At 39.4% G+C, this 72089-nt stretch overlaps 1 long non-coding RNA gene across 2 annotated transcripts; it reads right to left on the reverse strand.

Moving 5' to 3' along the window:
• Positions 1 to 17002: 17002 nt before the first annotated feature.
• On the reverse strand, positions 17003 to 45316 carry LOC121636507. 2 transcript variants are annotated; one of them, XR_006009735.1, is made up of 5 exons: positions 45226 to 45316; positions 40755 to 40796; positions 37218 to 37306; positions 28626 to 28752; positions 17003 to 17245 (listed from the first exon to the last, which is right to left on the reverse strand). It is a non-coding gene; the product is annotated as an uncharacterized LOC121636507 (long non-coding RNA). The 2 variants fall into 2 exon arrangements; XR_006009734.1 differs by lacking the exon at positions 40755 to 40796.
• Positions 45317 to 72089: the final 26773 nt, after the last annotated feature.

Consider the following 72089-nt stretch of genomic DNA (forward strand, 5'->3'; position numbering starts at 1 on the left):
TTGCTGTACTAACTCAGGCGTCTGATGACTGGTGGACTAAAGTCTGCTCCCTTTATTTGTTTCATTGGAAGTGAATGGAGACCTATGTTTGCAGGTGGACCAGAGTCCATTTTTTTGATCTGCATCACACTTACTTTGCTCATCCACACCTCCCCAAACTTATTGGATTTTCTGAGCAAACAAAGACACTTCCACACGCTAGCGTTTCATGCTGAGGTTACCGGTCAGATTTCAGATGGATCAGGTGCTGCACTTGCACATTTTTTAATTCTGCCTTTTGTGTTCCTTAACAATGTTTTTTCAATTAACAGTTAAAGAATAGATTTTTTTTACATTTGTACATTTTCCATGTTCACATAGCGATGCATCTAAAACAATTACTTTTCTCCACCCCTACTGTGCACAGTCTTTGAAACCTCCATTCTCTCTGTTGTCTTGGCTAAAAACAGCCTGTAAAACTGGTTTAGATGTGATTGTAAAACTGTCAATCAGAGTGATTTCTCCTCATCTGATGTAGTTTTTTCCACACTATGACATCTCAAAGTGATATTTATCCACTTACTGCCTTCACTCATCCTTCAGCTGAAAAACCTTTTGTGTCTGAATGTGTTTCATCAGCACCGTGCATGAGCATTAACCGCCATACGAGGTGATCGGAAGTGGATTCCCTGCAGGCCTCTGCCATTTACTGTATATCCTCCACTTTTCTTCGCTTCCTCTTCTTGGTTAAAGTCACAAGAACACTGAAGAATTTAGGAGTTTTATTGTTTTTTGTTATTGTTGTTTTCTTAAATGACTGTAAAAAATAATTTCAGCTGTTCTGGTTTCATCCATCTTCTCCTGATTCCTGTCTCCTGGGTAAAATTTTAATCCTCATAAAACACAAATGGACTTTCTGTTCTCTTCATGAATCACAAAGGCGTTTTTCTCATCTTGTCCTCTAATTCACCTGTTTGCTACACACTGAAACCTGTTGGCACTCGGATGTTTTTCCAGCAGCGTGAATCTGTGACTCAGTGTTCCACGTTAAATATTTTTCCAGAAGTGACAAGAGCTTAGTTAAAAATGTTCAATAATTTTTCATTTAAACTTGGCAAAGAACAGGATCAGCTCAAGAACAGGAGCACATCAGGTTAACTTTTTGTTAAAACTTCAAAAACAGCATTGGTAGTGCTGCTTTGACAGGAAGTTCAAAAAGTAATAGCAGAGCCAGGAAGCTACAGAACAACTGACACGAATTCTGAGACCGACAGCAAACAGAGACGAGGATCTGTACGCAACAGATGAGCAGGGAGCCGATGGCAAGCAGATACCAGGGATAGTGAGTGATCAACAGAGGCCATGAAAGCTCAAGATAAACAAATTTACCTGAAAACGTCAGAATCGAAATACAATGATTTACTAATTAAGGTTCAAGTCGTTTCCTGCAGCTCAGCCTTAATTAATGCGAACTGATTGAAGACAGAGGTGAAAACTGCTGAAAAAATGGACCACATAAAAGAAATAAGAATGTGTTTATCTCGAAATTATTACAACTGTAAGAATGGTGATGTACAGTAACAGATGTCTTCAAAACATAAAATTAAATGGTAAATGGTCTGTATTTATATAGCGCTTTACTGTACCTGGAATGATACCCATACATCACATTCACACATTCACACACTGATGGTGGACGCTGCCATGCAAGGCGCTCAACCACAACCCAATAGGAGCAATTAGGGGTTTGGTGTCTTGCTCAGGGACACCTCGACATGAGATGGCAGGCCGAGGATCGAACGGTAAACCCTCAGGCTACAAGATGACCACTCTACCCACTGAGCCATGCCGCTCAATTACAAAAATCATAAAGATATTCCTGTAATTACAGGGCAAAAAATAACAAGAAACAAATATAAATATTCTCAATGCCAATCAAATTGTTTATATTATAAATAAATATTTATCATAAGTGCAAAAACAAAACATGTCCCCAACAAGGTCATTAATGAATCTACGCCCTCAGGTCTCCATAGTATATGGATCGTATAGTATATGTAGTTGCTGGTTTCAAAAACAGCCAAATATCTTTGAAACTGCTGACATGAAAGTTATTGGAACCTTCAGGAAAACAGTGTGGAAAGAAGTTGAAAGAAATTAGTTATGTTAACATTTGATTGTTGGAAATTTCTTGTTTATGCTGCTGTGATGATCATTTAGACTTTTGCGCTCTGACTTCTAATAAACCCATAATGTATGTTTTATTTGTCAGCTTGCTCAGTGTGCTTTTATTTTCCTTTAATTCAGTTCCTTCTGCATATACAGATGTTTGTTTGAGTTGTTTTTCAGGAAAACTGCTTGTGCATCATGTACAGACTTCACTTTGTTTAGACAGAAATATCAGTTAGAATTGTGACTCATCCATAAACAGAAAATTTGTTTGTTTGCCTCATCGCCCAACCAAGCTAAGGTGTAGAAAAACAGAAGCAAACACAGACCAAGCACACACTTCTGTTGCCATTCATAAACACAGATTTAGTCAGCAGTCTCCTGAAATCCAGTCAGTTAGTTTATGACAGCCTGCTGCTCGGTGTCGGAGCAGAGCATCGTCACTCCTGCTGGTGCATCATCAGTATGAAACTGCTGTGTTGTCATGCCTCTCCAGCGACCTTTAAAACATGCCTGATTAACCGAGCCTGGGGATAGCAGAGAGAAGAGCACGTTCCAAGGTCTCAAAATACCAATTTGTTTTCAGCAGTGGAGGGCGAGAGGTGATTTCACAGTTTGATATATCTTCAGTTATGAAGCTGCAGACACACCAACAGAGAGGTTCAGATGTGTCACACAGTTCTTCTGCTTTGTATTTTTTCTTCTAAGACCCATTTAACCCAGGGGTCTTTGTGTACATGTGAACACTGTAAAAACATGTCAGATGCATGCATACCCTCATAGCTGTTTGAACAGGAATTACGCAGTGAAGGACAGACTTACTTAAGACTTAAGAGCTTTAATCAAACACACAGAGACTGAAAGCCAGCAGCTCCAACAGATAACACTTCCAACGGTTTCTCTGACCTGTTGGGAGGAAACTCAACTGAAACTGTTTTCAACATGTTTTCACTAGAGCAGTGTTTTGGTAAAGAAAACAGTTGAGCAATGATCTCGTCCGGATAAATCTTAGGGCCCAAAGAAAAGATTGTCTCAAATTTTCTTTGATTCAATCCTCCATCCTGAGCTGCACAATGAGACAGCAGAGAAGAAAAACTCCCTTAAAAGGGAAGGAAAAACCTCCATCAGAACCAGCTGGAGGGAAAACCTCTATCAGAACCAGAAGCTGGAGGTAAAACATCAACTGTCTAAAATCTTATAGTTTTCAGGATTTGTATAGATAAGTTACGAGTAGTAATATGTACAACTTAAATGAATGTAACATGTTATTTCACAGTTAATATATTTTATTTCTAAACACATTTCTAATATATATATTAGTGCTAGGCAACGCTTAAAATTTTTATTCGTGATTAATCACTAGACTTGTTGCGATTAATTGCATTGTTAGGCTCAAAATGTCTCTTTCCTTTACAGTAAAAGAAGACCTACGCCTATATAAACAAAATGCAGTAAATCTTGGTTTACAAAAACTACATTTTTTTTTATTAATTTACATAATTACACAAATATCTACATCCTTTAAAAGAAAATCTGTCTATTCTTTTTTTCCATAAAGGTTTTATGTTTTTCTTTATTTTAAAACCTAAAAATAGAAATTAAAATGTGGTTTTTCAAAAATAACAAATATCCTATGGTGGCTTTTTATTTAAAAATATATATTAAGTTGCCTTTTTGTAAAGTCTCGTAACATTTGCAGCTCTAAAGGAGTTTTATTTAGCTGGCTGAGGGAAAATGGCTCTTTGGATTGGAAAGGCTGCAGACCCCTGCACTAAACACATAAACAGGTTTCTCTTTGCTGCAGTTTTCTCTTTAAGTAGCAACAGTTAAAATATTTCTTCATATATATTTATAAAATCAAATGCTTATGACAAAGAATGATGAAATGTTCAGGATTTACTAACTAAAAGGTAAAAAGTCAGCAGGATGGTTTAAAGCTGTGAAGCTGCTTCCTTCTAAACACAGAAGGAACAATAAGTGATGAATATCAGCATCAGGTGAACAGTTGAATCTAAAAGTTGCAGGATGGTAGATCTCGAGGGCCGGACTTGGGCACCTCTGGCCTAGACTCACATAAGCACTAAAGATATTTATTTACTTCATAGGGTTTAAAAAAGAGCAACTGCTCATCTCAGGTCAGAAAACTGTATAACTTCACATCTTCTTTTCTGGACTTAACACATGAACACTTCTGTCCTACTTTCTGAGTAAATTTATTTATTTTTATTTAACCTTTATTTAACCAGGTAAAAAAATGTTTGAGAACTAGTTCTCATTTACAAACATGACCTGGCCAAGAGGCCCCAGCAGGAATAAATAACGTACATACATATAAACAGACAACTGTGCATACACAGGACCACAATACAACAATACAATACAAATAAAAAAAAACGCAGAGTGAGTACAAATATATAAAAATGAAAGGGGGAAAGGGAGTAGAACACAGTGTATAAGACGGATTTATGTGAGAGAAAAAGTAGTGGGTAAATGTTTGTATATAAGGGCGAGTCAGCATCGTCAGCAGGAACAAGTATCTACAATAATCTGTTGAAGTCTCTGTCTAAACAGAGAAACAGATATCAGAGCTGGAAGTTTGAGAGTGTTCTGCAGTGTATTCCAGTCATATGCAGCGGCAAAGTGGAAGGCGTTACGGCCAAAAACAGTGGCGGTTTTGGGAATGATGAGCTTAATAAATTCGGTTGACCTGGTGTGATAAGTGCTGCGAGCGAGGTGGAGAAGAGATGAGAGATAGAAAGGTGTCTTGTGTAAGATTGACTTGTAAATAAAAAGAAACCAATGATGGAGTCGCCGAGTGTGAAGGGAGGGCCAGCCCACCAATTTATAGAGATCACAGTGGTGGGTGTGGAAAGGGGCGTTTGTGGCAAAGCGTATGGCTGAGTGGTAGAGAGTGTCTAGTTTTTTAAGGGCTGAGCTTGGTGCCATTTTATAAATGATGTCGCCATAGTCAAAAATTGGGAGTAAAGTCAGTTTGACTAAAGTGCATTTGGTTGCGTAAGTGAAAGAGGCTTTATTACGGAAAAGAAACGCTAGTCTGGCTTTTATTTTGGCTTGGAGATTATTTATGTGGGTGACGAATGACAGAGATGAATCCAGCCAGATGCCCAGGTACTTATAGGAGTTGACATAATCCAAAGCCGTGCCGTCTAGGCAGGTGAGTATTGGTAGGGTGTCAGCGCCAGTTTTCCGACTAAAAAGGATGCACTTTGTTTTACTGGAGTTGAGGCGAAGGTGAAGGTTGTGGAAGGACTGCTCTACTGAAGTGAGGCTGAGTTGATGAACAGCTGCAGCAGCTTGTGGGGAGGGGCCGACTGAATACAGAATGGTGTCATCGGCGTACAGGTGGATCCGAGAGCTGCCAGCAGCTTTATCTATGTCATTGATGTAAATGGAGAAAAGGGTGGGGCCCAAAATAGACCCTTGAGGCACACCTTTGGAAATAGTGAGTGGTTCTGACATGATATTTTCTGCTTTCACTAACTGGGCACGGTCAGAAAGGAAGCTGGAGAACCAGTCACAGCAGGAGATGGACAGACCAATACTGGAGAGCCTTTGTAGAAGGATCTTATGGTCAACTGAATCAAATGCCTTGGCAAGGTCAATAAAGGTGGCTAAGCAGACCTGCTTGGAGTCTAGTGCTGTGATGACATCATCCAGGACCTTCGCGGTGGCTGTTATACATCCATGGCCAGGCCGAAAGCCAGACTGCAGGTCAGATAGAATGTGGTTTGAGTCAAGGAAGCAGTTTAGTTGTTTGAGCACTAGCTTCTCCAAGACCTTGGCTAAACACGGAAGTATGGAGATGGGTCGGTAGCAGTTTGGATCCGTGCCGCAGCCACCTTTGAAGAGTGGAGAAACCATGGCTGATTTCCAGTCGGAGGGGAGGATGGAGTACTGTAAGGACCTATTAAACAGACTTGAGACAGGTGCTGCAATAATGTGAGCAGCTGCTTTCAGGAACATGGGATGAAGACCATCAAGGCCAGCAGATTTGTTTGGATCCAGCTTAGTGAGCTCATCCTGCACTTCTAAGATGGAGAAAGGTGAGAAGGAAAAAGGTGTGTTGTTCAATGGAGAAGGCTGAGAATCTAATGAGGCTGAGTCGACCTCACTTGCTGAAGCCAAATCTGGACCTGCGACAGGGGAAACTTGGGTCGCATTGACGAAGTGATGGTTGAGAAGTGAGGCCATGCGAGCCTTATCAGTAATAACAATGTCATTGAATATCATAGAGATTGGTAGCTGAGGGGAGGCAAGCTTATTCTCCATGATCTTGACGGTTTTCCAGAACTTCCTCGCATCAGAGCCACAGGTGGAAAATTTCTCCTTAAAATGGGAGATTTTAGCGTTCCTGATGGCCTGTGTTGTTTTGTTCCTGAGTTGCCGAAAGGCAAGCCAGTCCGCTGGGGATTGTGTGGAGCGGGCTTTCCGCCAAAGGGTGTTCTTATGATGGATAAGTTCAGCCAGATCATGGGAAAACCAGGGGCTATAACGATTCTTGATTCTGCATTTTCTCAAAGGAGCATGTTTATTGACAATTAGACTGAATGTATTTTTGAAAAAACACCATGCCTCATCCAGGGAGGGAGCAGAGCCAACTCTATCCCAGGTCACCGCCTCAACATCCTGAAGAAAGGCTTGCATGTTAAGATTCTTGAGAGAGCGCTTGGTTACAATGACTGGGGGTCTTTTGACTGAACAGCCAATGCGTACACAGGCAATAGCACAGTGATCGCTTATTTGGCTGAAAACACCAGACTGATAGTTAGATGGGGTGTTGGTGAGAATGAGGTCAATCAGCGTGGAAGATGAGGGAGATTTTAGATTTGGTCTGGTGGGCTCAGATATTAATTGAGTAAGATTTAGAGCATCAAATTGCTGCAAAACTGTGTCAGGAGGGTTAACCATATCCCAGTTTAGATCACCCAAAAGAACAAACTCAGAGGTTGTGAATGGTACAAGGAGCTGACTAATGGCTGAGAGTGCAGAAGCTGGTGCAGAAGGTGCTCTGTAGCAGACAGCAACAGTGAGAACAAAACTGGCTGAAAGTCTAAGCTTTAATATCAGCAACTCAAACTGTTTGGGGACAGACTTAGATAGAACAGAAGCACATTGCAAATGATCTTTAACATACATGGCTACACCACCGCCCCTAGTGGCTCTGTCTTTACGAAATACATTATAACCTGGTATAAATATGTCCTGATCAGTGACACTTTTTTTTAACCAGGACTCGGAAACAGCTAAAACATCAGGATTAGCAGTATGTAACAGTGTTTTTAAAAGATCAAAATGCTTTGGATTTAGCAGGCTGCAGATATTTACATGTAAAAACCCCAGGGATTTGCGGTTACAGAAGTCTCTGAATAACAGTTGTGAAGTAGCAGTAGGATTATCTATACCAGGACCAGGATTTGGGTGAACATTCCCAGAGATAAAAAGCATGAGAATAATTAACAAGCGCCAGATGGCAGCACCGAGGGAAAGTCGTTGTTTAACCTTTACTGAAGGCATAACCGCGAACAGAGAGTTAGAGTCAGAGAGCTGCTGCAGCAACATGGATGAAAAGGTCGGAATAAGATAAAATACCTGAGTGGTAGGAAGTCCGAGAGATATCGTAGTCCAGAAGGATGAGACATCTGTAGGCTGTAGGGTAAAGTCCATTGTACTCCCATAGCGCAGCACTATAGCAGGTCCAGGTGGGGGCTTGCAGGCAGGTCTGACAGCCTCTGGCTGTGTGTGCAGGACAAATCCGAGTAGCATAGTCCAGAAGGACAATGTAGTTAGTACGGAGAAACGCATGTTACAACGAGTAAAAGCACACAGACTCGAGACAGAACGTGCGCAACCAGGAAACTCCGGCGCCGCGGCCAGTCCGAGCTGTGGAGGTCTTTAAGCCGCTGATTGTGTTTGTAAACACACAGCGACGCGACCAGATCCACAGAGATCCACAGAGGAAAAAAAAATAGTCCCACTGGATGGTCAGCCAGCGACTAACCATAAAAGCCACCAAAATGTCAAACAGTAATCCAATTGGCCAGATGGACGCAGCCAGCGCCGCAAAACCTCGTCCGCCGAAGCCAGTAGGAAGCGCAGCACGGCCCGCCGCACAACAAGCCGGACCGCAAACCACGATGCTAACCACAGAAGCAGCCAGTCACCGGGCTCGGAAAAGCCGTGCTTTACAGGTAGCCAAGGGATCCAACGCTGAACCAGCCACGACAAGCCGTGAGACTACAACGTCGCCGGGAGCAGCGGTTGCGCCGTTAGCCGAGTCAGCTAGCTGAGGATTAACCCAGGTACAGCAACACCTGAGCGGCAAGCCTTGCAGACAAAAGACCAGATCAACCCTCGGGGATACGATCAGGTAACTTCCAGAAAAGTGTTGCCATTCAAGACTGCAATTAAAAGTGCTTACAAAGCTTAAGAATATCAATATAGACAGACTCAGACACGGACAGATAGATGAGACATCCTGCCGGCAGCCATCTTGGTCTTTGGTCATATAAGAAAACAACTTTAAGGAGAGAAGAAATCTAAAAGTAGCTCCTCTCTGACGGTCCTGCAGACTATCGCTCATTCAGTCCTGCTTTCATTTGTTGGAAGTAATCACACTGTCTGACAGTGATAAACTGATGATTAAAAATGCACCATGTAGCACATTGAGATTAATTTCATATCAACCATGAGCGTGAATATTTCAGGATGTTTGTAGGGGGTCACAGGGAAGCCGTCAGCAGTGAGACGCTCAACTCTGTTTATTGCTTATCTTCTGTTGCTACTGCTGGAGCATCCCTCAGAGGATGAATCCCAGAGAGCCGGTGATGTTTGATAACTCAGACTTTTCCAAGGTCAGTTACACGAGGTTGACATCTTTGCAGAGAATATCAGCTACAGGATTGCAGAGTTGTTTTTAACTACTAGATTATAAATTCATGAAGCCCTTTATCCTTTCACTTTTTAAAAAGTCTGCATTTTAATGAGTCCAATGACCTGCTGTGAAATTCTGGAGCTCCTTAGCTGAGCTTGTGCTTGTTTGCAAACAAATCATGTGCAGTTAAGTGAAACAGTGAGTGATTAACTTTGCCAAACATCATGTTATTGTGCATCTCAGCAGCACTGTGCAGACGGACAGCATCACAAACACACCTGGGATCTGTTCTACTAACTCTGAGTCTAGTCAGAAACTCTGGGTTAACTCACTCTGATGAGTTTTGGTTTAGAACAGCTGCTGTGAGTTGGTTTAATCAACTCTGTTTTTAACCAGGGTTAGGATTCACAAACAATAGATGGAAGTGTCATGGAAAAAAGTGCTGCCTGAGTCAATGTGGAAGTTGGAATCACTGGTCCACTGACTGGATATTTAACTTTATTAAAACTAGAACATGTTAGTTAAAATATATTTAGAAAGAAGAATACTATCCAACAATACACTTTACCTATGTATAAGGATCATTGATATGATAATTGATATGATAACTGACTCCACTTAGAGCCTACACTAAAGGTGTGCCACAGGGGTCAATCTTGGGACTGTTGCTCTTCAGTTTGTACATCAATGATCTACCACCCATCTGTGATGGCATGGAGGTCTTGATGTACATTGATGACATTGTCATCTTTGCTCATGTAACAGACACAAATGTAGTTGGAGCTAAATTATCTGTAGTGATGGAGAAGGCAACAGAGTGGCTTAAGGCAGAGTTATGCTCGTGCGGCATTTACGTAACTGCCGTAGGCTCGGCGTAGCTCTGCACAGGCTATTCCCGCATCTCTGCCAAACCTGACGTGGACCCTAGATACCTGGGTGTCATCTTGCACCCCACACTTAATTTGAAATAAAAACATGGAAAAGTTTGCCAAGTGTTAGAATTCAGTATTGCTAACTTCCACCACATCAGAAACTCACTATCAGCTGAAGCTGCAAAATCCCACTTGTGTATTACTAGTGTATTTTGTTTTTGGTCTCAGGCCAAGTTGACAACTTTAAACCCTTTTCAGGTCACCTCACATTCAGGGTTTAATTTTTCTAAATAAGAAGTGGTACAGCAGTACCATCATTGTCACCTAAGTGAGAAATATTATATATAAGGCAGAATTAATAACTAAGTGGTATCACCATGAACCCTTGCTAGTTTATTACTCACATTAAGACTATAATTTTTTGTAGTGCAAGTTTTATTATGTGAATGCTTTTAATAACAGCTTTTTCTAGATAAATATCATGTTTAAACCTGCAAATTTGGTATGTTCAAAATATCTCAAATTTTTTATATATTTCTTGGAAAAAAGAATAGAACACAGTCGAAGTTCATTTAGGATGTTGTTTAAATATTAGAGTCTAAAGTTTTTACAGAAGGAATTTTGGAAATCTCAATGAAACACTTCATGATTAAGAAAATACTTTCAATAAAAAAAAACTGCAATGTCTTTTGGATTAAATTCTCTACAAATCAGGTTGGGAATGAGATGTCAAAAAACCCTTCTGTAAAATATAAAAATCCGATTAAAATACAGACAGGAGCATAAGTGCCTGTAAGTGCTGCTGAAGTGCACCATAAAAAAAAAGAAAGTTAGCAGAGCTCAAAATTTCAAGTGAACAAATTTCAGGAAAATTTTAAGTTAAGCACTTAAAATGTTAAGTTTTGCTTTTAAGTTTGCCCAACTCTCAATTGCAAGTTTTTCTAACTCAGTTATAAGTTGTAAAGACTTCAAATTTCAAGCTGTAACACTTTGAATCCTGATTTTTTTCTACCTCAACTGTAAGTTGCAGTACCTTAAAATTTCTCATTGAACTAGCTTCAAAATATAACCCATCTGTAATTGATAAAATATTAATATTTGAAATTGTAACCACTCTAAATCCACATTACTGGTAACTCAACTATAAGTTGTATTAATTTAGAAAAAAACTAACAATATGGACCATTCCAGAATTGGTGGACAGTTTACATAATCTGTGCACAATACACTAATACATGCACTGCTTGTGTAAATTACACTTGTCTTGAGAAAAATTATAACAATAGTTGTGGGAAAATCTGTTCCAAATGATTGAAACTACCATATAGATCTCAAGCACCCCCTAAAATGGCATTTTCCACTTGTCCTGTCTTCTAAATGACAAACGTGCAAATATAACCACTGGAAAAAGTTTTTAATGCACTTCTCTTTTGGATGATCTTGTCTAAGTGATTCTCTTTTATTATGGAAACAGTTGAATTTAATATTCAGCATATCTTAAATAATAGTAACAATGTGCTGAAGTTGTGTCCCACAACTCTGTTACCAAAACCTATTTAGCATGACAGAGGAAGAAGAAAAACAGTGAGTCACGTGACACAGAAGAAACGACTCATCAAGATTTATGCTAACAGCATGGGCAGACCAAGGGTAAGGTTTCTCTTCAATTTTTTCATATTTTCCCAATCATTGCAGCCTTGAAGAGTGTGTCTTTCTAACCAATGCAACCCTGTTACTCACACTGTAAAATTAACACAAACTGATTTAGTCTTTTTCTTTATTATTTAATATACAGTATATCACAGAAGTGAGTACACCCCTCACATTTTTGCAAATATTTCATTATATCTTTTCATGGGACAACACTATAGAAATTAAGTGTTGATATACAGGACACCAAACTATGAAAACTAAACTTTGATATTCTGTATGTCAAAGTTTCATTACTATAGTGTTGTCCCATGAAAACATATGATGGAATATTAGCAAAAATGTCAAGGGTGTACTCACTCAGGTGACATACTCTGACTCTGTGTTCAGTGTTAACAGCAACATTATATTTCACAGCTATCATATTTTCCTGAATAAAAGCTAACATAAGCATTGATTTTAAGTCTTGTTACTTGCAACCCTGTTACTTTAATTACAGTAACAGGGTTGCATCTAATTAAGTTAAATCAGAAAGATCAATCCATTATCTAAAGTAAGATTAATGGTGTGTATAATTTAGCATAATATGCTTGTTGCTCCTCTGTACTGAAATCTTGAAGAAGGGATATATATATATATATATATACATATATATATATATATATATAACAGGGTTGCACTAAGCATGACGCACACCACATAAAATATCTCTTAAAAAGTATATTTTTGATGCTTAAGCGGGGCATTTTTCAAATGTTTCAGTGTCCAAATTATCCTCCAATTCTGGAATAACTCATATATCATCTTTTAATCTAGAGTGCTGTCATGTAGTGCTAGTGCAGTGCATATAATTTTTTATTTTTTATTTTTTTTTAGTAATTTTATTTAAATACAAGATCACAATTTCATCACATAATATCAACTTGGGCATAAGTGCATGATTTCATCACACAATTTCATTGTGTAAGAGCATTTATTTCCCATTTGATAGAGGTCTCATTGACATTAATATCTACATAATAATAACTTTGTTCATACACAATATTAACAAAAAAAGAAGTCTTTAAAAGTGATAATTCAACTCTAGCTAAATCCGTGAAGGCCAGCGACATCCAGAGAAACATAAAAAACTTCAAATGCAGCATCTACATTCAAAAATATGTTTGATAAAGTTATGTTACATGACTTTCAACAACAAGTACATTGGTACTTGGATAAAATATTAATGATGGTCATTAAACTACCCTAACATGGAATATAAAACTTAAGAGCAGAAAAAAAATAAACACAATCACATGACTAGTAAAAGCCTAATAAATGCTCCAAGTTTGAGACAATGGCTCGATAAGATGTCATTTGTTAAAACACAATGAAGTGCAGTTACTGGACCCTGAGATGGGTAACAGGCTGTGAAGGCCAGGGCCAGAATAGCCAGCTGAACAACATCAACCAATTAATTAGGTGTCAGACATTTAGAGAGCTGAACTTACTGAATGTATCTTTTAAGCTTTACATTACAGTTTTTCTCTATTGCCAAAACACAAAACCCAGTACTCTAAACCAAATGACCAGTTGCCTAAACACATTTAGTAAAACTCCCCCCCTTTTGCCACAACCACAAACACAATTCACCTGTAGACACTGTTCACAAAACCCATCCCCTTTTTCTCAAAACTCAAAACAAAATTTGCCGTGCTAAAACACATTTTGCATATAACTCTGCTCCAATATGCATTGTGAAGCTCATGTGATGCAAAATGCTACCCACAATCAGCAAAACTTGAACACAATGAACATACCTGGTGTCAATCAGTAAACACAACGACTCATAATTGAAAACACCTATTGCAAATGATGTGACCACACCTATATAAGTCAGTGCAGTTTGCTGAAAGTTCAAAAACAAAAATGGATGATGAAGACAGAAGAAGAGGAGTTTGTGTCAGAGGAGGGAGAGGAGTTCGTGTCAGAGGAGGCAGAGGAGTTCGTGTCAGAGGAGGCAGAGGAGCGGGCCGAGGAGGGAGAGGAGCAGGTCAAGGAGGGAGAGGAGCAGGTCAAGGAGGGAGAGGAGCGGGCCGAGGAGTGGGCCAAAGAGGGCGAGAAGCAGTCCAAAGAGGAGCAGGCCAAGGAGCGAGAGGAGAAGGAGGGCAAGCAAGACAACGCATTTTCATTACAGATGAAATGAGAGCAACAGTCATTGTCCACGGCATGACAATGACCGAAGCGGGACAACGAGTCCAACCAAAACATCACTCTCTGCGCTGCCATGAGTTCTAGAGGGCTTCTCCACCGGCATGCTGAACTTGGTGCCTACAACACTGAGCGTCTCCTCACCTTCCTAGGAGAGCTCAGAGATGTTTTGCATGACAATGACCACCTGAATGCTCGGCCAGCAGATCACCACGACCAGCAGATTCCTGGACCGGCTGATCTTCCCATATACGTCATCCTCTGGGACAATGTTAGCTCCCATCGCAGCATCCAGGTCAGAGAGTGGTTTAACATCAATCAGCAATTCATTAATGTGTGTCTGCCACCCTACTCTCCGTTCCTAAACCCAATAGAGGAGTTCTTCTCAGCATGGCGGTGGAAGGTCTATGACCGCCAACCTTACACTAGAGAGAACCTTCTCAGGGCTATGGACCTGGCCTGTGATGATGTGGCTGTGGAGGCGTTCCAAGGCTGGGTGCGGCATGCCAGGGCATTCTTCCCACGTTGTTTGGCTATGGACAATATTGCCTGTGACGTTGATGAGGTCCTGTGGCCCGACCCAGCCCGACGACGTGATGCCTCTCCATGATTTCGGTGTCAACATACAACATACTGTGTCAATTTTCAACGTACTGTAATAAAAGAAATCGCACCCTGAACATTGTGTTCTCAATTGTTACTGTACAGTATCTATTGTGTGTAATGGATCCTCCATGGAGTTTAGTACTCATTTTTGCATTGAGTTGTGATATTACTGCATTTTCTGCATTATGTAACTATTCCCATGAAATGCACAAATCTATAGAAAATGCCCAAAACATATTTGAGAATAAATAAGGGTTGCTCAAATGCATCCTGGCAGTTGTGAAACTGTAAAAAGAACAGTCTCACACTGTGAAAATTGTGCTTTCAATTTTTTTGGTAATGTGGTTAATGATGCTCAGTAGTGTTTACATTTTTGCAGGCCTTGAGTGGTATTTTGGTGTCAGAGTTTGCTTTTGAGCATATGAGCAACTGTTTTGGTGTGATGGGTTTGCTTTTGAGCATATGAGCAACTGTTTTGGTGTGATGGGTTGGTTTTGAGCATATGAGCAACTGTTTTGGTGTGATGGGTTGGTTTTGAAAAGAAACTGTGAGGTTTAGTGTACGTAGCTTTAGAAAAGTGTTTTGTGTTTAGAGTTTTGTGAAAAGTGAGGGCAGTATCGTGAAATGTGTTTAAGCAATAGAGAAAAACTGTAAAGTACTGGAATACAAATAACAACTTTTCTTCTTCATCAAAGTGTTTTCAATGTAAAAAGGAAGAAAAACTCAGAATTTAGTAAAGCTTGAAATTAAGAAAGAACGAAAGAGGCCTAAAAAAGGGAAAATCAGCTCAAGGTAGATCAAAAACACAATGAGTACTTTACTGATTGCACTGAAAAAGTCTGTTTTTGAAGGATTTCACACTTGCAGATCTCTTCCCAGTTCTATAAAAATCTTATAAACTGTTTCAAATGTGTACCTCAGATATTTTGGCTAAAGAAACTTTACAGGATACATCAGCCCAGGGAGATAGGAAAAATGATGACTTCTTCCACAACAGTAAAATTCCTGATATTGCACCAGGTGAAGTACTGTCATCCTCCAACGCAGTGAGGAGACCCACGGTTAGATCTTTGTTCTGCTTCTCTTGATCAGTACCTTTGTAAAGTCAAAGAGAAAAAGAGTTTAATAACTGAAATATAAATCAGACTAAAATATTGATTTAAAAAATCCAGGAATTCACAGTTAAATTTTAATCTGAGATTTAGTCCTTAAACAAAGTAATAAAGGCCACCCCATCTTCTTTTACTGAAGGTTTCATGATGTTTTCCAGCAAAAAAAAAAAAAAAAAAAAAAAAATCAATATAGTAGCCATCAATATAAACACTGCAGTCAGAAAAATGAGACCCAGTTGCATTAATGATCTTAGTAAGAGCTGCTTATTATAAAATTCCTATATAGGAAACATCATCTAAAAGAATTTACTTAAAAATAAATAAATTAATAAAACAAATAAACCAGTTTGAAATGTTCAGATTAATGCTATATCTTTCTTCCTCATTAAATCAATTATGATCTAAATAATTAGATAATTAAAATTACATTTCACCTCTTCATCCAGTCTGTTGAGAGGTTGATCCATCCCATCCGAAAAATATGTCCTCATTGCCTGATCGAATCTACGGAGCCTGGATGTGTGCTCATTAAAGCCTGCGTTGAAGTTGTCCATCAGATGCTTGTTGGTGATTTAATGGAACTTTGCCCTGGCCTGTTAGTAGGGCTGGATGATATGGCCTAAAAATAAAATCTCAGATTTTTTCAAACCAAAATCAGTTTCCGATTTTAATAGATTTTTTTTCCCTTTTCTTTCCTAAAAACACAGTAAACTTATTAAAAAACAATATTAAACTTAAATCTTTGGCATGAAAAATGTTTGTTTTATTTATTTATTTATTTGTTTATATGATTGAATGACAGCAAAGAAAGTTAATGACATCATAAGTTTTCCACCACGTAAACGGCTTCATATCTTGCATACAGATATGACACACATCTGCATCCAGGACCTCTTTCCTTCTGGATCCTTATCACACAGGATCTATCTTGGTCAAGATAAGCTTTTATTCCTACTTTGCTGTGTATGAAAACCTCCCGTGTCCCCTTAATTGTCATGACAAATTAAAGTTCTCAATTCATGGTGGAGTGCTATTATTGGTGGAGCCACCCATCACAGACTCTCCAGCTGATGTAAGTTACCTCTTTATAGTCAGTGTGAAATTACCCTCTATGGTAATAATGCAATGTGGAAGGGCATGCCTGATGAACAGGATGCGAATAACACAAATGCCAACCCTTACAGCAATGTAAGAAATTATACATTATAAAGGCTTTTTCATATGTAAATGTTTCTAACCCTGTCAAATGCTAAACTTGTTTCGGCTGTGTCTGTGTGCCAGATGACTGCAAAGGAACTCTGTAAAGACCACCTCCAGTGCCAGATTGCAAAGGGGAACCTGGAGTACTTAAAATTGAAGATAGAGGTGAGAAATACATGAAGAAATGGGGCAAAATGAACAGCCTGGCAGTGAATGATGACATTACATAACGGAGCGTTTCTCTTTTCAGGCAATGAAAGATGCAATGGGAAGTTACCAGACAATGACTGAAAATGAAAAAAGAGAAATTGAAAATGGAGTTGCCTGTTTATTTCTTCCATTTAATGTGGTTTTGACAGATTTGATCACACACATGATGACCTTTCCTCAAATCATAATGCTGGCCTATATCATCATCATCGGGTACTGGCTCTTCATATGGTGGTGGCACCTCAGTGTGCAATATTGCACAAGCAACAATGATGTAACATGGCCTTTCAGGACGGACCCTCAGGCGATGCATACACTGGAATCTGTCTTTCCTCAGCCTCCCAGGAGATGACCATGAAATTCCTCTGTAATTGCACATATAACATCAAGTTAGATTAAACACATAGGTTTCTTAGCATTGGCTATAGTGTTTCATAGATTTATAACATACCTTGTTGGAATTTGGTGCTAATTGACATTCCCTGTATATTACTGCATCATGTACTGAACCTGGCCATCTCACCTCCATGTTTGTTGTTAGGTGTGAATAATCACATATCATCTGTCAGTTACTGCAATGAAATCACATCAGAAGGAGCACCTAACAAGGCATCCTGAAATAGATGTATGTCAGATGGGAAGACCGACCTGGAAACTTATGCTGTGGAAGCATTTCCTTCTGGTTGTTCACATAATCAGCCTCATTCCTAGGGACGCTTTAATAAGCACATGCATCCCATCAGTCACACTAATTATGTTAGGAAAACCTGTAAAATACGCTTGAGCGGATCGATCCAAATATCAGTAGCATCGATACCGAGGCTAGTACCAGTATCATTTGATAACACATGCCAGAGAGGTGACATTCCACGTCCCTAGAGCTAGCTTTTGCAGCCAAGGATCAGACCGCCAGGGTCCCCGCCTCTGGCAGCCGCCCAGCTCACACTGCACCCGACCCCTATGGCCCCTCCTGCAGGTGGTGATCCCACGGGAGGGGAGGCCCATGTCACCCTTTCGGGCTGAGCCCGACCGGGCCCCATGGGCAAAGGCCCGGCCACCAGGCACTCACCTCCATGCCCCACCTCCAGGCCTGGCTCCAGAGGGGGGCCCCGGGCACCCATGTTCGGGCAAGGGAAACCTTGGTCCTTCCTTTCATATCATCATAGGGCTGATTCGAGCCGCACTTTGTCTGGTCCCTCCCCTAAACACCTGTTTGCCATGGGTGACCCTACCAGGGGCATGAGCCTCTGACAACATAGCCGATTGTCAGGACGCACACACTCCTTCACCGCGATAAGGTGGCGGCTCAGGGAGGAGTGTTCACAGCATATGCTTCTGTATTAACTTAAATTAGCCATTTTGGGACAGAAACCCATGATTACAGTTTAATCTATGTTAAAATGGCCAGTTAAACCAGTAAACACACTTTTAGGAAATATATTTTATAATGAGTAGTATGGATCCCTTTTTGTGAACATGGGTGCATGGTTTATTTTCTTACTACTACTGATATATATTTTGATTGATTTAGTCGTACTTTTATGACCAGATGTTGGTAAAATGCACTGCCGGTGATGTAAGCTAGCTAGCCTCCACATGCTAAAAAGGCTTCCTGTCTGTTATAGCGTGCTGCATGTGAACCTATGAAAGTCAACAGTGTCGGACCAGCATATTTCTGTTTGTTCAGGTACATAATTTCTTTGTTATATATCTGTTATATAAATAGTAGGGCTGTCAAAAATATATATTTTTTTTAGCTTATCTTGCATCTCTCTGATCATCTCTGTGTTAGAGCAGCACAGCTGTTTCCTCCCTCTCTTCTCACATTGTTCAGTGAATCATAACGGCTATCGGTGATCAGCTTTTTTCTCTTGTTGAGTTTGTTTATGGTTCAGCTGAGGAGGAAACTAGCGGATCATGGTTAACATGTCACATATTTACCCAAAAGTTTTTTTTTTTTTTGGCAGGACCTTCTGTAACTCAGTAGATGGCTAGTGGTAGACAGGGTTCATACTTCAGCTATGCAAGGGCAGGTCTAGAAAAGTTCTGATGGGGGGCCAGGAAGGAGTACTGGCCAGGAAAAGGAGGGCACAAATTACACCTTTTTCTTTCTTTTTTGGGTCTAGATTTTATGGAATATTGAACTGATTATTACAACTAAAGTGATCACCTAATTTTAAAAAAATGAAGAAAAACTTGCAAAACAAACAGCCAATGAAATAGTTTATCAGCAGGTGTTTACTTTGGGTGATGCTGCTGTAGGACTTTTATCACTGCAGCACAAACACTCAAACTTCAATGATAAAAGGAAAAACCTGTTTGCCAGTCTGTCTGCCTGATGGCTTAAAAATGAATAAATGCAACTGTCAGAGGATGTTAAGGTACAAGGAGTGAACATAAAATGGGGAAAAAGTGGAAAACGGCCAAAGAAAAACTGTAAAAGACCTTCAGAAAGCAGGAGAACAAGACCACTTTCGAAGTAAGTCTGGCTGGTGGGAAGTGCTGGGATTAGTATGGTTTAATTTAAATTATGGCCGTAGTTATTTGGTGTCTGAGAACAATTATTAATATTCAATACACTTATTAATAAAAAATAGTAGTCATAGGGAGACCGCCAGTGGAAAGCAAAAGCTAATATCCAAACACAATGTATTAAAGTTTTAATATTTCTTTCTTGCTGGATTTGTTTGTGTGAGTTTCTGTCTTCGGGTCTTTTTCAGACTAACGTGGTGAAAATTTTTATGTACCTGCTTCTGTCAACTAAAGCGGGGCATACACATAAAGATTATTGTCTGTTTTGGTCACGTGTGGGAAGCCAATGACTAGTGAGTTGTAACTCTGTGGATTGTGACGTAAAACTGAATGTAGCCAATCAAAAGAGCGAGCTGACTGAGGCATGAGAAAGGACTATAAAGTCTGTGTTCACGCTGTCTCCCGTCTTTCTACCAAAGTCTTCTTTTAGGTCGGATGCCTGATTTGGGAATAGAGGTAGGTGCTGGCCCGCATTGGGTGGTTGTCCGGAGGAGACCTGGTCGTCTTGGGCAACCCACTCCACCCTCCTTGTGGAGTGGGTTGCTCTTGAGCTCCTGGGGCCCTGCGCTCTATTAATCTCTGGGGGGCCAACACCTGGCGGGGTCAGCGGCGGCTGTCCCTGACGCTGTGGCTGGGGCCTTCCTCTGCCATCCTCTGGGCGGATGCGTGGTCGCTCTGGTGGGGGGGCGGCTGGTCTCCTGGGTCCCAGGGCCCCCTGTAATGGCTCTGGTCTTTGTGGTGGCACGGTCGTATTTACACACTCACTGATCACTATTCATTCCTGTTGTTGACTAACCTGCATGCTGAGACAATCACTGTTGTGTTTTAGGTTTGATCACAAAAACTACAGTTTGGTTCATGTTTTTCTTTGTGTTGCTGATGTTTTTATTTATTTTTATATTTTGTTTCTTTTTCTACAACTTGTCTGTATTTTTTATAGGTGCTTCGGGTGATTGTCAATTTTGTTTTCTCAAAGATATTGCAGGTGTCTTTTTTTTTCTTGCAGGTGTAGCAGCTGAGTGTTGTCTGTTTTTCTTCTGCTAATATTGCAAATATATAATAGCCGATGTTACCTCATATCTAGTATATTTTTCTTTTTTCCTCTCTTTTATCTCTCATCTCTTCACTCTCATTTACCTTTTCCTTTTGTTACATATCCATAAAGCTCCTCCTAGCAAAGCAAAAAAAAAAAAAAAAAAACCCAACAGACCCAGTACCGCCATCATTCCCTCATCTTGTTTGTCCTCTTTTAGATCACATTTGGTAGCACAAGATTTCTGGCTCAGAGGACTGGATTCTGGATCGGCTTTGGGCCAGAATGGTTATGTGTGTGGTGTTTTGTGCTGAGGTTGGGAACTTTGGGAATCGCCTTGTTGTTGCAAAACTCCTTTTTTTCTGTCAAAGTGTGGTATATTTGCTGTTTTTCATAGATGCAACTGTAGAAATGTGAACAAATGACGCATCTTTGTGACAGACTACTAGTAAAAAAAGAGCCTGAAGTAGACTAAAGAAGAAATGCGGAAAAAAGCAAAGTGAGGTAAAGACGATAAGGACCTGTGAAGGAACAAGGAGGTGATGACAGCTGTCTTGCTATTGGCAACTTAAACCAGATGTGGAACAAAAATGGAAAGAGAAACTAAAAACAAATTAAACATCATAGGTACAAGAATGCCAAGACTGAACACAATAAATCCAGGATGAACACAGACCATGACAATGTTGTGTTTTATGTTTTTGAAAGGGGCTTTATTTAAAACCAGAAAAAGATTTGGATCCACTTTTACATTCATTTGAAACTGTTGTTCAGCATGCTGACTAATTCGGTCTGAGAATTTAAGCAGAAAAGTTTCAGCCTGACCCAAACCATGCTCATCCAGGTGGAGCGAGCATAATGACTGGAAACTGAAATGATATAATAAAACTGAGCCGACTGCACATTAATAATTGAAGTTTAGTATTTCAGGTATTAGCAATGGTAGTGAGTGGAAGATAATGAAGAAGGGCACAATCAGATAATGGGAGTACTTTGAGTGCCACACCAATATGGGGGCTGTTTGTGTGCATCTGCACTCAGGGAACGCCCGTTATTGACGTGACTAATGTCTGTTTTATAGACGACATCACATCAGCGTGTCAGTGCCTCCATTACAATCATGAAAGGCAATAAGAGCAACGAGGAAAGCTAAACACATTTTTATGAGGCTCATACATCTTCATAAAACACTCAGCGACAGCTATAAAAAGAGGAGAGGTAGGAAAGTAAATGACAATCGAGAAGCTTTTAAAGGTTTATTAAATGAAAATGGACTCCTCGCTGTGGAGCTGTACAGTAACTCCCATTAACACTGTGTTTGTAGGCGATCATCTTATGACTACTGTGATTCACCCATTAGGCTCCTGGATGTGTTGTATGGTATACAGTATGTTGGATGGCGGTTGAGGAAAATCCTGTCATGCTTTAGGAGGTCTCACATGCACACATTCATCCACACACCTGAGGATGTTTTTCAAATCTTAAAGCAAGTAGGTGAAAAAATAGTCTGTTTTGCTGTAGGAGGAGATCATCTGTGACATAATGTTGATGTGTTTTTTACTTTTACTAAAGCTGCTGACAAGAGGTAACAATGGCAGGTCTGTCTTTAATGATCTGTGAGTGGGCACAGGCATGCAGATGAAGCAGTAGCAATGCATTCTCTTCAGCGGTATGTGGGGTGAAATCACACTCAGTTTGTTTTTACATAAAATGTTCCTCTGCAGTGCATTTCACTCAACCAAAATATGAAGTAGAGCTTTTAAAGAAAAGAGCTATTAATAGCAATTCTCAAATTAAGAAGAATCATCTGGTTTTAAAATGTTTTCTGTCAATGTGAGAAAAAAAGAAAAAGAAAAAAAAAACACTGAAAAGGAGCATTTAAAGGCTGGTTTTAAGGGTTTTTCACTTAATAAGGGTCCTAAAATGAGTGTTATAACTTGTTTTCAGATCTTTTTCTTTTGTCTAAAGTCTAAATATTTTTTTTTTTCATATTTCAGGAAATCTTACCCAGTAAAATTATCTTACCTGTAGTATTATGTTACATAATGTTACTTGATTAGGCTGAATCTTCTTAAATTAAGTGTTTTTTTTTTTTGTTTTGCTTTTTTTTTTTTTTTTTTTTTTTTTTTTGCTTATATCAAATATCAAATTATAGCTCATTTATGCATTGCAGGGCACACTTCCGAGTGAATTAAGACCCCTCCTTTTCAATCGGACTGCACCAAGGTGTGAATGATTGTTTACACTGTTCCAAACAAACCTTATCATCAGTGAAAGTCATTACAACCTTACAATACAGTGTGTGTTTACAGGTCGTTGGTCCGAGTATTTCAGACACTGCTGATCTACTGGGATTTTCACACACAACCATCTCTAGGGTTTACAGAGAATGGTCTGAAAAAGAAAAAATATCCAGTGAGCAGCAGTTGTCTGGACCAGAATGTCTTGTTGATGTTAGAGGTCAGAGGAGAATGGACAGACTGGTTGGAGATGATAGAAAGACAACAGGAAGATAAATAACCACTGGTTCCTACGAAGATATGCAGAACAGCATCTCTGAACACACAACACGTCCAGCCTTGAAGCAGATGGGCTACAGCAGCAGAAGACCACACCAGGTGCCTCCTGTCAGCTAAGAACAGGAAACTGGTTTATAATTATAATGGCGGTTGTAGCTCAGGAGGACGAGCAGTCGTCTCCCAACCTGTCGATTACAGGCTTCCACTGACTACATGTTGAAGTGTCCTTGGGCAAGACACTTAACCCTACAATGCCTCCCGATGTGGCTATCGGTGTGTGTGTGTGTGTGTGTGTGTGTGTGTGTGAGTGAATGGGGCCCTTAGGATCAACATGGCATGGTTTAATTATGAATCCCATCTTCTGATGCCTACTTCCAGAAGGATAATTCACCATGTCACAATGACAATGAGTACTGGACTCCAACGGCCTCCACAGTCACCAGGTTTCAATCCAACAGAGCAGCTTTGGGATGTGGTGGAAGAGGAGATTTTCATCATGGATGTGCAGTAACTGTGTGATGCTGTCATGTCAATATGGAGCAAAATCTCTGAGGAATCTTTCCACACCTTGTTGAGTCTATAACACAAATAATTAAGGTGGTTCTGAAGGAAAAAGGGATCTGACCTGATAAACTGGTTGCAAAGTGTACAAACAAATGTAGAACTTGCTCCATCAAAACTGAAAAGAGTTATGTATCCATTGTATTCCATCACTTTCCTTTAATGGGAATTTTTAATGAACTGTGGATCCTTTTTTTTTTAGTTTTCCAGAGGAATCTTTGTACATTCCTGCTGAATGCAGGATTCCATTGATCAACACTAGTTCCTGTTTGATTCTCCTCTTTATGATGCTGCATTTTCTCTTCTGGATATCTGACATCATTCTAATGAAAAAACCACAGACCTGCTGGAAGAAGATATGTCTCTCCAAACCTCTAACATCCACTGCTGCATCAGTGTTACCCTCACACAGACAAAGTCCTGCATGCCATCACTGTTGGATTTAGTTGAACAAACCAGACCAGAACTGGTTGCCTCATCCACCTTTACAGACATGTAGAAGTCAGCTTTGTTGGTTTGTTTGTTGACTTGGAGGAGGATTTTCAGAGGAAGCATCCTGTGAATGTCACAAGGAACATACTGCAGCAAATTTGTAAAACCTAAAGGATCAATTTGATGCCAAGAAAAGCTGAATGTGAACATCATCCTCATCCCAAAGAGGCGGATATTTTGAAAGAAAGCTGCTTGTGTTTCTCTCTGTTGGACCCACTGGGAAAGATCCACGCCAAAAAGCAATTTTCTATCTGGTTCTTTTTGGCTAGGAACTGATGTTTTTTGTATTTCAGCCCAGAGTTTGTTTTTAAGCATAAAACATTATTAAATGGCTCTTCAGACTGTTAGCTGGCAGCCGCAGTGAAGAAGAAACAGTTTTAACGCCCACGTTTAAGCATCTCATTATTTTATTAAGCCAAAGTACATAATTCAACATGGAGGAGCGCTGCCTGTTGCTCTTTGTCCTTCCTTCCTCTTGTGACAGTTAAATTTACGTTTGGCTGCCACTCCTTCACCATTTATCTTCACTCGCAGACGTTTAGCTCCAGCTGTCATGAGCTGAAAATAAGAAGAAAGTGTAAAAGCTTCTGGTTGTGATGAGGAAGCAGCAGAAGGCGGCCGCATGCAGCGATCGCCGCCCTACAGCAGTATTTACAAAGGCTGCAGGGCTGTGACGCCGACATGCAAAGAAATAAAACGACAGATTTCATGTTGTTGTTGGGGGGGGGGCGATTACGGCCGAGTGACGGGAACAAAATGATGTGAATTACTTTTTAAAATCCTGAGAGCCATTAAGAGCAATTCAGACGTTTTCTCTCAGAGGACAGTTTGACCGAACAAAGCTGCTGATGGACAGCCTCCCTCAGCCTTCATCTCACTGGTACTCTCATATTTCCAACTTTTAAAATGTTCCTGTCATTTTAAAAAGGGATTGCAGCATGTCTTTCTGTTGCACAGCTGTCCTCACTTTCTTTTAAAGTCAACTCAAGTTTTTTTTTTTTATTGTCAACTCACTAGATGTAGAGTGCATGCAGGAGACTGAAGTGGCCGTTTTCTGAACCCCATGGTGCTGCCAGGTAACAGTTATGTTGTTCACAAGAGCTGAAGCTTCAGGAAGAACAGAAGTTTTGATCGACACGTTGTTTGGACAATCATATGCGAGGAAAAACTAGGATTGTACATCATGTAAAAGGAGGCAGGTGGAGCAGAAAACTGGAGAAATTAGTGAATCTAAAGGGTCAAATTTTTCAAATATTGACTTTTATTTTCTTTGTTTGTTGTAGTTCTGTGTTCAGTTCTTCATTTAAAGTTTTGTTTAACCTCTTTATCCCAAGACATATATTTTACTTACTGTAAATAAAACAACTGAAAAAGAAATCTATTTTTGGACATCTTTTCATAATCTTAATAAATAATAATAATAATAATAATAATAGAAAAATCATCATTTTTAAAGTGAATTTGCACTCAAGCAGCACATTATAACTTTCCAGCTTTAAAAAGATGCAATCCTGGCTTCTTCAGACGGCACACTGACATTGATTATGTACTTAGCTGTCGTTGTCCTGTCATTCAGTTCAACTGAATTCAGCTTTATTTATATAGTACCAGGACACTTTTCAGACAAAATCAACTCAAGCCAATTCATTGTGATCCAATACAAGCCAATTCATAAAAAGAAATTACAGCCTAGCTAAGAAAACCAACAGATCAAAGCTTCATCCTGCACAAGGAGACAGTGGAGAGAAAACCTCCCCTTTAACAGGAAGTTCCTCTAGCAGTACACAACCCAGGGAGGGTTGGGTTCTGGCTCATCTGCCTCAACCAGCTGGGGTGAGAGGTCAAGAAATAGGGTTCAACTGACACCATGACTTTTAGTCCGGTAGACCTGCTGAGAGAAGAAGTCCTTAGGCTGAGAAACCACACTTCATATTGTTTTTCCAGCCCAGAGCATCATGTTACAGCTAAGTTTTGCTTCATGCCACAACATCACACCTTAGCAAATGGATATCAACACACTTGCCCACCATGGACGATTCAACAAAGAAACCCTAAAGAACCTTTTTCTTTCTTTTTTTTTTACCCTTTTCACTTTACCATGTGAAATGTGTAAGAACCAGTTCTCATTTGCAAACATGAGCTGGTCAAGAAGCCCCAACAGAAAAGCGAAAAAGAGACAGAGGAAGTGATAAAACGAGACTTAACATAGGAATGACCTTTACTGACTGGAGAGATTTTAGAGAAGATATAGGATGAAGATGGATGCTGAATTATTAGGGGGCACGGAAGTGCAGAAAATCAAGGTTTTCGGGGGTCTTTATATATATATATATATATATCTTTTTTTTTCCAAAGTATCTGAACGGATGAGGCCTCGTTCTGATTAAAAATTATATTTCCACTGATTCATTTTAAGATTGATGTGTTTCTTTGGTTAAAACAAAAATGAAAAGTTAAATTTTCTTTCGTCCCTTTCCACACCCACCACTGTGATCTCTATAAATTGGTGGGCTGGCCCTCCCTTCACACCCGGCGACTCCATCATTGGTTTCTTTTTATTTACAAGTCAATCTTACACAAGACACCTTTCTATCCGTCATCTCTTCTCCACTTCGCTCACAGCACTCATCACACCAGGTCATCCGAATTTATTAAGCTCATTACTCCTAAAACTTCCACTGTTTTCGCTCGTAACGCCTTCCACTTTTCTGCTGCAAATGACTGGAACACACTGCAGAACACTCTTAAACTTCCATCTCTGATATCTGTTTCCTTGTTTAGACAGAGACTTCAACAGATTATTGTCGACACTTGTTCCTGCTGACGATGCTGACTCTCACTTATGCTTATCTTTTCACATAGATCTGTCCCATATACTGAGACCTACTCCCTTCCCCCTTTCATTTTTATATATTTGTATTTGCTCTGCGTTGTTAGGTATATTTTTTGTATTGTTGTATTGTGGTTCTTGTGTATGCACAGTTGTATGTTTGTATGTATGTACGTTATTTATTCCTGCTGGGGCCTCTTGGCCAGGTCATGTTTGCAAATGAGAACTGGTTCTCAAACATTTTTTTACCTGGTTAAATAAAGGTTAAATAAATAAATAAAAAACTGTAAAAAAATTTGTGTTTAAAGAAAGCTTGTGTCTTTAACATGAATGTTATAGATAAAAAAACAAAAATTGGCATTTATATTTGAAAGATGTCAAACACAGATCAGTTTTAGTTTTTGTTGGTGATGAAAATGGAGCGTTTTAGTGGAAGTAGTGAAGCATGAAAACAGACTGAGGCTTGAGGGAGGTGATGGGAGGTGTCTGCAGAGATCACCGGTTTGGTTTCATCTCTTCTTCATACACATCAGGTACATTTTTTTCACGTTAAAACACTGATCATTCTTCTTTCCTCCTTTTCTTCTAACCTTTTATTCCTGTTTCTGCCTACTGAAACCAGGATAATATCTGATCATTTAGAGGATGAGCTGTTGATTGAATGATGTACATTATAGTGTGAACATAACGAGAACCAGGCTGGTTTTACATCCATGTTTGGTGGATGAAATCCTGCAGAGGTACTAGGCTGCAGATGTGGCCTCATTAGCAGTAACAGTGCGACGCTGAGCAATTCCCCGTGGACTCCAGAAGGAAGGAAAGAGTAGGAGAGATGCAAAGAAGGAGTGTGGAAGAAGATGGTTTCATTCTCTGAAGCAGCTGCTCTATATAAGCAGAATAGAGACTTTATTTTAAATAGGAATTTTTTCTCAATTAACTCCTTAATTATCTGGACAATAAATACTCATAAAGCAAAAGGAGCATATCCACTTTGCATTGGAGCTTCTTGGGTCTGAACACAAACTGACTCCTTTCACAGCCTTCTTTATTCAGACAGCAGGATGCTGAATCAAAGCCCAAAGTTTCACCTTCATCATGAGCCAAGTGGGAGCTTCGGCTTGAAAAACCCTCTGTGCTGTGGAGCAGTGTGATGATAGCAAATGAGTTAGCAAACCAAACACAGCTGAGGACCGGTGCAGCTCTTTTCCAACATCAAACACCTGAAAGTAACTGGGCTGCATTACAGAAGTGAGAATCTGGTGCTGCACAAAATCCAAAAGCTTCATTTCCAGATCTGTGTTTGTATGTGAGTCAAAGAGAAGTTTGTTCATTCCCGTTCCTTGCTTTCTGCCTCATGTTTGTTTCCAGTGCTTTATATATAAAAAAAAAAAAAAAAAAAAAAACATTTACACATTTCATTGTTAAAAATGGGCTCTCATGAGTATGAGTGAGAGGTTTCTGCTGGAGGAAGTGTTTTCTGATTGGTTAAATTCCTGTAGGGGGCATATTGTATCGTGACGTCACAGGGGCTGAAATACCACATGCATGTACATGTTTGTCCAAGTAAAATTAGAGTGATTCACGTAATTTTTAACTTTACGTGCAAATATGGAAAAAACTTGTAGCTTGCAGTTGTGCCAATTGAGCAATTTTGTCACTGTATTTGGAGAGTTTTCAAACCTCTACATGGCTTCTTTAAAAAAAAATAGATATGAGTATATAAAGCATCTTTTCCTGGCATTTTTGGAGACTGATGTGAAAGTGTGCATCGTTCTCACTCTTCTCAATGATCAGCAGGTCCTGCCATAGGCTCCTCCCTCCTCCCAGAGCAGTTACAGGAGGCCTGGTCCTCATAATCTCTCTCAGCTGGAGTCAGAGCAGCAGATGTTCACCTCTGCTCTGCACCTGCAATGACAATGAGTTTTGTGTGTGGTTGCAAACAGGTGATTGACCGGCTGTTTGGATTTCCGCCTGTGATCGGCTGGCTGTGCCATTACCCGTCTGTGATCATCTGCTGTCCAACTGATCCACCGTTATTTAACCATACGGCAGACATCCACTAAGTGCAGCTGTGGCAGATTACAGCAGCCTGCCATTTAAGGGATTTTGTCTAGACTTGGATCTTTGGGTTTTGAGCTGTGTAAACTGTGCTGCTTGTGAAAAGCTTTAGTTTTGGTTGCATTTTGTAATTACAAGCTGTTTATGGGTGCTAATTGTGTTTCTTTGTATTTGGTTTTCTCTTGATTTGGATTTTCAAATAGTGTTTTTCTCTATTTTTATTTATTTATTTATTTGATTTGATTTTCTTTTGTTTGGTTGTTTTTCTTTTTTTTTTTTTTTTTGTCAGTTAATACATTTCTTCACTTTAATTATTTTTAGCCTTTAATATTGCCACCCTTTTTTTTCTGGCCAAGTTTTTGATATTTACTGTTATATCTGCTTGACTTGTTATGTTTGCTTAAGAATGTGATGTGATGCCCCTCATTGTCTTATTCCTTTTTCTTTCACTATCTCTCTTTTTTCTCATCTCTTCATGTTCTCTCTAATGAATAAGCCACAGTTTGCATTCAAAACAGCCAATGTGCTGATATTCAGTTGCTCGGGTGTGACGCAGTGCGTAAAACGTAACTTTGTAATGTGAGACAGTGTCCTGGAAACAAAAGTTGTGAAATCTGGTTACTTAGGTTTTGTCCACACGGCACCGAAGCCTGTTCAGGTGTGAAAATGCTGACAAAAACTAGAAGAAAGACTTCACCATCCCCACAGAATCGCTGTTGTACATACGTCAAGGCTGTGCGGGGCGGCACTACCATGATTAAAGACTAACACTCCAGAGCTAGAACAAGATGTAGTGCATGTGCAGATGATGGCTGTGTCTGAATGTCCACCCTACTCCCTAACCCCTCGTTCACTATATAGGGCTGCAGTATGTAGCACACTACATAGTGCATTCATTTTTTTGGTGATTCGAACAAGAAGCTGCCTATTTTTTCCCAAACGACATGACTACCATCCGTCACCATGGCAACCACAACACGCATCAAGTCATTCCAAATCCAATCCAAAGTTGTGTGTAAATATTTTTTTTTTTATTCCTTATGTTGTATTTTATTCTTTGTTGCATATCTATTCAATAAAAATGTTTTTTTTTTTTTTTTTTTTTTACCTCCTTGCGCTATGTTGAGCTTGTGCCAGCTATGTATTGTGGTCTGTATTGACCCGTCTAGTGACCATCCATGCTCACTAGACTTTCTCTCTGGACATTCGGACACCCCTACAAAATGGCGTGACCCCTATATAGGGTGCTATGTAGGGAGTAGGGTGCACATTCGGACACAGCCAATGACATATCTGCGTTGCATTTTGGTGCTAAAGCTGTACACAAGCCAGGACTGTCTGGAGCACCACAACACAGTTGGTCACCGACGCCAATATTATTGTTGTGTTTGGCGCATGTTCATTACATTGACATCATATCCTCCAGTTGTGCGGTTATGCTGTCCTCACAGTACCACAAAAGATAGAGGTTTCTAACCTATCTACCTTGATACCTGGTTTCAGACATGATGGTCTCATGAAGGCTAATCCCTGATTTTGTGGGAATGAAAGGATGGATTGCTAAAATACTTTTGCAGTTTTACTGCAATTTGGCATCGTGGGGACAGTCCCTCTGCCTCTGGATGCTGCAGGACAACAGTGGCTCCAGGAATGCATATAATTAATGTCACTGTGCCTTCAAACAAGTAAGAAATGTGCAGTTTTAGGGTCAGAGAGTAACATAGTGCCACATTAACAGGTGCAAATGGGGAGTTCTGGGAAATACTTGCTGAGCTCACATCTACTACAAAGATCTAGAAAGGTATTGATACATTCTCACTTTCACATTGTTACCTGAAGATAGGTTGCTGATGGCTTTTCTTTGTACACAATGTGCGAAGGGAATGTTTGGGGTTGGTGAATAGAAGTTGGGAAAATGCCTTCTGATTTTTTTTTTTTTTTTTTTTTTTTAATGCCTTCTGATTTCTCAATTTCCTTGAAATGAGTTAGCAAAACAGTGTTTGTGACTTGTAAACTCACATCTCCAAGTAGAAAACACCCCACTGTAGCTTTCTAGAATGGTGCTGATGCTGAAACACTATGTGTTTTTGAGTCTACCCAAGAACCTGTAAGACCAATCCTCATTCTCTCTCTCGCTTGTCTGGTTGGTGATGTCACCTGGGAAGTTAAGAACCGGGTTTCTCAGGCTTTAAAAGCCTTACCCGGCAAACCGGTTATTTGTTTCCCCTGAGTTGTATTCGCAGGTGATCCACTGGGCCTGTTGTTCACTACTAACGTGCCATCCAGAATCATACGAGTATTCATCCGAAGCACCAACCTCTACTGGGCGACCGCAGATTGTTGCTGTTTATTTATGCTCATGGGCCTCCTCTCCTGCACCACTGATTGTCTGCCTTGCCTTCATGTGTTTTTAACTGTGTCTTGTCAGCTTGTGTGTGTGTGTGTGTGTGTGTGTGTGTGTGTGTGTGTGTGTGTGTGTGTGTGTGTGTGTGTGTGTGTGTGTGTGCGCGTATAATTTCCCCTCTTGTCTTTGCTAGATTATCTTGTTGCCTTGCCTTTAGCATTCCAGTATTCATCTAAACCTTGTTTCCTTGTGCTTTTGAGCCGTATTTTGGACCAGCATCAAATGAGTTTGCAACAGCTTGATTTGAGTCTGGATTTTGAATCTATTTTAAACTTGTCAACCTTGGCTGCACTAAAAGCATCAGACTGGATGATGTCAGTGATCCATTGGGGTTATAGCAGTTGAGCAGCTTAATTAGATGGCTAGTTTGGTGGAATTCATAGAAACAGACACAAGAAACCTTTAAGACTTTTCATAATACCAAGGACTTGTAACATTTGGCTAACCTAAATTCTAAACAATCAAAATCAAATCAATAAAACACCATTTAGCATAATCCCAGCAAACATTTGGATTAAGAATCTTTTTATCATCCAGTTTAATGCCTGCAGTAGCCATCACCACATCTACTGACACAGATAACTTCAGCTATGCTGAAAGAAGCTGCAGGTGGGCTACAGCGGCATGTAAAGGTCTGTAGACCAGGTCAGCATGGCTCCAGTTCCATGCTGCAGCAATCCTTCACACAATCTGAAATAAAATCCAGACAATGTTGCTGCAGATGGTCTGTAATGTGATTTTCCATCCCTGCAGCAGGAAACCACAGATGTGAGAATCACACCTCAGCTCAGGGTGTGAACAGCTGATTCACCTTAACAGAGCAGGAAACAAGTGAAGCATTGATGGGAGAGGATGGCAAGTCAGGTGAATGGCAGTTAAACAGACGGAGATGGATGAGGAGGAGTCATCAGTCTGACTCTTCTCCCTCCTCCTCTTCACTTCTGTCTCAGTTGCCATCAGTTCATGTCTTCTGCTCATATTTTTGTTATTTTCACTTCTGATGTCCTTTTCACCTCTTTTGTTCCTTCCCCTCCTCACATGTGTCTGAGCAACAGATGATACGATAAAGAAAACCATCTGAATTCAAGTAATTTCACCTCATCCCAACATCAATCTCAATGATCAGATCAACAGACCAAATCTCTCTATAATCACTGACATCTTTTCTATTCACAACAATAGAAAAAAATTATGCATCATGTTGAAGGGAATCAATAAATGAAATTATACTTGGATCTGGTAATATGGAACAGGCCACCTTTTTAATATCCAGTTAAACTTGGATTGAAATCCAAGTTTAATCTGGTACACTGGTATCCGTCTGGTGGTCTGTGAGTGGTGATTTGGTAGTGAAAAGACACACACAGACCAGGCAATGAAGGTTATTAACCCAAACACTGACTTAATGAGCAGTTATCACAGTACACCTACACAATGATCACAAACAACTTCTTTAAAATACAACAACAGAATTGGTTAAAAATCAAACAAAACTAGCACCACCAGTGATTTCTCAGAAACAAATAAACATCAGTATCAGTCTCCAGGGTCTGTTGATTTGAGTGTGAAAGAGAAAAAAGAGGTAGCTCTCATCATGTTAATGATTAGGTCACAAAATGGCCAATGTTGCCATGGGATCAGGAATGTCACAAGATAACTGCTGACCATGTGCTGCAAAAAGTCCTTATGGGTCTTTGTTTGTGTAGCCACGTTTTAAGCCTGTTACATACTCTGCAAGAAGGGAGAACTTTATTCTTGTTTTCGAGGCCGCAGGAAAAAAAATGACATCAACTCACAACACAAACGTAAGAGAGAAACTTTATAGTTGTTGGCACTATAGTCACAAATGTTTAGCCATGTGCTAATGCTAAGTCCCAAGAATGTCCTTAGGAAACAGTTTGATCTTTAAAGAAAAGGAGCTGGGTCCAGATGAAGTCAAGTTGTGTCTTTTGTGTTCACCAGTCCTTGTGTGCTCTAGAGGATACTGGTCACTTCTTTCTTTGGGCAGGTTAGCAGCCAGGCTAACTGTTTGGACCACTTGGAGGTGATCTCTCCTTTGTTTAATAAGGAATCTCCTGCAGGCTGTAAGTTGCTGCTAATTGGAGAGTGAAGGTAAACAGAAATTAAGCAGTTTTTCATTTTAGCATTTGGCTGCAAATAAAAACATAACATCCATCATTCTCAAAAAAGCTCAGGGCGATCCAGAGCTGGACTCCTCTGAACAGATTCCCCCCTGTCAGCTTCACTCAGTAAGGCTGAAGGATTTGTTGCTGGATTTCTGTTTCCCTGACAAAGCTTTTCTTCTTTTTTTCTGTTTTGAAGCTTGTTTTTCATGAACAAACAAATTTTAACATCAAACCAGAATCCTGGTGCTCAGGGTCACAAGAAACAGCATCTGCTGTTTCTCTTATCATCTTCAGAGGGATTCAGAAAGGACAACAAGAAGAATAAATCATCAAAGTAAATATTTTATTATAAACTGGATAATGTACATGAATGATAACTCACTGCTGAACTGCTAATATAACTCATACTTTATCTTTCAATGCGTTTTGCTTTTTGTGCTCTAGCTTTCTGTTTTCTGTATTTATTTTATTCTTTAATCAGGTCTTTTTTTCTTTGTATCTCTCCTCTGAAGCGTTTCTAAGCTGCTGAGATTTCATTGATTCCCTCAGGGATTAAAACTTATTCAAAGCTGCAAATTATTTTATTCATATTGTAGCCTACTCAATGTTTTTCTCATAATATATATATATATATATATATATATATAAGGTTTTACCATCATGTCTGGTATCTACAGCTTGAAAGTGACTGAAAAAACTAATTAGCAATCTGAATTTATTATTAGAATTAATGATCAGAGTAACTGCAAGTTAATTTTCATGGTTTCATAATTTCATCTTTGATGTTTGTAATTCGACGCTCGGTGTAATTGTTTTTGTTTTGATGATTCATGGAAAACTAACAAGCCATAAAATAGTGTGAGCTGTTAACAGATGAAGATCTTTTATATGGCTGCAGGACAAACCAGCCATAAGCTACATCTTAAGGAATCAGGAGCAGCAGAGGATGAGGAACGTGGGTACTGAGATTAACATCTGAGGGGGGGGGTCAATAAATTACACGTGACTCTGATTTTCACCAAACTCCAGTCCTGGTTTAGAGCTAGATCCTAGATCCTACTTTAGAGCAACGGATTTTCTTTTTGTTTAAAATGGCGTTACAAAGCACCACCAAGAAGAAAGAACACAAACTGCTGGATGATCACCATTCTTCTTTATTTCTGAGTTGTAAGGACGGCGTCATACTGCGATGGTATGACTTATAATATTTATGTTTTACTTATCTATCCAGGAGAAGAGCTAGCTTCGAGTAAACTGTAACCTCTTTAGCTCTTGCAGTTATCTCCACTTTGGAAACACCAGACCAGTGTTAATCCTGGTTACGCCCCTTCATTTATCCGATAACTTCTTCGCCAACTGTTTTTTAGACGTAATGTTGGATCCTGGTTGTCTGCAGGTGATCGTTTAATTCTACTCTCTGCCATTTTCCTTCAAAAAATGAGTTACTATTGCTCACTTACTGTAACCTATAACAGGCATTACCCTCCTGATGCACTGGGCTCCTCTACGCTCTCTTTGCTCTCCATGTATAAATATATGCTGTCATTAATTTGAGTTTCTATTTTTTTTTCTTATTATTCCTGGCTTTTGTGGTGCTTGTTGACCCCTCATTCCAACGTCATTCCTCATTCTCAATCGGAATTGTTGGTTGTGTTAAAATAGAGGTTTTATAAATTGGACTAATGTGGATCATATAATGGATTTGTTTAGTTGAATTATAACAGGAATGAGTTAAATGAAACTTTGTTGTAAATTGAAAGTGTACACAAAATTGATTGAATTGAGTTGTTCTGATGGTTCTGTTGCCTCCTTTCCCATCCAGCCAATCAGCTCATAGTTTGTACTTTTTAACTCTCATTTCTACTGTCATGACTCTCACCTCCACCTCCATGTCCCATCAGAAGTCTGCCTGCTCAAAGTCTCCAGCATCTGGACTCCAGACCTTTCTCATCATCTGTCCACCCACCTTTTGCCTCAAAGCAGCTTCAGATTTTAACAGCCAAACTTTATTCTAGTTCTCTGTTTACCCCCCAAAATTGCATCAACCTTTGAATTGATTTTTCTCTTGAACATTAGGCCTGAACGCCCCAAAAGTCAGAGAAAGTTTTTATGTCTTCTTCAGTGATGTTCATCCACAATCAGGTCAGGTCTTGGAGCTGCTTTGTGCTTCATGTCGTGCCTGCACTGTCCTCAACACTTTCTATAAATTGCAGTTTCCAAGGAAAGCTCGAAAAAAGTCAAGAATCAGAATTTTAATGATCTTTGGCATTTTTAAGCTACTTCTTTTAGTCTAAATTGCTTTTCTCTAACAGTCAACGTAAAATTGTCTTTAATGATGCAGCAATGCTTCAGAAAGCCTTTCAGTCACCTGCAGACTCAGAGATCTTTTGTCTTCCTTGTTTTCAGCCTATTGCATCATCAGATCTTCAGATCTGTTTTTTTTTTTATCTGTGCAGGAGAAATGAGTCAGAGCTCGTCCTTTCCAGGATTCCTTCCTCTCTTTTGTCCAAACTTACCTCGGAGTGGATGCCCTAGTTTTGTAAAGCTTGTATTTGCAGTGCTGCATGAAAAATGAATGATGTGTTGCATATATTTAGGTGAACTTTTCATACATCTTGCCTTTAATTTTTTCCTCCAAAGAGATTTCTTTTTTTTTTTTTTTTTTGTGGACTCATTTTTTTGTTATTTAAAAAAAAAACAAAAAAAAAACAGCTGATTTCCCAGAACACTCGATGTGACATTTTCAGCCTTGTGGAAATGCTTTGGATCATGTTGACTCCCAGCAGGAGGCCTGGTCACAATGTTCCTTCGCTGCTGTTTCAGAACTCCAAGCTGTAATTTGGTCTGTGGATCAACCTATTTAATGTCAGTATGGGGAAAAATGTTTTTTCCTTGAAGAAATTATTAATTGTGGTTCTGGGTGTTGAGGTATGATAATAATGCTGATGGTGCACACAGATGCACATGGCCTTAAAACTCCACTAGACATTTTGATGGATACCTTTAGGGGATCTACAGAAATTTCCCAGGCATTTCAGGAGGTTTACAATCCAGTTGTAAAATGTTTTTTTAGAGACTTGATGGTAAATCCACAATGAGTGATCCATGATAACACCATTATGTATCACAATTTTAAAATAAAAAAGATCCCTATCACTACCGTGTTGCAAAGAGACCTCTATTTCGACCCAGAAACTATGATGAAGCCACTTCCTGTGAAACTTTTTCACCCATTTCACCGTTGATGGTAATGTCTAATCAGAAGCAGCCTAAGATCAACAAGTGAGCAGAAAGTTATATTTAGTTATATTGTTATATTTCTACAAAACACTGTTAGTGATAAACTCTGTTTTGTATGTTTAGTTGGACTTCATGGTGCTATATCTATTGATAGATTTATTTTACATCATTTTATCTTCATAATCTGACAATTTAGACTGTCCTTAAAAAATGTTTGGATGTTGACTTTCAACCTCTTCATCCTCTCGTCAACAGAATGACAAACCTTCATGAACAGGATTATTGTTGACAGAGTCTGTTGGAATAACTGAGTCTACATTTTCACCTGCAACTGGGTCGAGATGCAGATGAGGAGATAAAAGGTGTAATTGTGCTTTATGAACCAGAAGCTTTGAATTAGATGAAAAAACTTCACTGGAATTTGTCCATCATTTCAGACAGCAACTCCTTCACAGAAACTGAGGTGTTCCTGTACGATGAAGCACATTTACTTCTTAATTTCACCTCTAATCATCCCTGAAGCTCGTCCTCATTCTCGTTACCTTTATGTTTCCTGTTGTCAGCATCTCGCTGCCTGATGATGCAAACGAAGTGCTGTCACTCTTCTGTGACTGCTGCTTCATGGGAAACTCTGCAAACAGAACATGTGGCTTTTATAATTTGGGTTTAATTTTAATAGGATGTAGGACGTGTTTAATCAGCCATACACTCTGAAGTGGTGCAAACATAATGGAAAAATGGATGAGAGCATAGAGCCCAGGCAGCTGGCAGGCGTACCAAGTAATCAGGAACAACTGTTGAGTAGTATGGACTGAGACCTCGATGTGTAGTGTGTCGCATTCATCATGCATTTTATGGTACATTTTTATGTATTTCTATAAATATTCTACAGTTAAACTCAGGGGCAGAGATAACTCTCACCAGGACTGGAACCGTGACGTTGACTTTAAAAAAATCCAGACAAAAACAAATTTAATTAGATGTGATAAAGATGAATCACCAGAGAATAAAGAGATGTATTGTGCTGTAATAACTGCAATTGCTTGTGCATAAATGTGAGTGAAACTCCTATTTAGCCATGCAGGGTGTATATATTCATCGACTCATGATCAGCAGATTTTCTGTGATCTACAAGTCAACAACAGTTGATGTTTTTTTCATGACGCCTCATTTGCTGGCCCATAAATTTCCATATAACTGAGAAGAGAATTTAGTGTACAAAATGCAAAGCAGCATCTGATGGGTGTAGTCATTAGACGCTATCACATGAATAAACAAAAATCTGTGGTAAATGTCAGCACATTTACATGTTAATCAGCTCATTTTGATCCAAACGGAGAGCAGGACTGAGTATTGGCTGGCTGATACTCAGTCTCAAAGTCTCTTTGTGATTCTGCCATCCTTCCCGAACTGAGCCTTTCCTGTTCAGACACATCAGACAGAAATCACTCAGTCATTCACTAACAGCTGGAGATGGTTGCCTTCAGAACTGCCTTAATTCTTGGTGTCAAAGATTCAACCAGGTGTTGGAAACATTCCTCTGAGATTTTGATCCATATTGACATAACAGCATCACACAGTTGCTGCACATCCATGATGAGAACTCCCATTCCACCACATCCCAAAGCTGCTCTGTTGGACTGAGATCTGGGGCCTAATTTATAAAGCTGGCGTAGGAACAAAAACTGGCGAATGCCAAATAAAGTCAACTTTTGGGATTTATAAAAAGAGAATGTTCCTACCTCCGCGCAAACTCTGACCATGGTGTACGTACAAAATCTGAAAAAATGGGAAACTGCAACACCAACGCTACAGAAGAAAATCAAGGAAATGATGAGATGGAGAGTCTGCTGCCAGCATTTACCAGTCAGTAAAAGAAAATGTGAAAAGTAAGCTTTGGTAATTTATTCTGAGATCCAGCAGAGTGGGACAGACTGACATCTTCAAATGATGATACACTTATGAAACACACAAGAGGTGGATTTCCTTTATTTATTTATGTATTCTTACACAATCCTTTTGTATTTGTTGTCCCAATTTCCGTAAAGACAGTCTCCATGTTCCGAAACCCCTTGACCACCTGGTTAATAGCGGTAATTGTGTCCCTTTTAACCTGCAGGACACGGCTGTACAGTGCTGCGTGGAGTCTCTGGCCTCACCCTCTCCAATCACAACTGCAGCAACGCCGACCATCTGGAACACCCAGGAACTATAAAGAAATAATGTTGAACACTAAATAAACTGCTACCAATCTCAGATGTATCTGTACATATTTATTTTATACATTAAAACCAAAGACTACATTATCGGCATCATTACTGTCATTTAGCAGACGGCTTTTTCTAAAATGATGTACTGTGGGCTGTAGCGTCTTGTGTAAGGCCCTAACTGGAAGGTGTTACTGTGCACCCCTTTGGGATACAAACTTCGATTTCCCACATTACAGATAGATGTCTGCCCTTCTGACACCGCAATGGCAGGTTCAGCCACCTGCTGCCACTATTCTGCCTTTCTGACACAAGCTATGCCCACGCCGTTGTGCGCAGCAATTCCTTTTTGCGCCGCAGACACCACCTATAGTTTACTTTGCTACGGACAGTTTTATGCATGAGGCCCCCTGGTGACTGTGGAGGCCATTGGAGAACAGTAAAGTCATTGTCATGTTCAAGAAAGCAGTTGGAGATGATCTGAGCTTTGTGATATGGTGCATTATCCTGCTGGAAGTAGCATCAGAAGATGCTACACTGTGGTCATAAAGGGAATCGACATGGTCAGCAGCAATACTCAGGTAGGCTGTGGTGGTTAAACCAGGCCATGCTGGTACTAAGGGGCCCAAATTGTACCAAGAAAATACCCCCCACCATTACACTATGAGTAGTCTGAAGCATTAATCCAAGGCAGGTTTGATTCATGTTTTCCTGTTGTTTTCACCAAATTCTGAGCCTAGCATCTGAATGTGGAGCTGAAATGGAGACTCACAAATTTTTTCCATCTTCTGTTTTCCAGTGTTGGTGAGTCTGTGTGAACTGTAGCCTCAGTTTCCTGTTCTTAGCTGAGAGGAGGCACCCGGTGTGGTCTTCTGCTGCTGTAGCCCATCTGCTTCAAGGTTGGACGTATTGTGTGTTCAGAGATGCTATTCTGCATATCTTGGTTGGAACCAGTGCTTATTTGACTTCCTGTTGCTTTTCTATCATCTCCAACCAGTCTGCCCATTACCCTCTGGCCTCTAACATCAGCAAGGCATTCTGGTCCAGACAACTGCTGCTCATTGGATATTTTCTCTTTTTCAGGCCATTCTCTGTAAACCCTAGAGATGATCGTGTGTGAAAATCACAAAAGATCAGCAGTGTCTGAAATACTCACACCAACAACCATCCAACATTTAAGTCAGTAAAAGAAACATGTCTGAAGCCATGCACTGACTTAAAAAAGAAAACATGAATGGAAGGGTGAAACACTTCTATTATGTTCCAACAATCAGAGTTTTTAGCCCATCCTTCAAGAATTCTGGAAAATCTGAAAAGGCCTACCCCTCTCCTAGGTCCTTTTTTCAAGGAAAGTTTGGAGATGGGGTTTAACCTGGGTGATGTCCGTATGTGCAGAGATTTTTCTAAAATCCCTGGCTCAGTGTTATGCTGCTTTTTGACCCCTCTGTTTGACGCCCTCCGCCAGTCATAGATGACCATCCTTCTGTTCCTTGGACATTTTCCTTCCTGTTCAAATGGCTTGTTTTTTCTGTCTCATTGTGCAGCTCAAGATGGAGGATTAAATCAAAAAGATTTGATGCAAATCATTGGTTTCCTTAGCCAGGTAATTATTTTTTATGAACTTGTTAACATGCACACCATTGTTAAAAATTGGGCTAATGTGGATTATAAAATGATTTGTTCTAATTGGATTAGGATGTACTACAATGAATTGGATTGAACTTGACAGTAAAAGTGCCTGTAAATGACTTTGTGCTCTACAAATAAAGCTGAACTGAAGTGAATTACATGACTCATTTTCATCTCCCAGCTGCAGGCGATGAGGAGAAACAAGCGGCTACGTTTCATCTGAGAGAGTAAACAGAAGCAAACCTTTGAATTACAAGATTCCTCCCGAAATTCTGAGCAGAACAGCTGCAGGACAAAAAGAAAGAAAGAAAACATTAATTTAGTGAGTTAAAACTAAAAGAACAAGCTGCGGGACTTTAAACATTTCTGGCTCATCTCTAAATTAACTTATTGATCTGAACTAATGGCATTAAATAAAAGCATCTCCGTGGTTATGATTCTGCTGAGAGCAGCTCCTCTGCAATCTGCTCCACATAATTAGCAGTTTTGTCTTCCAGCCTTGGTAAGCCTCGTGGGCCTTTTTGAAGCTAATTGCTGCAGATACGAAGGTGGCAGGCTCCGCCACCCCCCTGTGGAAACCAGCTGTCGCATTAAATGACCTGTGTGCTCCACACAAGCACTGACACAAGGACTGTATACTCAAAAAAATAGAAGCACGCTTGGAGTTTCTCCAGCTTCCTACAGGTCTTCCAAAGTTATTCTTTGGACATTTTCTGACATTTCCCTCATTTTCAGTCCAGTCCTTGTACCTGACCATTTTCAGAGGAATGAGTTTCTTTCATTGTCAAGCCACTTAACTCTGACTTATGAATCATTCAAGCCAGGAAAAAGACTCCTAAAGTCTTTTTTACCCACAGCCTGTCACAAAGACACATCATTTGTTCCGATATTTTTAGGTGCTCTCTAAAAACCAGCAAAAATAACATAGTTTGACAGACAGAAAGAGCTATTAGCCGACAAAAGCATGTGCATTAAAACTGCCTCCATGTTAGTTCAAAGAAGACTCAAACACAGGAACACACAGGTGGATCCACAAGAACATAAGATGGAAACTAATATTCCTTATAAAATAACTTGCTAATTGGACCAAACGGAAGGAGCAGCTAAAGAGAAAAAGAGAGAGAGAAAAAAATAGATACCAATATTTATTTATTAGTTTCTGTTTTTCCCTGTGGTGCCCCATAATTACTGTTTTTACTATTGTGATTACATTGTTTATAGCCTTTTCTTTAGTTGCATCTGTGAAAAACAGCAATGATAACACAGTTTGACACACAGAAAATAAGTTTTTAGGAGCAACAAGGTGATTCTCAAAGAGCTGTTAACTGAAAACGTGGCATATCTTAGCGTGGTGTCCAGTGTGTCCTTAAAACATCTGTGGAAACTGAACAGGGACCAAAATCTATCTACAGCAGATGATGTTTTGAAGAAATAGGAACAAATCCAGCAAAGACTTGATACAGGACACGAGAGATGCATCTGGACCTTCAGCTGATCCACCCATTGGCTGAAGCCTCATTAGAAACGCTCTCCATGTGGCTGAGGTATGCCACATGATACAAGAACTGGACTGAAAATCAGTAGCAAAGGGTCTGATGGAGGGTTAAATCCTCTCCAGAGCCCAGACCTCAATCATGTTGAAGCAGTGTGGGATCATTCTGATAGAAAAGAAGAAGAAAAAACAGAAACATCAAAAGAAGAACTTTGGAAAGTCCCCAGGAAGTCTGAAGAACTTGTTTAGATATTAGCAATTAATCTTGTGTACGAGCATATTTATTACAGTTTTTCTCAAATGCTAAAACACATTTCACAAATGTTTCCTCCATGTTCCCCAATGTCTAAACACAACACCCTTTTCTAAAGCTACATAAACACAACCACACCTTCAAACTTCAAACTTCCACACCAAAAGAGCAGCTTGAAGCTTTCAAACATGTAAACACTATACACATCATTACACACTACAGCAAAACAATTGAAAACACAAAGCTCAATTTGTGAGACGGGTCTTTGTTTCATAACTGCCAATGCATATTTTTAGAAACTTTACAGTAACAGATCTTCTTAGATCTCTGCAGAAGATTAGGCATTTAGATTTGTGAGTTTCATATGAAGAATATAAATCTATAGAAAATACTGCATGTACACTACTGTAACACGACTCATGGCAGAATCTATTGCACACAACAGTACTCTTGAAAACATGATCAGGGTGTGAAGGTTTTTTATTGACATTGTCCCAAATGATCACATAAATGTGATGTGCGGGCCCAGGATGGTGTTGGCAGAGCAGGAGGATGTCTCTTAGCTCCTCTAGAAAGTTGAGGAGACGTTGGGTGTTGTAAGACCCAAGGACAGCATGCCGGTGGACAAGCCCTGATAATGCTGGCCACGGTGAACCTACTCAGGTTTGGACAGACTCTTAGCCCTGCCACAGCCATTGTCATGCCATGGACAATGACATGGTCAGTGACTGTTGCTCGCATCTCGTCTGTAATGATGGTGCGAGGTTGTCCTGCTCTCCGTCCTGGACCTCCTCCTCTCCCTCCTGCATCTTCTCCTCTCCCTTGTTGGCCTCCTCCTCTTCCTCCTCTGATTTGAACTCCTCTTCATCGTTGGCCTGCTCCTCTTCTTCCATGGCCAGCTCTTCTTCCTCCTCTGACTCGAATTCCTCTTCCCCTGACTCTGCCTTCATCCATTTTGTTTGTTTGGAATCTTCAACAAACTGTGCACTCTGAACTTGCTTTTATACATGTGGTCACAGCATTACTAACAGGCGTCTTCAATTTTGAGTTGTTGTGTGTAATGAATGACGCCAGGTGTGTTCATTGTGTTCAAATATTGCTGACTGTGGCAAGCATTTTGCATCACATGAGCTTTCATTTGAGAATATGAGCAGAGTTCTTTTGCAACTTGTGTTTTAGCAAGGAAAAATGTGTTCAGATTTATGCGAACGGAGGATTGTGTTTTGTGAATTGTGTCTTCATGAGAAATGTGTTTATGATATTGGAAAATGATGGCTAGATTTAGTAAATGTGTTTAGACAACTGGTCATTTGGTTTGGGGGATTGGCTTTTGTGTTTTAGCATTTGAGAAAAACTGTAATATTCAACAAAACTACTAATGAAAACATTTTTTTTTTTTGCTGTAATATTATTTTTTATTGTCTTAGATGTTCTGTTATTTTTTATTGTTGCGCTGGTTTAACTGTTCTTATTGTGCCCTTTTAATGGGCCAAACTCATCCCAAAAGGGAGACAAATAAGAATCTTGAATCTTGAATTATGGGGCACCACTAGAGAGAACTGGAAATTGAAGGTCTGTTAATCTGTACAAGTCAGTTTGGGAAAGATATCAGTTTACAAAATAAAATCAAGTCCTTCAAGAAGCCTGGAACACGATTCCTGGAGACTAAAAGAAATCACAAAAGGGTTCAGACTGTGCTAAAGAATAAAGCTGCTCAGAGCAAATTTTCACCTTCAAGCTCCTCTAACTGGACAAATGTGATTTATTTTTATATTCATGATTGAATATGTTTCAAAAGACAAGTTTCCGGTTTTCTTGGACATAAATTAATTAATTAAATTTAGAAGCATGTTTTTTTTTGTTGTTGTTTTCTTTTCTTTTCACACTTCCTGAAAGATGCTAGGAGCATTAAAACCAGTACTGTGTGAACAGGTTTATCTAAAGCGCCTCTTCCTGCCGGGTGTGTCTACATTTATAGCCTGTATGGTCCCGGTGGGAGATGAAGCTCCAAGTCTGGCGGAGTTGGTGCCATGCTCCATTAATTCAGCTCTACAGGACAAGAAAAACTTCCCTGATTTGCCTTCCTGACTGGCTGAGAGCTCATTCAGCAGAACACAACAAACACCATTTCTGTCCAAAACACAGTTATCTCTGTGTGTGAAGCTCATTCCGACTGTGTTTCCTGGTGTATTAAATGAACTGCATGTTGCACTGACGATATTTTCCCATGCTACTGGTGCTGCAGAGCAGCTTTCTTTGCTAAAACTTCAGTTTGTTTTTGTAAGATTAAGCTGCTTCAGTTGATGCTGGTCCAGGTTTGGGGTAAATCCATTTGTTTATGCTGTTTATCAGCCTGTTGCCGTCCAGCAGAGAAACTTTCAGAGAGCCGTCCCACAGCAGCTGTGACACTATGCTTCAGTCCTCAGATGTAGTCTGAACTGCCCATGTTTTCAAAAATAACATCACACTACTTTCTTTCTGGTTCGCTCCTGAACTCCAGGAGTCCAGCTGTGAGCATTATATCATCCATGAGACAAATCATCAACCTGCCCCCCCTTCTGCTGTCAGGAGTGGATGTTACACTTAATGTACAATTAAAGAGTTGCTAGGCAACTGTATTTTCACTGCTTGGAAGTGGCTGGCTGTGAGTGGACTGGATTCAGGCAGATCTCATTAACAGAGTATTTGTCCTCTTATCCCATCCTATGTAAAACTTTCTTCCTCTTCTCTGTTTGTCATGGAAAGTTTCTTAGTTGAACATCATATAATATTTCTGTGTACGAGATTCACATCAAAACTCATAGGCTCCTGAATTTAAACTGCCCAGATAATAAAAAAGCTTCTTTGTCTGACCTAAAACCTACTCAGCTTTTTGGTGCAACAAAAAACATTTAGCTGATGTTCAGTTTCTCGGTGACATCAATTCCACTTAATCAGCATTGATAAAAACACAACACGTTGGTGCTTACAAGCATTTCCCTTCAGGTTGCTGCACTCAGGGGTGCAACAGTGTGCACAGCTGACTGTTGCTTCATTAGGTGCGCTTCCTTTAACCCAAGAGTTGTGCAAAACCTGAAAATAGCAATAAAAAAACTAGTAATGGAAACCTAAATTTGGAAAAACCTCTCAAATTTCCCTACGTTTTCACACTCTCATATGGTAGTTATTTAGACGTGTCGATATAAAAGTATATCGTAAAAGTGTACTGCAAACACTTGTTTCGCATTTACACATCCCCAGACGTGTCATAGGGGATCACGTGACCAGTTCATTTCAAGGAAAGAAGGCACGGTATGTGTAAACGCAGGAGGACATGGAACTCTTATTTACAAATAATTAAACAAAACAAATATAACCACCATCCTTGAAAACAAACAACAGTGAAATGAAAGAAAGAAACTACAAAGAAACTCCATCTTCCTCAAAGTGTAGTCTCTCAAGAAGAGATTTTACAAGAATAACAGCTGATGGGCTAAATACTGGATACTGGACACAAGTTCATGCTTCTCATGAATTACTTTAAAGTTCAGGTCATTCAGTTAAAAATGAATAGTTCCCGTTCACAGTTCAACATTTCAAATTTGAACTCTTTAAATGTTCAATTCAGTTCAGCTGTTACAACCCTCATAAAGTTTATATCTATATGAAGTTCCTTAAAGATTCGGCACTGAGGGTGTGAAGTATCGAGCTGGTACAAGGCAAGGACACAGTTGGTTTCAAAACAAGAGCGGGTTTTATTTACCCAAAAGATTACTCACACAAAAAAGTTTGGGCCCTTAAAAGAGGTCAAATGAACAAAACTAAACAAAAGTATAACAATAACTCAAAAAACTTTAAACTAACTGTTTAACATGTAACTCAAAAGAAACCAAACTAACACAAGAACCAAACTGACCTAACAAAACAACTAACCTGACCTAACAAACAGGAAACAAAGGGGTACCTAAATACTGGCTGATCAGACCAGTTCTAAAACTCAAGAGGGGCTGACAAATACTAAACAAATACATTAAACAATTAGATAAAACCTAAACACATTATTACTTAACACAAGAATTACTCAAAAATAATACAAGAAATCAAACTAATCAAAATCCTAACAACAAACTAAATGTTTAACGATATGAAGGCCATTAATCTCCCCTCCGGAAGGAGCTGACTTGGTCTGGGCCCATGGCACTTCCAGCTCCCTGGCTTCTGCCTGTTGAGCTCACTGCTGCCCCCCAGCGTTCATCATGCTCCCCCCAGCACCATTAAGAGAAAAACAAATGTTAAATACACAAACTTAAACAGAATTGAAAATACAATAGTGCTCCAATGTGCGCGCTAACAAAAGGGAACTAAAGCATTTCAACCTAATTTAAACCAAATATAAACAGTGTTAACTCAAACTAACATAACTGAAATGTGTTGGTGTAGTGGGGGTTACCGCCTTTAAATGTGGGGCTGTAGGTACGGCCATCACAGAGGGAAACATCACTGGATTAAGCTGTCCTGCAGCGTAGGCTGATTTTTGTCATCAATAACACTTAGCATTAGCTACCTCCATTAATTACTTTATTGGTTTGATTACAGGCAACAAGATAAAAGTCACGTAAAGTAAAATGTTCAACATATTCTTCAACAGATTTACATTTACATTTTACTACCTGCTAAGTAAACCAGAAACAGTCTCGTGTTTAACCACTTTTAGCACATAATAACCAGCTAGAAATAAAACATCCTGCTGAAGTCAGGTTGTTCGCTGAGGGGTAAATTAATGCTGACGCTCAGTCACCTCCATATCCAACGAGCAGGGCTCTAAATGAATGCAGATCAACCCTCCAAATTCAGGTTAATTTCATGTTGTTGGGTCTAAGTTAAAAGTTACTTTTCAGTTTAGCAGGTGACGAATGAAGCAGATCATTTTATTATTTTAGTTGGGTTTCCCATGAACATTAAATTCACTCATTTAAATTTATAATCTTGATTGTTTTCATTGAAAAAAAAAATTGCTAGTTTAAATTGTGACTGGCTCATGAATCTACAAAGAACATTTACTGCTGATCAGAACGTTGATTTTGAGCCCTGGCGAGGCTGTCAGCTGACCTGGTCGCAAAAAGATTCTCCAAACGTGTTGGAGCAAATTTCTGAATGGGCTCAATCTCATTAAATTAAACACACTTTTGAAGTTGTCAGATCTTTGTTCTCACCTCTCAAATAATCAAACCTACTTTATGTGATAGTGCAAAGCAACTTATTGTTGACGTTGGAAATAACTGTGGCTAAGATGGTATCCATAGTTACCACTGAACCAAAGAAGATCATTTTCGTTGTGAAAAACACTCCTCTTTAAAAGTGAGGCAATTTTTTTTCTCTTTTTTTATTTGTTGTGTTTGACAGATTTTTGGTTGTAAATCAACGTGAATCTTTGTGATTTCTGTAAATTGAGCAGAAGTGAACACAGGTTATTTTTATTGAAGCAGAAACAGACGGAGAGGCCTTTGGTAAACTAATAAAACTCCCTGACAGCACAGTGATGATGATTAAATGATGACGAGTTGTGATTGTGACGGTGGAGTTGTCGGAAACATGTCTGAGCTTCCAACATGGTGCAGAAGCAGAAACAAGTGGAGGATCAGATGGAGGCAGACAGAACCAGAACATCAGATGTGACAGATGAGAGTCCAGATGTGTGGCAGCGGGAATCTGCCTGTTACAAAAGAAGAAACATGGAGTTTCTACCAAAGATCTAGAAGACTCAGCTCATCAGTAGACAATAAAGTTATTCATTTTTACAATATTTTATTTAACTTTTAGATTTAACAAAACATTTAACATACAAACACATAGTTTTAACCTTCTTCCCTCATCCACCCACAAAGAAACAGAGGCAAAATAGTAGCGATGTCAAAATAATAAAATTATTAATCTGATTAATCACAAGGTAGCTGTGGATTAATTATGATTAATCAAATTTTAAAATGTAAACCCTTAGCTTGCTGTCTGTTGAAAGCTAGGTGTTAAACCTGAAACTGTATCCTGAACAAATGCATGCTTGACGTTGAGAAACATCCATTTGCTCTGTGTATTTTTGATTGTTCCATCACGCTGTGGTACGAGAGTGGACCAGAATTTTGGATACAAGTGAGTGATTAATTGTGTGATATAACAAATGGGTCACCCTGCAGCCATCCTCTAAATATAAGGCTTGAAACTATCAGAATCTTCATGAAGAAGAAGGATAACATGGTTTTTGGTAGATTGCTGCTGTGACAAGGCATCTACATGCCCACAATCAAAGATAATACCAAACTCGGAATTTTAATATGGTGATTACTTTGTTGCTTATGCGTTGAAAAAGATTAAAGGATTAATTCCACAGATTCATTTCTATGCATTATTAAATTCATTTTGACAGCCCTACAAAATACATAGTATTTACTGCTGGTGACAAACAATCTTTCTGCAAGCTATCCACTACAAAAGTTGGCAAGGTGTCCATATGGGTCAAATAAGGTTGCCAGACCTCTACAAAAGAATTGTAACCATTTCTGAGTGTATATGTGGATCTTTTCAAGTTAAATACACATGTCCATCTCTGAAATCCATCTTGCTATAGAACTTAGGAGTCAAGATTTCCACATAATGGCTATGCACTTCCTGACAGCACACAAGGCTAACAAAAGAGACTTCTTCTGGGCTTCTGCTGAATTGTGCATCAACTGTTGGGACGTTTCCTAACACGATTTGAGGATCTTGTGGGAGATACAGTTGTGCCAGAGAGATTCTGCCAGAAAGCGTTAAGTCCTATGCAGTAATGCTTCTTCTAAACCACATCTAAAACAGTTTGGAAAGGTATGCTTTCTGTGGCCTAATACAAGTAGGATTTGGAAATTGGGTCACTCTGTATCTGGAATTAATAGTGTGAGTTACTTCTTTGACATTATTTAGACCAGAGTTGTGTCTCTACTGTCACACCCAAGTTGGGCTCCCATTTCTCCCTAATGTCAACTTGGTTTTGTAGCACAATTCATCAAAAGAAAATACACTTGAAATAAGAGGGGTGTCCCCATCATGAATCACTGAGAACAGGAAAAGACCTAAGTGAAGTTGGCTCCCTCCACATTCTTCAAATCTAAGAAAATCTGTGTTAAATGTTTGTGCTGCTTGTTTTGCAGATAAATGACATTTTTAATTAAAAATGTCAACCAGACCCTGCTTTAAGAACTCAAAAATGTCACGTTCTCGTTTAACACTATTGTATCTGGATATTCAAAAAAGTATTGAATCTGATATTTTGATAGACAGATATTGAAGACTCCATAGTATTGATACTACAATCCCTAGTCTCAGTTCCCAAATCAAAATTGTGTACTAGGTAATTTATATTTCCTCATCACGTCTTCAGAACCAGCAAACAGACCTCATAGCGGACTTCTAGATACCAAACTCCTTACCGGTGCCATATTAACAAGGCCTTATTTTCTATTTACAGAGGTATGAGTTCATTTTGCTTCAAAAGGTGTTTTGGATGAAAAACATTTTTTCATCCAATTGTTTTCCAAAGTTCACAACATGTTTTAATTCATTTTTCATTATCTGTGCCACTTTACCCATTATGGGTCGTGGGTAGGCTGGAGCCCATCTCAGCATTTTAGCAGATGAGAGGCAGGGTACACCCTGGACAGGTAGGTCACCAGTCCAGGGCCAACACAGAATGAGACAGACAACCATTCACACACAGGGAGAATTTTAGAGTGTCCAACTAACTTAACATGCATGTCTGCAGTGCTAACCACCACACCACCATGCAGCCCATGTGTTAATGCGTTAATGTCATTATACATGTTTTGATATTATAGGGTCATTGGTTTTGGCCAGTACAGTTGGATGTTGTTCTTTTAAAGCACACGTCCAATTAATTACCACAGTTTAACATTTTCTATGTCAAAAAGAAAAGTAAGTTGCATTTGAACAGCCCAATAATCATAAAAGTAGTTTAAGACTTTTGGATCATTACATTTAGAAGCCAGAAAGTGCTGCTGAGCTTCTCAAAAAAAAAAATAAAATAAAATAAAATAAAAAAAAAATCAGACGATTATAGATACACTTCCATGAATGAAGAATTTCAGCCTGTAGAAGAGAAAAGTATTTTCTGCTGACTGAAAAAAAGCCTTGAAGAGTGTTAGCACAGAGCACACATACAGATTTAAAGTGTGACAGTGTTCATCTGGATGTGCTCGGATAAGCCGACCAGCACGATGAAGGCTGAGCAGAACAGAGCGTGCAGAGTTAACAGAGTCCTGCTGAGACTGCAGACTCACAGGTCTTATTCATCTCTGTCACACGCTGGTTGGATGTTCAGTCATCCACACGGCTGCCTTGGCACCGGCTGGTCCAAGTCATTTGGCTCAGTGATTGTTCAGAAAGAAAAGAAAAAGCCTCACCATCAGCTCATGGGAGAACATCACAGGAATCTGCAGCTGCCATGTTAATGTATGCTGGATCCCTCTGGACATGATGAACATTAACACCCAGAGGGACCTCACCTCTGCTGGAGCGCTGAATGTCGACCAAAACTTCCCTCGAGGTGAGGATGGAAATCACTGAAGCAAAAAATACAAACAGATGCCACACGACTGAACACACACTGTGTGTGTGTGTGGCATTATGAGCTTCACAGACAGCAGATTTGATGAGCTGATAAAAGTCAACCTAACCAACCATCATACTGAGCTGAACCAGGATGAGACTGAGATTCTTGTTAGTGGAAATGCGAACTAGACAGTTCAATTATTTTTTTTTTTTTGTTTGTTTTTTTTAAATGAGTCCTAAATAGTAAGAAAAAAAAATTCAAATAAAATCTTTAAAGGTCTTTTTAAACAGCATTAAATTAATTTATCAGACTTTTTCATTCAAAATGGTGTCAAAGTGAGGAATATCAGAAATATTACACAGAGCTTAGGAATTTCTCAAATAAGTTAATTTGGCACAACGCTTTTGCAGTCATTTAAAATGTTTTTCAGAATTGAGAGAATTAAAAAAAAACAAAAAAAAAAAAAACAAACTCTTAACCAGATAATATGCATGGCTTGCCTGGATTATTAACAGCAATAAAAAAAGATGCTTCTTTTACCTCCAAGTTGTTGAGTTTCATTCAGTTTGATACAGTGGGAGATTCTCGTGTCTCTAAGTTATGTAGATGGTGTTGCTATAGTTTGTAGACTTTAAGGTTGTTCAGGCTAAAAGAAAATAGGCTACAAATCCCCACAGATACAGCTGAGTTGGGGGAAAAGTTTGAGAAGGGATCAACAACTCCTGTCCTCAAGGACCAGTCCAGGTACTGGACTTTTCTTCCTGCTGCAATACACCTGATTCGATTTATTGAGTCTTTAACAGACTTGGGCAGAACCAGACAAGTTATTTGAGAACAATTTTATTTGAATCAGGTGTGTTGCAGCAGGGAAACATCTAAAACCTGCAGGACAGCAGCCCTTGAGGACCTTTGCTGATCCCTGCCTGTCGTCTGGTTTTCCCATCATCAATACAAGATCTTGGTGAAAAATGAATGCAACTCTGGACCGAGTTGAATGTTGAGCATTAAGTTGATCCAAACAATGTTAAGGTAAGACGTAAGGAACATTCATCAACATTGTTGAATTACTCAGAACTCAGGGGTGGAAAATTATGTCAATAAAGTAAAACCTTGAAAATGTTTATATTTAACAGGATTATTTTAAACATATATCTTTGAGTTTGTGACCCCTGGACTGGGTGGGTCACACCATCTTTAAAATAACCATAGGTAAAAAAGGATCGAGTGGAGAGTTGCCCGGTCACATCAAGAGAAGGCAAGTAGAGCGTTTAACCAAGTTTATTGGTGCAAGAGAGTCCAGAAGAGTCTCACAGTAGCCAGCTCCATTACAGCCTTCAGTCTGCGTGTCGCTGAGCCCGGTAATAAAAAAAAAGCCTGGCTTTTTTCTCCTTGAGGTGGTCCTGCAACGTGAGCTGATTGCAGTACCTGGCTCTCTTAAGGCATCCCAATATGTTGGAAAGTGGTACTCACATAGCTGGTACACAGCATGTTGCGTCCTTTCACCGCTGTGGCTAATGGTGCTCGTTGTTGCTGGCCTCCTGCACACCTGGCCATGTCACCCTCTGCCTCTGGGTCGGATGCGGCCCTTGGATCACCACTTTTTTTTTCCCATGTCAGCCCAAAACACACAGACTCTTGCACACTGCTCAGGCACTGGGCCCTCTGACTCTCACATCCCGCCTGGGAACTTCCCTCAAACCCCCATCTTGCCACCTCATATCTGCAGGTAGGGATTTTATGCTCGAGCCGTCTGCTCGATCACGTGTCGAGCATGTGACACGGAAGTGTTGCGATTGTCTCTGAGCATTGATTCAGCACGCCAAAAGTCACGTGATAGACCAAACGAGGCCTCGTTACGTCATCAGCGCGTATCGAGCAGCAAGCGGGATCTTCGAAGGGACCGGGCTTGTCAATCTGAGGAGATCGCGGATTTTTGAGAGGAGCTTCTGTAGCGATTGTACGACATTGCATTTTGAAAACAAATTTAGGAAAAGCATCACATCAGCATGAGCTTATATTGAATCACATTTAGCTTTTAGAGATTTGGGGAAACAAACGTCTGCGCGTGGCCAGAGTAACTACTTAATGGGCTCGGAGTATGAGATAAGGACGGAGCGGGTGGTGCCTTCAACATCACAGGTAAGCTTAATTCCCCTTTCTTTATATAGATGTTTTTTAAATAGCCTTGTAAAGAGCAGACTTTAAAGTTAATCATAAACTTCAACCAGAAGCATCAGAGGAAACTTCTCAGTCTGCAGCTGCAGAGGAAAAACCACCACCTGCAGGACCTTAGACACCAAGCTGGTTTCTGATCACCATAAGCAGAGAATTTAATGTTTTTAAACTTGGTTAATTACAATTTTGTTCTTGTGTTTCTTTCAGGTGCAACCTCTCCAAAGCTGGAGAGTTAGTATGCCAGAATAGGAGCAGACTGAAGCCTGACAGAAAATACGTTTTTAAATAAAAATCTATGACACATCACAATGTTGCCAAAGTTTTTTTTCTCACAATACATTTCAAGATTCAAAGTGTCTTTGTCATTTGCACAGTAAGGACACAAGTTTCCCTGAACAATGAAAAACTTACTTTGCCATCCAACCTCAATGCCATAAATTATAAAATAAAAAAATAAACAATAAAAAAAAACTAGATAGAAGATAAACAAAAAAAACTGAGTAAATAATCTACGAACATAAATGTGCCGTGTGTTATAAACTGCCACATTTAACAACGATCAGCTATACAAAAGAAAACAACTCATGACGTAGACGATAACACGCATTTGCAATATCTATTATAAATAATAAGACACATAAAACAGTAAACACTTTTATGACAACTGTATAAAATAACTAACACAGTCACTATCCCCGTTGCACAAACACTCCTTCCCTCATGCCTTCTCACTGAGTAACTACTATCATTACAGATTGGTTTACTTAAGTTACACCACAATTCAGTTACCTAAACAAATGTTACCTAATACCCCTCATTGTTATTTATATGAACAACAGAAATGGTACAATGGAACAACTCGGATGGTAGATTACGTATCGTTTATTGAACACGTATTCCAAGTTGAGATAGGGATGACAGATGTGAGGTGTCAACGCTGTCCTTCTGATACATCAGACTCCCACAGCCAGCAGATGGAGCTCTTTGGTTTGGTCAAATGATTCAGAACACTAAGCCATTTTCAAGCATTTGGGTCAAAGTTGGCTCGATGATTCACGAGACCTCGGTTTCACCATCCCTATCTGCAGGTGACAACATAAGCCCCTCCTCTGCCCGCTGCAGACTGGCTCACTGCTTCAAACCTCTTGAGTGCCATTGGCTAGCTGAGTCGCCATTAAATAGTCCAACACCTGCAGTCAATACTGCAATCATGTCACAGGTGGAACCAGGAAAATAATCACATTATAATGTTTGAAAAGCAAGCAACTAAATTCAAAATAAAACAAAGTAAAAAACCAATAAAACATACCATAAAAGAAAACACAATAAAAACCTAAAATGAACCGCCTTGTTACATTTACAGTGCTTGAATTGAGACGAGCTGAATTTATCATATGTGCCTAAATTCAATAATGAAAAGCAGTGCACATTATCTTCTAAAAATATTTATTTTTCCTTATTTTTTATGGAGGTGGCGAGTGGGGGTTATCTTGTGATTTCAGAGCAACTTAATTTTTTTTTTTTTTTTTTTTTTACTTTTCCAAGTGAATACAATATGCTTCTGTAATTTTGACACTGCTGCTCTGTCAAGTGAAGTGGTTAGGGGCATGCTGGTTTGGATGGCCACAGTAACCAAGGAAACAGAGCAGTACTTCACGAAAAAAAGGACTGTTTTGTTCACGTTTATGGTTTTGCATCCAGGGGTTATTGCTTTATTGTGGACAGCTATGAGAGAATCACAGGAGCAGGCAGGCTTAACCCTTGTGTGGTGTTCGTATTTTTGTTACTTAGCCAGTGTTCATGGGTCTGGTGGACCCGCTAGAGTTTTGGGTTTTCAAAACAACACAATCAAACAATTTTATGTGAAAATACTCAACAGATGTTTACTTAATCACAATTACAATCACAATTACAAGTCATACTACTTCACCATGGGTGGCTGTAGCTCAGGAGGAAGAGCAGTCGTTTTTCGACCGGAAGGTAGGCGGATCGATTCCAGGCTTCCACTAACTACATGCCGAAGTGTCCTTGGGCAAGACACTTAACCCCATGTTGCCTCCCGATGTGCCTATCGGGGGGTGCATGTGATAAGTAGTGTAACGCGCTTTGAGTGGTCAAACTGACTGGAAAAGCTCTATAAAAGGACAAGTCCATTTACCATATGAACAGCAACCATGGTTAATATTTGCACTTTACCTTTTATAGAACACATTTATGGAATAATGTGCAACTCATTTTTTTAAAAAGATGTAATATAAATATGAAAATCAGGTATAATCAAGTGAAGTGAGTGGAAAAAAACACATTTACAAATGAAGCAAGATGTTTCACAACTACTGATTTTATTCATTTGAACTTCATTAGACATATAACTCATTTAGGTTAGTTTACATAACACAAGTTGAACATATACAGTAACAATATCAGTCTCATCACATCAGAACTGAATTCTGTTTACACAAGCCTATACAAAACTTGACGGGCAGAGTTTTACAGTGTGTGTGTTGCATATGTATTTGTTACACTTGCTGCATGTATATTGAGTTTTCCTGTCCAGCTTGGGTCCACAGACTTCACAGCGCTTCTTTTTGTTTTTGCTGGCCACAACCTAGAATAATGAAAAGATCAGAAATGTTACTAACACCTCTCTCTGTTGCAAAGCATACATGACATACTGCAACAGCATCACACACTTACTTCAGGTTCATCAGATGGTGGTTTTGTAGGTCGGGTAGATGGGGCACCAGCATTCTCCTCTTGAATTCTCCCCACAATGGCTGCAGAAGCTGGTGTTCGTGGAACATGTTGTCTTTTGAGGATTTGAGGTCTCACCAGTGCCTTTCCCAGTTCCTCGAAAAAGAGGCGTCTCCTCTGGAGCTTCCCCCTGTTCCACTTTGTGTTCGGTGCCATCCAGATGACAAAGGCGTCTATCTGGTGGGCCTCTGATCCCGGAGCTGGCTGCTGATGGGCTGGTCGTCTTCATTTTGATTGAGGTTTTGATTGAACCTCATCTTCTTCTTCAAAGTCACTATCAGACTCTGAATTTTCAGAAATATGATCTTCAAATTCTGAAACCTCTTCCTCGACATCATTTTCAGAAGCTTCTCTCTCTTCCCAAATCAATTGCAAGGCCCTCTCAACAGATAATCTTTTGGCCATCTTGATCACTTGTGATAAGCTACCACACTGGCAAAGCCTTTTTTTATAGTGTCACGCCCCTAATTTGCCGGTGGGATAGGGTATGAGAAAAAAAAAAAGACAGAGGGTAAAATGTGCGGGAAAGTAAGAGCAGACGGTGTTGGTTGCAAGAATGTTGCAACTTTGTGAGGGAACAGGAGGGACAGAAAACACCATCAGTAGCCCCAGAAAGGAGGAAGACAGAGTGAAGGTACGCAGGACCTATACTTTCCACACTTTATTATTCCTGGGTCTAGTGGACCCACACACCCTGTATGTAATATAAATGCATATAAATATAGTATGCCGTCATTGAAAATGTGTTTTGATTTATGTTCTTCACAGATAATGAGCCAAAGCCAATGAATTTCAGGTTGAAAAAATAATTAATTGTTTAATTTTTCTATTGATAAAAACTGAAATACCACCATACAAGGGTTAAATAAGCAACTACACTCAAGAAAACAAGCACAAAAACCTCCAACCCGCGACTGACGATATTTGCTAGCGACTTTACAGAAAAACAAGCCCAAAGTCGCTTATGACAGCCAGACTTGGCAGCACTGAGCCTTTCTCTGGTGCAGTCATCTGTACCTCTCCCTTTGTTTTACCTAGCTAGCTTTCCATCTCCTTCTTCCGTCTTGTTATCTGCCTCTTGAACTCTCGCCTGTCTGCGCTGTAGTGCAGAAGTTTACCGCAGGGAGCCTCACAGACTTAATTGCCTGAGTGTATCACGTCTACACCTATGACTCAGAGTCCTGCCATAAACACAAATATTCTGACGATTCAGCCGTTGTATTGCCTGTATTTGGAACACTGGTGTCCTCCAGGACTGGTGCTGTCACCACTTGAATGCAACTCTAATCCTTACAGTCTGTTAAATCTGTTTTAATACTCCTATTTGATTGTTGAGTAAAATTGTGGTTGTTGGTTTTATGAGCTGAATTTCTCTTCATAAAACTGTTGCCAAGTTGTTGCTGATTTAACCTGTTTTTTTTAACCAGAGTTGCATCTAAACCAGTCAAAAGACCAAGAAATAGTTTGAAATTAGATTAAAATTATTACTGATTTGATATTTGATTTGCTTTTTGTTTTTTTTTCTGTTTTTCTTTTCTTTTTTTTTAATACCTCAGGCAAGGTGGAGGTCATGTATTCAGCAACATAATTTAAGAAGTTATGGACGGATTTTGATTAAATTTTCTGGAAATCTCAGAAATGGAATAGGAAAAAAGATCTAACCAATTTTAAACCACATACTGAGGCCTTAATCACTGATGGAAAGATACCAACATCCTCTGATGTGTTCTTAGATATGGGTTAATTATTTTTTGAATAATAATTTTTATGATACTAATGACTGGAAACACCTTACTCTTTACTTATTTAAAGTTTATTTGACGTTAAAACAATGTTATTATGTATGTAGGACTACCAGTCGAGGCTAATTTGTAGTCCTTGTCTTTGGAAAGATGACACTGAAGAAAACATGAAAGAAGCAGCAGCATCACAAAGATTTTGCTGAAAGAAGCTTCACAAACTTAAATTTTGGAGTTGCTGAGTGGGAGTAAAAATGATGCCCACTGTTTGACCTGCATGAAACACACACTCAATCATATCTCAATTTAACAAAACATTGAGCAGAGAGAAGTGATCATCAGGTGTTGAGTGTGCAAATGATGGGTAAGAATGAACCTGCAGGGCTGTGCTCAGCCTTCCTGACCTCTATTTTACTGAAAACTGTAATCACCTGGAGATGACCTGCAGAGTGTCTGAGGCAGATGGAAAAGAACAAGAGAGAGATAGTATTTTGTGTATTTGTGAACAGAATTTTTACTCGTTTTTTGCTTCTGTCACAGCAGAAAATGACATTCTGTAGTTTTATTGTCTGCACTGTTAAAAGTTAAATGTACCAAATCTGGCCATCACACATAAATTAAATGAGATGTTGGAAACATTCCTAAGAGGTTTTGCTCAATTTTATCATGACAGCATCACACAGTTGATGCAAAATTGTTGGCTGTATATCCATGATAAGAATCTCCCACAGCTGCTCTACTGGATTGAGATCTGGTAACTGTGGAGACCACAGGACTACAGTGAACTCATTGTCACGTTCAAGGTTTGTGACATGGTGCATTATCCTGCTGGAAGGAGCCATCAGAAGATGCTACACTGTGGTCATAAATGGATGGACATGGTCAGCAATAATACTCAGGTAGGCTGTGGAGGTACCAAGAAAAGTGTACCAAGAAAATACCTTCCACACCATTACACCACCAGCAGCCTAAAGCATTGATCCAATGCAGGATAGATCCATGTTTTCATGTTATTTCCATCAAATTCTGATCCAACCATCTGAATGTGGACATGAAATGGAGACTCATCAGACCAGCAATGTTTTTCCATCTTCTGTTGTCCAGTGTTGGCGAGTCTGTGTGAATTGTAGCCTCAGTTTCCTGTTCTTAGCTGCCAGGAGGCACCCGGTGTGGTCTTCTGCTGCTGTAGCCCATCTGCTCCAAGGTTGGACATGTTGTGCACAGTCCCAGTGCTAATCTTCCTGTTATCTTTCTCAACTCAAACTCAAAAGCCCTGCTGTTGTTGCTGACAAGTGAGCTAACCACAGACTGAAGATTAATCTGAGGATCTCCAGCCCAAGGTTACCTGTTTGTTCAGTGCAAATGTGATTTGTTGGGTTCAGTTTACATGAAACTTGGTAATTTAAACATTTTCCTGATAAAGTCATTGTCATGATCTGTGGGGTTTTGGTTTGGGTTTGTTTAGTTTCCACTGTTGCCTAGTTTCTGTCTTGTTTCCTGTTTTATTTTGTAGAGTTTTCTCCTTGTGTATTTCTGTTTGCTTCTTTTCCTGGTAATCAGCACACTTGATTTAATTTGCTTGTTTGCTTTACCTCAACATGATTGTGTTTCCCTTCTTTCATCTTTGTAAGTCCATCAGTTGTCTTCATTAAACTGTTGACCATTGCACTCGTCTGCCTCCTGCCTCTTCAGCCTCGAAAAACTAAGTAATGTTTTTTTTTTTTTTTCTGCATTAGCTGGAAAAATACATTTTTAAAGTTGTTTGCTCAAAGTGGTTAGCTTTAGTCACAGAAACCAAAAAGACTGAAACCAACAAGTCTTATCATCTATATTTGGTCTATCACATACCATTGCACCAGCATCCACATAACATACACGTGGCTCTGGCCAAAGGCATGCTTTGGGGCACCACTGGAAAATCTTACTATAGGTTAATGGAAGGGTTGCTGGTTTGAATCTTTGCTGACTTTGTGCATTTTTGTGTCACATGGAGGAGAAATGTCCTCATGGAGTGTTCTCTCTATAAGAGTGCACCAAGGCTTGGTGCTGATGCCCCTTACCTTTACTACCTTCACCACCTCCTTGGGTCTGGTCATTCACTCACATGGTCTTTGGAATCACTGCTTAACAGGTCATACTGCTAAACCAAGGGTGGCCAACATCAGTCCTCAAGAGCCACAATTCTGCAGGTTTTCCAAATTTCCCTGCTCCAACACATCTGACTTAAACTAATGAGTCATTGTGCAGATCCTTATAGGCTGTTGGATCCATTTAATTTGAGCCAGGTGTGCTGGAGCAGAGAAATTTGGAAAATCTGCAGAACAGAGCTATTTGTTTGGGACATAATACTACACCAAATAAGAGCGTTTATGTGGAATTAAATGCTCTTTCTTCTACGAACTGCAACTATTTCGCACAGACAGTTAAAAGCCATGGACGTCATGCTAGGTTGATTTTGTTTGAACTGCAAAACTATCTGTCACAAAAGAGTTTTTTTTTTTTTTTCATTTGTATAACGTAACGGTCAGTGAACGCATCACGTTACATTGGATGATCACCCGAGTTGGACACAATTACAAAATAGCAAATGGCACAATAAATTTAATTCTAATGTTACATTAGATAAACATTAGTGCCACTTAATCAAACTAGTTTTTAACCAAACTAGTTCTTTTCTTATATGTAGGCTATAACGTAACGTTCGGTGAACACTGCTGAACGCGTTGCTGTAAGACCAACCTGAGTCAAACATAATTACAAAATAGTAAAAATGACATGATAACATTTCATTCTAATGCTACGTTAGATAAATATTATTATTATTATTATTATTATTTTTTTAACTTTTGTGCATTTACCATTTCTGTATCATAAAAACTGCCGGATATCCAGGTTGAGAAACGCATTGGATGTACTTCTTCCTTTCTCTGCTACCTTTTACAGGCTGGTGAGCCGGCTTCCACAGTGACATCTATTTTGCTTTAACCCAAAAAGAAAAAAATCTGACAAGGATATCTTAATCCATTTGTTTGGAGGGAAAAACTCCTCTACCTTAGTCTCCCACTCAGGAATCCTCTTCTGAAACCTTCACGCAACCAAACCAGAGAAACACAAGTAGAAGTGGTTTATTGTTATTTTCTTTTCATGGGCAAGTTGCGCTGATTCGCTGATATAATTTATACATAATATTTTATATAAAGTGACAATTTTTATCAGAATCTTTATGACTGATTAATCGTAGGGTTTAATACCGTGATTAACTGTAAAATTAAATAATTGTGACATCCCTAGTTTTGCCTGGACTTCTGGACCGATGAAATTGAATAAATAAGTTATATTGTAAATACAGAAGCTTTCATCTGAGTTCTGAAGTGGGAGATTTTTTTTTCTCTCTGCGTAATAATTTAAGCACACATCTGTGTATATTCAGACAAATAGCATTTCACAGAACAAAGCGATGAAATCCCTAAACTGTCAACAATAACGTCATGGTTTGTAATGAAATCTGTATTCAGGCCTCAGTTTATCAGTCTGCGTTGTTTTCTCTGATCACTGACAGCTAATAAACATTTGGATCAGATTCCTCTCCAAACTCGGCTCTGTTTGATGCTCATTTAAATAAGAAGTAAATGAGGCGACATGAGAGAGACGTGGATATGAATATTGACTCATACATTAGGGCGAAGCAGTGCCTGCAGCCAGACAACATTTGTTTTCTCTTCGGTTTGTCTGTTTGCTTCATCTGCAGTCGAAGATCAGTCACTGAAGCAGAGAAACAGAAAAACATGCCGACAGGAAGTCATTTACATCAAGAGAAATATATAATCTTCAAAAAACTGAGATGCATCATTTGCATTAGTTACAGCCACTTTATGCCTGAGTCAGATGGACATAGATTCTGTACCTTGCTTATAGTCTAAATCAAGATCTAAACAAAAAGAGATCATGATAACAACATGAAATAGATGCAAAATCCAATTTTTCTATCAGGTCAGTGGCTCTCAGGTTAAAGTTATCAGGGCCTGACTATGAGACTTAGTATGGGATAAGCTTTGTGCCACTGGGGAGCGAATCTGAATTCTTTATATTTGAATTTGAATCATTCAATTTGAATCTGAATATGCCTGTTTGAATAATTGCTTCAAAAAACTGAATCCAAATTACCATATTTGATATTGAATCTTTGTTTTGTGAATGTGTATATTGGTAAAGTTGAAACTTTTGTATCTGAAAAAATTCATTCCCTAATTCATTTTCATAGTTCAGTTTCAGTTCTCTCCATTCAAATTCAGATCTGAAATACAAATTCAGATCTGAAATCAAATTTAGATCTGAAATTCAAACTTTTGTGCCACACATCCGGGACCTGACGTGAGGCAAAACAAGTCGATCGCAGATGGAGTAACGTCAGTTTTGTGCAGTTGTTTTCAACAGCTACAAGCAGAGAGAGGGCGAGGGGAGGATGGCGGCGGGGAGAGAGAGAGAGAGAGACGCTAAGATCCAGGCAGTTACCGTTTCCTCAGCGGTCTCAGCGGTTTGCCACTGTGGGCTGGTTGCAGACTTTTCACATTAGTGGTAACTCCTAATACAAGAAAAATATGGAGAGAACTGAAACTGAACTATGAAAATGAATTAGGGAATGAATTTTTTCAAATACAAAAGTTTCAACTTTACCAATATACACATTCAAAAAACAAAGATTCAATATCAAATATGGTAATTTGGATTCAGTTTTTTGAAGCAATTATTCAAACAAGCATATTCAGATTCAAATTGAATGATTCAAATTCAAATATAAAGAATTCAGATTCGCTCCCCACTGGCACAAAGTTTATCCCATACTTAGACCCATTCTCATGGGGATAATGCTGACCTGTGGTCCGCACTTCCCCATCATCTTTGTTGTACCTCATCAGTAGGAGAAAGTTGGCTTTTGAAGTTTCCATTGGTTCCACATCCACTATAAAGGAAAAGAAAGTCGCCTCTCCAAACTGTTGGCCCATAATACATTTTTCTTTAGAGGTCCAAATGGGAAATAAATTGATTGGTAATATTAGGGGACCTAAAGACCAATACACTTGGTTGGATGTTTCATTTATGACAGTTATATTAACACAGCAGGTTTTTTTCAGACTAAAATTCTGCACATTTATGTCAAACAGTATAAAGTTATGTCACGCTGGGCAGCCCCGCAGGTCGATCAGGAGCTGGGGCCCAGCCCAACGCCGTTCATGATCCTCCTGGGCAATGGAAAACACTGAGACTTTTAAAAGTTCAACACTTTATTAAACTCATACACACTTTAAAAAAACTAAATCAATTATACAACATAATCAAAATTCTGCCATCTCCACCCACGACAGCTACAGAAAACAGACTAAACATCATTAATCCTTGATTATACAGAGAACAATAAACAGAATGTTAACTAAAATTAAACCTTAACCTGCTGTCACTATAAAATTCAACTTCCCATCGTCGACTTGATGTGAACATTTATTTTGTAGCATCTAAACAGATTATAAACCACAAATGAAACTGATCAAACTGAAGTGATGAAGATTTTGAATTAGAATTAACATCAAACTGAACAGGAATTATTCTCAGTACCTATCTTGTCCCAGACCGATCTACTGTTCTACTTTAAAGAAGTTAGAAGAAATGTTGCATGTAATCATTAAGTATGTGTAATGTGATAGCTGCTATATTGTGAAGGTCAGAACTCAGATTTATAACCTTGTATACCTGTGTGGCAGCAAATGATCCACCAGAACATCTGGCTGTTGTGCTCGGTTTCAGAGGAAGGAGCTGCTGGAAGGTCCCATCATCTCGAATGAGCTGTTCATACCTCACTTCCAGTCTTCTCTGGAAAATATGCAGAAGACATCTCAAGAGGCTAAGAGGTTCAGGAGGCACAGCTCGTACCCCAGCCCAACCTCTGGCCACTGGTGGGACCACCGAGACCACAGGCAGAAACATTCTCCTGCCCTCCTACTTCTACAGGAGTCTCCATTGCTCATTCACAACAGCAGCCCCCAGGAGACAGCATCCTGGTCCAGCCAATCCCAAGAGGCCCAAAAAACAGTGGCTGCTTGGGGGGATGTGTGTAATTGTGGAGATGTTGATGTGTTTAACAGCTTCAATTAAAACACAAACATCTTCCCCATTAGAGCATTTTCCATTACGTTCAGTCTGCTAACAATACTGTTGACAAGCGTCATTCTGTCACATTGACAAGTGATGGATATGCTTTCTCCTCCTGCCTGCTGGCATTGGGAGGGGTTCTCTTCGTCCTACTTTGCTCACTGTTAGACTGTTACAGTTGAAACCTTTGTCCTTAATTCTTGCAGCAGTAGGGTTTTCACTGTATTAGCCTCGCCCTGATATGTGGTTTTTTTCACTCTGCTCTTTATGTGCACAGCGACTGTTTATGCTAGAGATGTGACGTTCATGAACGAATCGATTCTTTTGAACGACTCTTTTAAATGAACGATGGGAACCGATTCACAGATGTGAGCCGTTCATTTGTGAGCCATTCTTTTTATATACAAATTTTTGACACTGCCTTCATCAAATCAAATCAAATCAAACTTTATTTATAAAGCGCTTTTCATGCCATCAGCAACACAAAGTTCTTTACATCATTAAAAACATTTATGCATATCTCAGTTCATATCTCTGTTCAATAAAACAAGCCTTTACATACATCAAAGTAGAATAAGAATAAAAACACTCAGTGAAATCTTTCACACAGTCACACGCACACACGTATACACACACACACCAAGCCCCCCCCCCCCCCCTTTCAGATAAAAAAGACTGAATGAATAAATAAATGAATAAATAAGTAAATAAGAAGTAGCACAGTTGAGTAAAATGAAAATAAAATAAATAACATGTGACATCATAGAAGTCTGATGTCCAACACGCTCCGTTCATGTGAAGCATCTATGGACAGAGAGAATTGTTCAGAAAATACTGTGAGTTCTATCCAAAACATTTACTAGAATTTACACTGACTGCTCAGGTTTATCCTTTTTTATCTATATTTTTCTAATAATTTTTTAATCGTGTATTGCAGATTATTTTTAATCTTGTATTGCAGAATATTTTTAATCTTGTATTGCAGATTATTTTTAATCTTGTATTGCAGAATATTTTTAATCTTGTATAGCAGATTATTTTTAATCTTGTATTGCAGATTATTTTTAATCTTGTATTGCAGATTATTTTTAATCTTGTATAGAAGATTATTTTTAATCTTGTATTGCAGATTATTTTTAATCTTGTATAGCAGATTATTTTTAATCTTGTATAGCAGATTATTTTTAATCTTGTATTGCAGATTATTTTTAATCTTGTACAGCAGATTATTTTTAATCTTGTATTGCAGATTATTTTTAATCTTGTACAGCAGATTATTTTTAATCTTGTATTGCAGATTATTTTTAATCTTGTATAGCAGATTATTTTTGATCTTGTATAGCAGATTATTTTTAATCTTGTATAGCAGATTATTTTTAATCTTGTACAGCAGATTATTTTTAATCTTGTATTGCAGATTATTTTTAATCTTGTATAGCAGAATATTTTTAATCTTGTATTGCAGATTATTTTTAATCTTGTATAGCAGAATATTTTTAATCTTGTATAGCAGATTATTTTTAATCTTGTATTGCAGATTATTTTTAATCTTGTATAGCAGATTATTTTTAATCTTGTATAGCAGATTATTTTTAATCTTGTATAGCAGATTATTTTTAATCTTGTATTGCAGAATATTTTTAATCTTGTATAGCAGATTATTTTTAATCTTGTATAGCAGATTATTTTTAATCTTGTATTGCAGAATATTTTTAATCTTGTATTGCAGAATATTTTTAATCTTGTATTGCAGAATATTTTTAATCTTGTATAGCAGATTATTTTTAATCTTGTATAGCAGATTATTTTTAATCTTGTATTGCAGATTATTTTTAATCTTGTATAGCAGATTATTTTTAATCTTGTATTGCAGATTATTTTTAATCTTGTATAGCAGATTATTTTTAATCTTGTATTGCAGATTATTTTTAATCTTGTATAGCAGATTATTTTTAATCTTGTATAGCAGATTATTTTTAATCTTGTATTGCAGATTATTTTTAATCTTGTACAGCAGATTATTTTTAATCTTGTATTGCAGATTATTTTTAATCTTGTACAGCAGATTATTTTTAATCTTGTATTGCAGATTATTTTTAATCTTGTATAGCAGATTATTTTTGATCTTGTATAGCAGATTATTTTTAATCTTGTATAGCAGATTATTTTTAATCTTGTACAGCAGATTATTTTTAATCTTGTATTGCAGATTATTTTTAATCTTGTATAGCAGAATATTTTTAATCTTGTATTGCAGATTATTTTTAATCTTGTATAGCAGAATATTTTTAATCTTGTATAGCAGATTATTTTTAATCTTGTATAGCAGATTATTTTTAATCTTGTATTGCAGATTATTTTTAATCTTGTATAGCAGATTATTTTTAATCTTGTATAGCAGATTATTTTTAATCTTGTATAGCAGATTATTTTTAATCTTACACATTTCATAATTGTCTTCAGCGTTATTCAGTTCCTGATCGTGAGCAATGACTAACTACACAAAAGGAGTTGGTATTGTTGCCAAGCTTGTTTCTTGAAGACTAATTAGACTTACCAGATTAATATTTCCACGACTTTGTCCTGCCTGCATCAGCTGTGTCTGCCTGCTGATCAATCATTCTCCTCTTCATGCTCCATTTATCACATCCAATTTATTTTATCCCACTTGCTGCTTCACTGAGCTGCTGTTTAACCTCCTCTGCTCCTTTCTTTGTTTTTCCTTCATCAAGGTTCTTTCAGCAGTTATGGTTCCCTATGGAGGCTCCTCATCATAGTTTGTTTTTTCTCCGTATGTTGACAGAATATGGAATAGATTTCTTCTAGCACCTAGCATGTCAAATCTAACATTTACACCTGGTATCAACATGTTCCGATTAATCCGTTTACGTGAAACACGACGTAACACCAGGTATAAACTGTATAAAAGTGTTTTGTGACTGGCTCAGCACCAGGTGTAGATACCCTCTGATGAACAGTGAAAGAGTAGTCCCATGTTGCCATGTACAATCATTTATTAATGTTTATTTAGTTTTTTTAATTGAAAAGGTTGCCACCACACATCTTCTGACTCTGACCTCTCTGTCTTTGCCTTGCTTCGCTATGTTGAATCAGTTTGAGCCTGTGACTGTCAGTCTTTTAGATGATCCAGTGTGTCTTCTTAAGCCCCGAGGCTCCCCCATTATCCTGTTCCTCCACACACTATGTGTTATTATTATTAATCACAGTCTGTCCTCTGGTGTGGTCCCTGCTAAACTTAAACATGCAGTAGTTCAGCCTTTGCTTAACTAACCTGGTGTTGACCTCTCTGTGTTTGCTAATTATTGGCCAGTTACCCTTTCTTAACAAAATATTAGAGCAGACTATAATCTGTATTCTGCATGGCATCTAGTGTGCTATGGATGAAAATGGCAAACTGGAGATTTTACAGTCAGGTTTTAAGGCACTCTATAACACAGAATCAGCTTTTTTAAAGGTTGCTAACAACAACTTCTTGGGATGTGATTTTGGTGACTAAATTTCATTGGTTTTGGTTGACATTACTGCTGCTTTTGACACAGTGGGCTAAAAAATTTTGATTTCACACTTGAATCAACTTGTTGGCATTTGTGACACAACACTTAATTGGTTTGAGCCTTATCTGGATGACAGGTCTTTCTGTGTGAACATCCTGCATTTCTCTGCCATGTGAGGTCGAGCAGGGCTCATTTCTAGGTTTTTTTTTCCTTTAATACGTTCCATCCATATCCGTATGAAATAGCATTTAATGATTGTCTGATTTACCTGCCCCTAAAGAGGAAGAATGTAATTTTCAAATAAACTATTGTTGGATTGCTTGAAGGATATCAAAGCTTGGTTGGCCATAAACTTTTTAAATTTTAATAAAAAGAAAATGGAGGTGACAGTGTTCTGACCAAGTAGCCCCATCTGTTGATCTGGGACCCTAGACAGTTTATTTTAAACCAACCATTATTAATAAACAGTCATTTTCAAATGGACAGCCAATTTAGAAGTTAAGTCTTGTTTTTTCCACTTAAGGCCGTTGGCAAAAAAATCTTTTCTTCCATGAAGCACTTTGAAATAATGATCCAGTTGAAGAAAAAAAAGTTTTCTTTTATTTTATTGTAATAAAGTGTGCATTTAAAAATCAACAAAAATTAATAATAATAATAATAATAAAACAAAAAAACAAAAACCGATATGATGATCGGAACACAGTGGCAACAGTTGTGATACCTGCAACAATATCAATGGTATTATTTATGATGATAATGCTAATGTCAATAATAATAATCCTAATAAATTAAATAAAAGGGAAGAGCGAGACAAAATTGTAAAAAGGATAACGAGATCATTATAAGATATTAATAATAAGAAAAAATTATTAAGATGCATTTAAGATATGGTGCTGGGAAGGAAAATAGATGGTTGTTTTAATGTGTGTCCTCCAGCAACGTGTTTCTGGCTTAAAATAATAACACAAATTTGTGGGGTATTTTCTTTTTTGTCTTTTCCGGCAAAACTAAATTCAAGCAGCACCTGAAATTAACAACCTTAAACCTGAATTTATTAATGTGTTTATTATATTTAAATTTTATCTAACCAGACAGATCAAGAACAAATCCTTATTTATAACTGTGACGAAAAAAAAAAGAAGCTAGGCCTTTTGCGGAAGTGAGTAAAAATCCAACAATCTAATAGTCAATCATTTCATATGTGTTTAGAGCAAAAGAAAATGTTGGGAGAATGCTGTTGTTTGATGTTTTCATGTAAAAAGTAAATAAAAACTTTGTAAAGAAACATGTATAATTCAATACATTCAGTTGAATTAATAATAGATTTTTTTTTTTTTTCACCTGGAAAACATGTTTGTGACTAGTGGAAATTCTGATTGGCTGGTAACTTTAGGAACCAGAAAAACATTGACTGCTGATCAAAACTAAATTTAGATTCCTGCAGGTGAGTATCATGAGCATAGTGAGGTAATTGGATTAGTAAACGCAAGGGGCGTTTCTTGCGCCTGGGAAAATTGGGAGCTGGGCCCACACACTCGTTTAAGAATCTTGGTAAACCAACACAGTAAAAATGTCTTTTTATTTAGGCTTTTTTGAGCATTGCGACACATGGTTTAAAGCCAAATACTGGAATATGTGCTTCAATGTGTATTTATTTTCAAACTTAAACATGACAATGTAAACAAGATCTCTAAAATCAGTACGCTAATGGATGGCGTAATGTTCAGCCAGATGTCTGAGTACCTCCTCATTCAGGAAATGCTCTGAAGAGGGCTGACATGTCTGTACACATAGGCCTGACGCAATATTAAAATTTTGCTGTGTGATAACTTTTCTCAAAAATTATTACAATAAGTCTTGTGCAGCAACATGCTGCTGTCAAGTATGAACACAAGAGAGATCACTCCGCAAGAAACAAGAGTGTTCAGCTGAGATACTCCATAGTGAATCCTGTTGTCATACATGGTATCGACATATGGTAAAGTAAGATAGAACAAAAAAAATAAATAAATAAAATTATCGCAGCTGGCAAACTCATCGCGCTCATTTTTTCCTACGATGCAATTCATTGACTTATTGCTTATCACAACAGGCCTATTTACACCTTTCAATATTTTTTTCCCAACTCCAGAAAACCTGTTCTGGAGCTCCTCCAGCATTCTGTCGAGAACTGGAAAGAAGACGCTCCCCCGTAGATCATCTCCAGTAGAAAGGGTTGACCGTGTGCCACAAAATGTCTCGTTTACGAAGTCGTCCATCTGTTTTCTCTTCTTCCTCTGCCTCAGAGCAAATCTTGAGCTCATCACACAGTACCTTGGTCTTGTCATAAATATCATGTGCTTTCTCATTACTCCTGTAACTTTTGAGTGTGGTCTGAACTGCCATTTTATGTTCCATTGCCTGCTCAAAGTCCATTGTCTCTTTCTGTAAGTACAATGCAGGCCTCAAGTTACTGAGACAATGTTGAGAACATGACAAGCATGTAGATTGTGCTGAATCTAGAAAGCTTGTTTTCCAGCTCCTTAGCTAGAGGTGCTGAAATGTCTCCCAATGTCTGGATCAAAGCATGAAGGTTCTGTAGAGTGGCATTCACACTTTCAATCTCAGATGCCCAGTGAGTCTTTCACAACTGAACAAGTTGTCTGTCCCCCATTTCAAGTTGCCTTTGAAATTCTTGCAATTTGTGATGGTGGACAAGAGACGTGGAAAAAAAAAAGAACAGAGACACTCCAGGAGTTTGAAGCAGTCACGTGCTTCTGGGATGGATTTACAAGTGGCACAAAGGACCAGATTAAGCTCATGGGCATAGAAGTGAACATATAGTGCCCTGGATGCTTCTGTCTGAATCGAGCTTGTACACCACTCACTGCTCCACTCATAACGGCGGCACCATCATAGGATTGAGCAACACATTTTAGGTGTCCTATTCCATGTTTCTCAAGCTGCACCTCTATGGTGTCAGTGATGGACTTGGCAGCAAATGGATCAAGCTGGCAAAATCCAAGGAATCATTCCTTCACCAAGCCTTGTGGAGAGACATATCACACACACAGTGCAAGCTGCTCTGACCAATGATCCCTTGCTTCATCCACCATTATTAAGAACATTTTTGCCTCTTTAATTTCAGAGATTATTCTTGTAGTAATGACATCAGAGGTGCTTTGAATCATTTCATTTTGGGACAAGGGTGAAAGGAAAGTTGCCCATGAAGTTGGTTTATATGTTTTAAGAAAAGGCTCAAACTTCTTAAGAAGCTCCATGCATTCCAAAAAGTTTTCCTTATTGTCACTGTCCAATGTAAGATATTCTCTATGATCCAATATCTCACTTGCATGTGCTGCTTGAAGCTGCTCTGTGATGTCTCCATGGACTTGTGTGGTTTTAAAGCTCTTCCAGTGAATCATTGAGGCCTTATGTATGATAAATTTTTCATGCTCTCCAAAAGACTCTAATGCTCTCTTCCAGTTACTGTAACCTGACGTGGTGAGTGTATCTTTTTGATCCCTTGCTTGTCTTGGTTTTCCGTATGATCTACAAACAAAGCAGAATGCTTCATTGCCAGTTACAGAGTATTCCAGCCTGTCATGAATGGCGGGCGGCGGAGGAGGTGAGGACCCAAATGCAGGCAGTCAAGGCAGGAGGCAGAACTGTGCTGGTGACAAAGTTTAATTCTCAGGACACAGGACAGGGAACCACACACACAACAGGGGAATAAACCACATGTAAGGATCTGACAAGGAACAGAAAACCAGGAGTACTTATACACAGAGGGAACAACAAGACACAGGTAAAGTGGATGACTACTCAGACCAGGTGAACTAACGAGGCAGGAACAGAAAACCACAGAACATCAGGGAAAAAACTAACTGAATATAACCAGAAAACCAAGAACATGAACATAACACACACCAACACCCAGAAACCATGACAGAACCCCCCCTTCAAGGGCCGGATACCAGACGGCCCAACCAAGTCCAGAAAAAAGAAAAACCCCAAGCAGTCCAGCCAGGGCGGGCGGAGGGGGTCCGGAGGAGGGACCAGACCAAAACAAGACAGGCCCCTCAACAAAGTTCAGGGGGGGCCACCAGGAGGCTGAACAGACGGTAGGATCAGATCAGGAGGCCGGCCAGGGGGCCGGACGGACCGGGGCAGAACCTCCGGCGGACGACCCGGAGGCTGTGCAGACAGCAGGATCAGTTCAGGCGGCCGGCCAGGGGGCCGGACGGACCGGGGCAGAACCTCCGGCGAACAACCCGGAGGCTGTGCAGACAGCAGGATCAGTTCAGGCGGCCGGCCAGGGGGCCGGACGGACCGGGGCAGAACCTCCGGCAGACGACCAGGAGGCTGCGCAGACAGGTCTCCAGGCGGACGGGCAGGCCTGGACCGGCGCTCTGGAGGACAGGCAGACTGGATCACCGGAGGCTGAGCAGGCCTGGGCCAGAGCTCTGGAGGACAGGCAGACCGGATCTCTGGCGGCGGACGGGCAGACCGGATCTCTGGCGGCGGACGGGCAGACCGGATCTCTGGCGGCGGACGGGCAGACCGGATCTCTGGCGGCGGACGGGCAGACCGGATCTCTGGGTCAGGTACCAGTAGCAGGTAAGGAGCGTCTCGACCCGAGACCCCCTCGGGAACAGGAACTCGAGCAGGGTGAGGAGCGTCTCGACCCGAGACCCCCTCGGGAACAGGAACTCGAGCAGGGTGAGGAGCGTCTCGACCCGAGACCCCCTCGGGAACAGGAACTCGAGCAGGGTGAGGAGCGTCTCGACCCGAGACCCCCTCGGGAACAGGAACTCGAGCTGTGGACAACCATGGTACCGACACAGGGGAAGAAGACCTGGACACCGTCGTGGGACGCTGGAGAGCTGGGCAGGACCTCGGAACTGGCGTGGGACGCTGTGGCGCAGGGCAGGACCTCGGAGCCGGCG

The sequence above is a fragment of the Melanotaenia boesemani genome, chromosome 3 (genome assembly GCF_017639745.1).
Source record: "Melanotaenia boesemani isolate fMelBoe1 chromosome 3, fMelBoe1.pri, whole genome shotgun sequence".
In the NCBI taxonomy this organism is placed as follows: Eukaryota; Metazoa; Chordata; class Actinopteri; order Atheriniformes; family Melanotaeniidae; genus Melanotaenia; species Melanotaenia boesemani.